The 68,826-nt window shown below is 52.9% G+C and overlaps 2 non-coding genes across 2 annotated transcripts; both read left to right on the top strand.

The window, feature by feature from the left end:
- Window positions 1-7,380: 7,380 nt before the first annotated feature.
- Window positions 7,381-7,454, top strand: TRNAN-GUU (transfer RNA asparagine (anticodon GUU)). Its single transcript has one exon. It is a non-coding gene; the product is annotated as a tRNA-Asn (tRNA).
- Window positions 7,455-26,361: 18,907 nt separating this feature from the next.
- On the top strand, window positions 26,362-26,435 carry TRNAN-GUU (transfer RNA asparagine (anticodon GUU)). The gene has a single exon. It is a non-coding gene; the product is annotated as a tRNA-Asn (tRNA).
- Window positions 26,436-68,826: the final 42,391 nt, after the last annotated feature.

The following is a 68,826-nucleotide window of genomic DNA, read 5'->3' on the forward strand; positions in this document are numbered from 1 at the left end:
AGTGGAGCAGGACTGTCTCCATGGCGCAATTGGCTAGCGCGATTGGCTGTTAACCGAAAGGTTGGAGGTTCTAGCCCACCCGGTGGTGGTGCGGTGCTTTTTTTTCTTTGGGCTGATAGCTTTAAAGATATGTTCTGATGGTGGTGAGAGTGGAGCAGGACTGCCTACGTGGCGCAATTGGCTAGCGCGATCGGCTGTTAACCGAAACGCCGGAGGTTGGAGCCCACCCGGTGGTGGTGTGGCGCTTTTTTTTTTCTTTGGGCTGATAGCTTTGAAGATATGTTCTGATGGTGGTGAGAGTGGAGCAAGACTGTCTCCATGGCGCAATGGGCTAGCGCGATCGGCTTTTAACCGAAAGGTTGGAGTTTCGAGCCCTCACGGGAGTGGTGTGTTGCTTTTTTCTTTGCGGTAATAGCTTTGAAGATATGTTCTGATGGTGGTGAGAGTGGAGCAGGACTGTCTTCGTGGCGCAATTGGCTAGCGCGATCGGCTATTAACCGAAAAGTTGGAGGTTCCAGCCCTCCCGGGTGGGGTGTGTTGCTTTTTTCTTTGCGCTGATAGCTTTGAAGATATGTTCTGATGGTGGTGAGAGTGGAGCACGAACGTCTCCATGGCGTAATTGGCTAGCGCGATCGGCTGCTAACCGAAAGGTTTGACGTTCGAGCCCACCCAGTGGTGGTGCGGTGCTTTTTTTTCTTTGGGCTGATAGCTTTGAAGATATGTTCTGATGGTGGTGAGAGTGGAGCACGACTGTCTGCGTGGCGCAATTGGCTAGCGTGATCGGCTGTTAACCGAAACGTTGGAGGTTCGAGCCCACTCGTTGGTGGTGCGGCGCTTTTTTTTCTTTGGGCTGATAGCTTTGAAGATATGTTCTGATGGTGATGAGAGGGGAGCAAGACTGTCTCCGTGGCGCAATGGGCTAGCGCGATCGGCTGTTAACCGAAAGGTTGGAGTTTCGAGCTCTCCCGGGAAGGGTATGTTGCTTTTTTTCTTTGCGCTGATAGCTTTGAAGGTATGTTCTGACGGTGGTGAGAGTGAAGCACGACTGTCTCCGTGGCGCAATTGGCTAGCGCGATCGGCTGTTAACCGAAAGGTTGGAGGTTCGACCCCACCCGCTGGTGGTGCGGCGCTTTTTTTTCTGTGGGCTGATAGCTTTAAAGATATGTTCTGATGGTGGTGAGAGAGGAGCAGGACTGTCTCCGTGGCGCAATTGGCTAGCGTGATCGGCTGTTAACCGAAAAGTTGGAGTTTCGAGCCCACCCGGTGGTGGTGCGGCGCTTTTTTTTCTTTGGGCTGATAGCTTTGAAGATATGTTCTGATGGTGGTGAGAGTGGAGCAGGACTGTCTCCGTGGCGCAATTGGCTAGCACGATCGGCTGTTAACCGAAAGGTTGGAGGTTCGAGCCCACCCGGTGGTGGGGCGGCGCTTTTTTTTCTTTGGGCTGATAGCCTTTAAGATATGTTCTGATGGTGGTGAGAGTAGAGCAGGACTGTCTCTGTGGCGCAATTGGCTGGCGAGATCGGCTGTTAACCGAAAGGTTGGAGGTTCGAGCCCTCCCGGGTGGGGTGTGTTGCTTTTTTCATTGCGCTGATAGCTTTGACGATATGTTCTGATGGTGGTGAGAGTGGAGCACAATTGTCTCCGTAGCGCAATTGGCTAGCGCGATCGGCTGTTAACCGAAAGGTTGGAGGTTCGAGCCCTCCCGGGAGTGGTGTGTTGCTTTTTTCTTTGCGCTGATAGCTTTGAAGATATATACTGATGGTGGTGACAGCGGAGCATGACTGTCTCCGTGGCGCAATTGGCTAGCGCGATCGGCTGGTAACCGAAATGTTGGAGGTTCGAGCCCACCCGGTGGTGGTGCGGCGCTTTTTTTTCTTTGGGCTGATAGCTTTGAAGATATGTTCTGATGGTGGTGAGAGGGGAGCAAGACTGTCTCCGTGGCGCAATGGGCTAGCGCGATCGGCTGTTAACCGAAAGGTTGGAGTTTCGAGCTCTCCCTGGAGGGGTTTGTTGCTTTTTTCATTGCGCTGATAGCTTTGAAGGTATGATCTGACGGTGGTGAGATTGGAGCGCGACTGTCTCCGTGGCGCAATTGGCTAGCGTGATCGGCTGTTAACCGAAAGATTGGAGGTTCGAGCCCACCCGGTGGTGGTGTGGCGCTTTTTTTTCTGTGGGCTGATAGCTTTGAAGATATGTTCTGATGGTGGTGAGAGTGGAGCAGGACTGTCTCCGTGGCGCAATTGGCTAGCGCGATCGGCTGTTAACCAAAAGGTCGGAGGTTCGAGCCCACCCGGTGGTGGTGTGGCGCTTTTTTTTATTTGGGCTGTTAGCTTTGAAGATATGTTCTGATGGTGGTGAGAGTGGAGCAGGACTGTCTCTGTGGCGCAATTGGCTAGCGTGATCGGCTGTTAACCAAAATGTTGGAGGTTCGAGCCCACCCGGTGGTGGTGCGGCGCTTTTTTTTCTTTAGGCTGATAGCTTTGAAGATATGTTCTGATGGTGGTGAGTGGGGAGCAAGACTATCTCCGTGGCGCAATGGGCTAGCGCGATCGCCTGTTAACTAAATGGTTGGAGTTTCGAGCTCTGCCGGGAGGGGTGTGTTGTTTTTTCATTGCGCTGATAGCTTTGAAGGTATGATCTGGCGGTGGTGAGATTGGAGCACGACTGTCTCCGTGGTGCAATTGGCTAGCGCGATCGGCTGTTAACCGAAAGGTTGGACGTTCGAGCCCACCCGGTGGTGGTGCGGCGCTTTTTTTCTGTGGGCTGATAGCTTTCAAGATATGTTCTGATGGTGGTGAGAGTGGAGCACGACTGTCTCCGTGGCGCAATTGGCTAGCGCGATCGGCTGTTAACCGATAGGTTGGACGTTCCAGCCCACCCGGTGGTGGTGCGGCGCTTTTTTTCTGTGGGCTGATAGCTTTGAAGATATGTTCTGATGGTGGTGGGAGTAGAGCAGGACTGTCTCCGTAGGCGCAATTGGCTAGCGCGATCGGCTGTTAACCGAAAGGTTGGAGTTACGAGCCCTCCCGGGAGTGGTGTGTTGCTTCTTTTCTTTGCGCCGATAGCTTTGAAGATATGTTCTGATGGTGGTGAGAGTGGAGCAGGACTGTCTCCGTGGCGCAGTTCGCTAGCGCGATCGGCTGTTAACCGAAAGGTTGGAGGTTCGAGCCCACCCGGTGGTGGTGCGGCGCTTTTTTTTCTTTGTGCTGATAGCTTTGAAGATATGTTCTGATGGTGGTGAGGATGGAGCAGGACTGTCTCCGTGGCGCAATTGGCTAGCGCGATTGGCTGTTAACCGAAACGTTGGAGGTTCGAGCCTACCCGGTGGTGGTGCGGTGCATTTTTTTCTTTGGGCTGATAGCTTTGAAGATATGTTGTGATGGTGGTGAGAGTGGAGCAGGATAGTTTACGTGGCGCAATTGGCTAGCGCGATCGGCTGTTAACCGAAACGCAAGAGGTTCGAGCCCACCCGGTGGTGGTGTGGCGCTTTTTTTTCTGTGGGCTGATAGCTTTGAAGATATGTTCTGATGGTGTTGAGAGTGGAGCAGGACTGTCTCCGTGGCGCAATTGGCTAGCGCGATCGGCTGTTAACCATAAGGTCGGAGGTTCGAGCCCACCCGGTGGTGGTGCGGCGCATTTTTTTCTTTGGGCTGATAGCTTTGAAGATATGTTCTGATGGTGGTTAGAGTGGAGCAGGACTGTCTCCGTGGCGCAATTGGCTAGCGCGATCGGCTGTTAACCATAAGGTCGGAGGTTCGAGCCCACCCGGTGGTGGTGCGGCGCTTTTTTTTCTTTTGGCTGATGGCTTTGAAGATATGTTCTGATGGTGGTGAGAGTGGAGCAGGACTGTCTCTGTGGCGCATTGGCTAGCGTGATCGGCTGTTAACCAAAATGTTGGAGGTTCGAGCCCACCCGATGGTGGTGCGGCGCTTTCTTTTCTGTGGGCTGATAGCTTTGAAGATATGTTCTGATGGTGGTGAGAGTGGAGCAGGACTGTCTCCGTGGCGCAATTGGCTAGCGCGATCGGCTGTTAACCGAAAGGTTGGAGTTTCGAGCTCTCCCGGGAGGGGTTTGTCGCTTTTTTCATTGCGCTGATGGCTTTGAAGGTATGTTCTGATGGTGGTGAGAGTGGAGCTGGACTGTCTCCGTGGCGCAATTGGCTTGCGCGATCGGCTGTTAACCGAAAGTTTGGAGGTTCGAGCCCACACGGTGGTGGTGCGGCGCTTTTTTTTCTTTGCGCTCATAGCTTTGAAGATATGTTCTGATGGTGGTGAGAGTAGAGCAAGACTGTCTCCATGGCGCATTGGGCTAGCGCGATAGGCTATTAACCGAAATGTTGGAGGTTTGAGCCCACCCGGTGGTGGTGCGGCGCTTTTTTTGTTTCCGCTGATAGCTTTGAAGATATGTTCTGATGGTGGTGAGAGTGGAGCAAGACTGTCTTCTTGGCGCAATGGGCTAGCGCGATCGGCTGTTAACCGAAAGGTTGGAGTTTTGAGCCCTCCCGGGAGTGGTGTGTTGCTTTTTTTCTTTGCGGTAATAGCTTTGAAGATATGTTTTGATGGTGGTGAGAGTGGAGTAGGACTGTCTTCGTGGCGCAATTGGCTAGCGCGATCGGCTGTTATCCGAAAGGATGGAGGTTTGAGCCCACCCGGTGGTGGTGCGGCGCTTTTTTTTTCTTTGGGGTGATAGCTCTGAAGAAATGGTCCGACGGTAGTGAGAGTGGAGCACGACTGTCTCTGTTGCGCAATTGGCTAGCGCGATCGGCTGTTAACCGAAAGGTTGGAGGTTCGAGCCCTCCCGGGTGGGGTGTGTTGCTTTTTTCATTGCACTGATAGCTTTGAAGATATGTTCTGATGGTGGTGAGAGTGGAGCACAATTGTCTCCGTAGCGCAATTGGCTAGCGCGATCGGCTGTTAACCGAAAGGTTGGAGGCTCGAGCCCTCCCGGGAGTGGTGTGTTGCTTTTTTCTTTGCGCTGATAGCTTTGAAGATATATACTGATGGTGGTGACAGTGGAGCATGACTGTCTCCGTGGCGCAATTGGCTAGCGCGATCGGCTGGTAACCGAAAGGTTGGAGGTTCGAGCCCACCCGGTGGTGGTGCGGCGCTTTTTTTTCTTTGGGCTGATAGCTTTGAAGATATGTTCTGACGGTGGTTAGAGGGGAGCAGGACTCTCTCCGTGGCGCAATTGGCTAGCGCGATTGGTTGTTAACCGAAAGGTTGGAGGTTCGAGCCCACCCGGTGGTGGTGCGGCGCTTTTTTTCCTTTGGGCTGATAGCTTTGAAGATAAGTTCTGGTGTGGTGAGAGTGGAGCAGGAATGTGTCCGTGGCGCATTGGGCTAGCGCAATCGGCTGTTAACCGAAAAGTTGGAGGTTCGAGCCCACCCGGTGGTTGTGCGGCGCTTTTTTTTCTGTGGGCTGATAGCTCTAAGATATGTTCTGATGGTGGTGAGAGTGGAGCAGGACTGTCTCCATGGCGCAATTGGCTAGCGTGATCGGCTGTTAACCGAAAAGTTGGAGTTTCGAGCCCTCACGGGAGTGGTGTGTTGCTTTTTTCCTTGCGGTAATAGCTTTGAAGATATGTTCTGATGGTGGTGAGAGTGGAGCAGGACTGTCTTCGTGGCGCAATTGGCTAGCGCGATCGGCTATTAACCGAAAAGTTGGAGGTTCCAGCCCTCCCGGGTGGGGTGTGTTGCTTTTTTCTTTGCGCTGATAGCTTTGAAGATATGTTCTGATGGTGGTGAGAGTGGAGCACTAATGTCTCCATGGCGCAATTGGCTAGCGCGATCGGCTGCTAACCGAAAGGTTGGAGGTTCGAGCCCACCCAGCGGTGGTGCGGCGCTTTTTTTTCTTTGGGCTGATAGCTTTGAAGATATGTTCTGATGGTGGTGAGAGGGGAGCAAGACTGTCTCCGTGGCGCAATGGGCTAGCGCGATCGGCTGTTAACCGAAAGGTTGGAGTTTCGAGCTCTCCCGGGAGGGGTTTGTTGCTTTTTTCATTGCGCTGATAGCTTTGAAGGTATGATCTGACGGTGGTGAGATTGGAGCACGACTGTCTCCGTGGCGCAATTGGCTAGCGTGATCGGGTGTTAACCGAAAGATTGGAGGTTCGAGCCCACCCGGTGGTGGTGTGGCGCTTTTTTTTCTGTGGGCTGATAGCTTTGAAGATATGTTCTGATGGTGGTGAGAGTGGAGCAGGACTGTCTCCGTGGCGCAATTGGCTAGCGCGATCGGCTATTAACCGAAAAGTTGCAGGTTCCAGCCCTCCCGGGTGGGGTGTGTTGCTTTTTTCTTTGCGCTGATAGCTTTGAAGATATGTTCTGATGGTGGTGAGAGTGGAGCACGAATGTCTCCATGGCGTAATTGGCTAGCGCGATCGGCTGCTAACCGAAAGGTTTGACGTTCGAGCCCACCCAGTGGTGGTGCGGTGCTTTTTTTTTCTTTGGGCTGATAGCTTTGAAGATATGTTCTGATGGTGGTGAGAGTGGAGCACGACTGTCTGCGTGGCGCAATTGGCTAGCGTGATCGGCTGTTAACCGAAACGTTGGAGGTTCGAGCCCACTCGTTGGTGGTGCGGCGCTTTTTTTTCTTTGGGCTGATAGCTTTGAAGATATGTTCTGATGGTGATGAGAGGGGAGCAAGACTGTCTCCGTGGCGCAATGGGCTAGCGCGATCGGCTGTTAACCGAAAGGTTGGAGTTTCGAGCTCTCCCGGGAAGGGTATGTTGCTTTTTTTCTTTGCGCTGATAGCTTTGAAGGTATGTTCTGACGGTGGTGAGAGTGAAGCACGACTGTCTCCGTGGCGCAATTGGCTAGCGCGATCGGCTGTTAACCGAAAGGTTGGAGGTTCGACCCCACCCGCTGGTGGTGCGGCGCTTTTTTTTCTGTGGGCTGATAGCTTTAAAGATATGTTCTGATGGTGGTGAGAGAGGAGCAGGACTGTCTCCATGGCGCAATTGGCTAGCGCGATCGGCTGTTAACCATAAGGTCGGAGTTTCGAGCCCACCCGGTGGTGGTGCGGCGCTTTTTTTTCTTTGGGCTGATAGCTTTGAAGATATGTTCTGATGGTGGTGAGAGTGGAGCAGGACTGTCTCCGTGGCGCAATTGGCTAGCACGATCGGCTGTTAACCGAAAGGTTGGAGGTTCGAGCCCACCCGGTGGTGGGGCGGCGCTTTTTTTTCTTTGGGCTGATAGCCTTTAAGATATGTTCTGATGGTGGTGAGAGTAGAGCAGGACTGTCTCCGTGGCGCAATTGGCTGGCGAGATCGGCTGTTAACCGAAAGGTTGGAGGTTCGAGCCCTCCCGGGTGGGGTGTGTTGCTTTTTTCATTGCGCTGATAGCTTTGACGATATGTTCTGATGGTGGTGAGAGTGGAGCACAATTGTCTCCGTAGCGCAATTGGCTAGCGCGATCGGCTGTTAACCGAAAGGTTGGAGGTTCGAGCCCTCCCGGGAGCGGTGTGTTGCTTTTTTCTTTGCGCTGATAGCTTTGAAGATATATACTGATGGTGGTGACAGCGGAGCATGACTGTCTCCGTGGCGCAATTGGCTAGCGCGATCGGCTGGTAACCGAAATGTTGGAGGTTCGAGCCCACCCGGTGGTGGTGCGGCGCTTTTTTTTCTTTGGGCTGATAGCTTTGAAGATATGTTCTGATGGTGGTGAGAGGGGAGCAAGACTGTCTCCGTGGCGCAATGGGCTAGCGCGATCGGCTGTTAACCGAAAGGTTGGAGTTTCGAGCTCTCCCGGGAGGGGTTTGTTGCTTTTTTCATTGCGCTGATAGCTTTGAAGGTATGATCTGACGGTGGTGAGATTGGAGCACGACTGTCTCCGTGGCGCAATTGGCTAGCGTGATCGGCTGTTAACCGAAAGATTGGAGGTTCGAGCCCACCCGGTGGTGGTGTGGCGCTTTTTTTTCTGTGGGCTGATAGCTTTGAAGATATGTTCTGATGGTGGTGAGAGTGGAGCAGGACTGTCTCCGTGGCGCAATTGGCTAGCGCGATCGGCTGTTAACAAAAAGGTCGGAGGTTCGAGCCCACCCGGTGGTGGTGTGGCGCTTTTTTTTATTTGGGCTGTTAGCTTTGAAGATATGTTCTGATGGTGGTGAGAGTGGAGCAGGACTGTCTCTGTGGCGCAATTGGCTAGCGTGATCGGCTGTTAACCAAAATGTTGGAGGTTCGAGCCCACCCGGTGGTGGTGCGGCGCTTTTTTTTCTTTAGGCTGATAGCTTTGAAGATATGTTCTGATGGTGGTGAGTGGGGAGCAAGACTATCTCCGTGGCGCAATGGGCTAGCGCGATCGCCTGTTAACTAAATGGTTGGAGTTTCGAGCTCTGCCGGGAGGGGTGTGTTGTTTTTTCATTGCGCTGATAGCTTTGAAGGTATGATCTGGCGGTGGTGAGATTGGAGCACGACTGTCTCCGTGGTGCAATTGGCTAGCGCGATCGGCTGTTAACCGAAAGGTTGTACGTTCGAGCCCACCCGGTGGTGGTGCGGCGCTTTTTTTCTGTGGGCTGATAGCTTTCAAGATATGTTCTGATGGTGGTGAGAGTGGAGCACGACTGTCTCCGTGGCGCAATTGGCTAGCGCGATCGGCTGTTAACCGAAAGGTTGGACGTTCCAGCCCACCCGGTGGTGGTGCGGCGCTTTTTTTCTGTGGGCTGATAGCTTTGAAGATATGTTCTGATGGTGGTGGGAGTAGAGCAGGACTGTCTCCGTAGGCGCAATTGGCTAGCGCGATCGGCTGTTAACCGAAAGGTTGGAGTTACGAGCCCTCCCGGGAGTGGTGTGTTGCTTCTTTTCTTTGCGCCGATAGCTTTGAAGATATGTTCTGATGGTGGTGAGAGTGGAGCAGGACTGTCTCCGTGGCGCAGTTCGCTAGCGCGATCGGCTGTTAACCGAAAGGTTGGAGGTTCGAGCCCACCCGGTGGTGGTGCGGCGCTTTTTTTTCTTTGGGCTGATAGCTTTGAAGATATGTTGTGATGGTGGTGAGAGTGGAGCAGGATAGTTTACGTGGCGCAATTGGCTAGCGCGATCGGCTGTTAACCGAAACTCAAGAGGTTCGAGCCCACCCGGTGGTGGTGTGGCGCTTTTTTTCTGTGGGCTGATAGCTTTGAAGATATGTTCTGATGGTGGTGAGAGTGGAGCAGGACTGTCTCCGTGGCGCAATTGGCTAGCGCGATCGGCTGTTAACCATAAGGTCGGAGGTTCGAGCCCACCCGGTGGTGGTGCGGCGCATTTTTTTCTTTGGGCTGATAGCTTTGAAGATATGTTCTGATGGTGGTTAGAGTGGAGCAGGACTGTCTCCGTGGCGCAATTGGCTAGCGCGATCGGCTGTTAACCATAAGGTCGGAGGTTCGAGCCCACCCGGTGGTGGTGCGGCGCTTTTTTTTCTTTGGGCTGATAGCTTTGAAGATATGTTCTGATGGTGGTGAGAGTGGAGCAGGACTGTCTCTGTGGCGCATTGGCTAGCGTGATCGGCTGTTAACCAAAATGTTGGAGGTTCGAGCCCACCCGATGGTGGTGCGGCGCTTTCTTTTCTGTGGGCTGATAGCTTTGAAGATATGTTCTGATGGTGGTGAGAGTGGAGCAGGACTGTCTCCGTGGCGCAATTGGCTAGCGCGATCGGCTGTTAACCGAAAGGTTGGAGTTTCGAGCTCTCCCGGGAGGGGTTTGTCGCTTTTTTCATTGCGCTGATGGCTTTGAAGGTATGTTCTGATGGTGGTGAGAGTGGAGCTGGACTGTCTCCGTGGCGCAATTGGCTTGCGCGATCGGCTGTTAACCGAAAGTTTGGAGGTTCGAGCCCACACGGTGGTGGTGCGGCGCTTTTTTTTCTTTGCGCTCATAGCTTTGAAGATATGTTCTGATGGTGGTGAGAGTAGAGCAAGACTGTCTCCATGGCGCATTGGGCTAGCGCGATAGGCTATTAACCGAAATGTTGGAGGTTTGAGCCCACCCGGTGGTGGTGTGTTGCTTTTTTCTGTGGGCTGATAGCTTTGAAGATATGTTCTGATGGTGGTGAGAGTGGAGCAGGACTGTCTCCGTGGCGCAATTGGCTAGCGCGATCGGCTGTTAACCGAAAGGTTGGAGTTTCGAGCTCTCCCGGGAGGGGTTTGTCGCTTTTTTCATTGCGCTGATGGCTTTGAAGGTATGTTCTGATGGTGGTGAGAGTGGAGCTGGACTGTCTCCGTGGCGCAATTGGCTTGCGCGATCGGCTGTTAACCGAAAGTTTGGAGGTTCGAGCCCACCCGGTGGTGGTGCGGAGCTTTTTTTGTTTCCGCTGATAGCTTTGAAGATATGTTCTGATGGTGGTGAGAGTGGAGCACAATTGTCTCCGTAGCGCAATTGGCTAGCGCGATCGGCTGTTAACCGAAAGGTTGGAGGCTCGAGCCCTCCCGGGAGTGGTGTGTTGCTTTTTTCTTTGCGCTGATAGCTTTGAAGATATATACTGATGGTGGTGACAGTGGAGCATGACTGTCTCCGTGGCGCAATTGGCTAGCGCGATCGGCTGGTAACCGAAAGGTTGGAGGTTCGAGCCCACCCGGTGGTGGTGCGGCGCTTTTTTTTTTTGGGCTGATAGCTTTGAAGATATGTTCTGACGGTGGTTAGAGGGGAGCAGGACTCTCTCCGTGGCGCAATTGGCTAGCGCGATTGGTTGTTAACCGAAAGGTTGGAGGTTCGAGCCCACCCGGTGGTGGTGCGGCGCTTTTTTTCCTTTGGGCTGATAGCTTTGAAGATAAGTTCTGGTGTGGTGAGAGTGGAGCAGGAATGTGTCCGTGGCGCATTGGGCTAGCGCAATCGGCTGTTAACCGAAAAGTTGGAGGTTCGAGCCCACCCGGTGGTTGTGCGGCGCTTTTTTTTCTGTGGGCTGATAGCTCTAAGATATGTTCTGATGGTGGTGAGAGTGGAGCAGGACTGTCTCCATGGCGCAATTGGCTAGCGTGATCGGCTGTTAACCGAAAAGTTGGAGTTTCGAGCCCTCACGGGAGTGGTGTGTTGCTTTTTTCCTTGCGGTAATAGCTTTGAAGATATGTTCTGATGGCTGTGAGAGTGGAGCAGGACTGTCTTCGTGGCGCAATTGGCTAGCGCGATCGGCTATTAACCGAAAAGTTGGAGGTTCCAGCCCTCCCGGGTGGGGTGTGTTGCTTTTTTCTTTCCGCTGATAGCTTTGAAGATATGTTCTGATGGTGGTGAGAGTGGAGCACTAATGTCTCCATGGCGCAATTGGCTAGCGCGATCGGCTGCTAACCGAAAGGTTGGAGGTTCGAGCCCACACAGCGGTGGTGCGGCGTTTTTTTTTCTTTGGGCTGATAGCTTTGAACATATGTTCTGATGGTGGTGAGAGGGGAGCAAGACTGTCTCCGTGGCGCAATGGGCTAGCGCGATCGGCTGTTAACCGAAAGGTTGGAGTTTCGAGCTCTCCCGGGAGGGGTTTGTTGCTTGTTTCATTGCGCTGATAGCTTTGAAGGTATGATCTGACGGTGGTGAGATTGGAGCACGACTGTCTCCGTGGCGCAATTGGCTAGCGCGATCGGCTGTTAACCAAAGGGTCGGAGGTTCGAGCCCACCCGGTGGTGGTGTGGCGCTTTTTTTTATTTGGGCTGTTAGCTTTGAAGATATGTTCTGATGGTGGTGAGAGTGGAGCAGAACTGTCTCTGTGGCGCAATTGGCTAGCGTGATCGGCTGTTAACCAAAATGTTGGAGGTTCGAGCCCACCCGGTGGTGGTGCGGCGCTTTTTTTCTTTAGGCTGATAGCTTTGAAGATATGTTCTGATGGTGGTGAGTGGGGAGCAAGACTATCTCCGTGGCGCAATGGGCTAGCGCGATCGCCTGTTAACTAAATGGTTGGAGTTTCGAGCTCTGCCGGGAGGGGTGTGTTGTTTTTTCATTGCGCTGATAGCTTTGAAGGTATGATCTGGCGGTGGTGAGATTGGAGCACGACTGTCTCCGTGGCGCAATTGGCTAGCGCGATCGGCTGTTAACCGAAAGGTTGGAGGTTCGAGCCCACCCGGTGGTGGTGTGGCGCTTTTTTTTATTTGGGCTGTTAGCTTTGAAGATATGTTCTGATGGTGGTGAGAGTGGAGCAGGACTGTCTCTGTGGCGCAATTGGCTAGCGTGATCGGCTGTTAACCAAAATGTTGGAGGTTCGAGCCCACCCGGTGGTGGTGCGGCGCTTTTTTTTCTTTAGGCTGATAGCTTTGAAGATATGTTCTGATGGTGGTGAGTGGGGAGCAAGACTATCTCCGTGGCGCAATGGGCTAGCGCGATCGCCTGTTAACTAAATGGTTGGAGTTTCGAGCTCTGCCGGGAGGGGTGTGTTGTTTTTTCATTGCGCTGATAGCTTTGAAGGTATGATCTGGCGGTGGTGAGATTGGAGCACGACTGTCTCCGTGGTGCAATTGGCTAGCGCGATCGGCTGTTAACCGAAAGGTTGGACGTTCGAGCCCACCCGGTGGTGGTGCGGCGCTTTTTTTCTGTGGGCTGATAGCTTTCAAGATATGTTCTGATGGTGGTGAGAGTGGAGCACGACTGTCTCCGTGGCGCAATTGGCTAGCGCGATCGGCTGGTAACCGAAAGGTTGGACGTTCCAGCCCACCCGGTGGTGGTGCGGCGCTTTTTTTCTGTGGGCTGATAGCTTTGAAGATATGTTCTGATGGTGGTGGGAGTAGAGCTGGACTGTCTCCGTAGGCGCAATTGGCTAGCGCGATCGGCTGTTAACCGAAAGGTTGGAGTTACGAGCCCTCCCGGGAGTGGTGTGTTGCTTCTTTTCTTTGCGCCGATAGCTTTGAAGATATGTTCTGATGGTGGTGAGAGTGGAGCAGGACTGTCTCCGTGGCGCAGTTCGCTAGCGCGATCGGCTGTTAACCGAAAGGTTGGAGGTTCGAGCCCACCCGGTGGTGGTGCGGCGCTTTTTTTTCTTTGTGCTGATAGCTTTGAAGATATGTTCTGATGGTGGTGAGGATGGAGCAGGACTGTCTCCGTGGCGCAATTGGCTAGCGCGATTGGCTGTTAACCGAAACGTTGGAGGTTCGAGCCTACCCGGTGGTGGTGCGGTGCTTTTTTTTCTTTGGGCTGATAGCTTTGAAGATATGTTGTGATGGTGGTGAGAGTGGAGCAGGATAGTTTACGTGGCGCAATTGGCTAGCGCGATCGGCTGTTAACCGAAACGCAAGAGGTTCGAGCCCACCCGGTGGTGGTGTGGCGCTTTTTTTTCTGTGGGCTGATAGCTTTGAAGATATGTTCTGATGGTGGTGAGAGTGGAGCAGGACTGTCTCCGTGGCGCAATTGGCTAGCGCGATCGGCTGTTAACCATAAGGTCGGAGGTTCGAGCCCACCCGGTGGTGGTGCGGCGCATTTTTTTCTTTGGGCTGATAGCTTTGAAGATATGTTCTGATGGTGGTTAGAGTGGAGCAGGACTGTCTCCGTGGCGCAATTGGCTAGCGCGATCGGCTGTTAACCATAAGGTCGGAGGTTCGAGCCCACCCGGTGGTGGTGCGGCGCTTTTTTTTCTTTGGGCTGATAGCTTTGAAGATATGTTCTGATGGTGGTGAGAGTGGAGCAGGACTGTCTCTGTGGCGCATTGGCTAGCGTGATCGGCTGTTAACCAAAATGTTGGAGGTTCGAGCCCACCCGATGGTGGTGCGGCGCTTTCTTTTCTGTGGGCTGATAGCTTTGAAGATATGTTCTGATGGTGGTGAGAGTGGAGCAGGACTGTCTCCGTGGCGCAATTGGCTAGCGCGATCGGCTGTTAACCGAAAGGTTGGAGTTTCGAGCTCTCCCGGGAGGGGTTTGTCGCTTTTTTCATTGCGCTGATGGCTTTGAAGGTATGTTCTGATGGTGTTGAGAGTGGAGCTGGACTGTCTCCGTGGCGCAATTGGCTTGCGCGATCGGCTGTTAACCGAAAGTTTGGAGGTTCGAGCCCACACGGTGGTGGTGCGGCGCTTTTTTTTCTTTGCGCTCATAGCTTTGAAGATATGTTCTGATGGTGGTGAGAGTAGAGCAAGACTGTCTCCATGGCGCATTGGGCTAGCGCGATAGGCTATTAACCGAAATGTTGGAGGTTTGAGCCCACCCGGTGGTGGTGCGGCGCTTTTTTTGTTTCCGCTGATAGCTTTGAAGATATGTTCTGATGGTGGTGAGAGTGGAGCAAGACTGTCTTCTTGGCGCAATGGGCTAGCGCGATCGGCTGTTAACCGAAAGGTTGGAGTTTTGAGCCCTCCCGGGAGTGGTGTGTTGCTTTTTTTCTTTGCGGTAATAGCTTTGAAGATATGTTTTGATGGTGGTGAGAGTGGAGTAGGACTGTCTTCGTGGCGCAATTGGCTAGCGCGATCGGCTGTTATCCGAAAGGATGGAGGTTTGAGCCCACCCGGTGGTGGTGCGGCGCTTTTTTTTTCTTTGGGGTGATAGCTCTGAAGAAATGGTCTGACGGTAGTGAGAGTGGAGCACGACTGTCTCTGTTGCGCAATTGGCTAGCGCGATCGGCTGTTAACCGAAAGGTTGGAGGTTCGAGCCCTCCCGGGTGGGGTGTGTTGCTTTTTTCATTGCACTGATAGCTTTGAAGATATGTTCTGATGGTGGTGAGAGTGGATGGAGCACAATTGTCTCCGTAGCGCAATTGGCTAGCGCGATCGGCTGTTAACCGAAAGGTTGGAGGCTCGAGCCCTCCCGGGAGTGGTGTGTTGCTTTTTTCTTTGCGCTGATAGCTTTGAAGATATATACTGATGGTGGTGACAGTGGAGCATGACTGTCTCCGTGGCGCAATTGGCTAGCGCGATCGGCTGGTAACCGAAAGGTTGGAGGTTCGAGCCCACCCGGTGGTGGTGCGGCGCTTTTTTTTCTTTGGGCTGATAGCTTTGAAGATATGTTCTGACGGTGGTTAGAGGGGAGCAGGACTCTCTCCGTGGCGCAATTGGCTAGCGCGATTGGTTGTTAACCGAAAGGTTGGAGGTTCGAGCCCACCCGGTGGTGGTGCGGCGCTTTTTTTCCTTTGGGCTGATAGCTTTGAAGATAAGTTCTGGTGTGGTGAGAGTGGAGCAGGAATGTGTCCGTGGCGCATTGGGCTAGCGCAATCGGCTGTTAACCGAAAAGTTTGAGGTTCGAGCCCACCCGGTGGTTGTGCGGCGCTTTTTTTTCTGTGGGCTGATAGCTCTAAGATATGTTCTGATGGTGGTGAGAGTGGAGCAGGACTGTCTCCATGGCGCAATTGGCTAGCGTGATCGGCTGTTAACCGAAAAGTTGGAGTTTCGAGCCCTCACGGGAGTGGTGTGTTGCTTTTTTCCTTGCGATAATAGCTTTGAAGATATGTTCTGATGGTGGTGAGAGTGGAGCAGGACTGTCTTCGTGGCGCAATTGGCTAGCGCGATCGGCTATTAACCGAAAAGTTGGAGGTTCCAGCCCTCCCGGGTGGGGTGTGTTGCTTTTTTCTTTGCGCTGATAGCTTTGAAGATATGTTCTGATGGTGGTGAGAGTGGAGCACTAATGTCTCCATGGCGCAATTGGCTAGCGCGATCGGCTGCTAACCGAAAGGTTGGAGGTTCGAGCCCACCCAGCGGTGGTGCGGCGCTTTTTTTTCTTTGGGCTGATAGCTTTGAAGATATGTTCTGATGGTGGTGAGAGGGGAGCAAGACTGTCTCCGTGGCGCAATGGGCTAGCGCGATCGGCTGTTAACCGAAAGGTTGGAGTTTCGAGCTCTCCCGGGAGGGGTTTGTTGCTTTTTTCATTGCGCTGATAGCTTTGAAGGTATGATCTGACGGTGGTGAGATTGGAGCACGACTGTCTCCGTGGCGCAATTGGCTAGCGTGATCGGGTGTTAACCGAAAGATTGGAGGTTCGAGCCCACCCGGTGGTGGTGTGGCGCTTTTTTTTCTGTGGGCTGATAGCTTTGAAGATATGTTCTGATGGTGGTGAGAGTGGAGCAGGACTGTCTCCGTGGCGCAATTGGCTAGCGCGATCGGCTGTTAACCAAAGGGTCGGAGGTTCGAGCCCACCCGGTGGTGGTGTGGCGCTTTTTTTTATTTGGGCTGTTAGCTTTGAAGATATGTTCTGATGGTGGTGAGAGTGGAGCAGAACTGTCTCTGTGGCGCAATTGGCTAGCGTGATCGGCTGTTAACCAAAATGTTGGAGGTTCGAGCCCACCCGGTGGTGGTGCGGCGCTTTTTTTTCTTTAGGCTGATAGCTTTGAAGATATGTTCTGATGGTGGTGAGTGGGGAGCAAGACTATCTCCGTGGCGCAATGGGCTAGCGCGATCGCCTGTTAACTAAATGGTTGGAGTTTCGAGCTCTGCCGGGAGGGGTGTGTTGTTTTTTCATTGCGCTGATAGCTTTGAAGGTATGATCTGGCGGTGGTGAGATTGGAGCACGACTGTCTCCGTGGCGCAATTGGCTAGCGCGATCGGCTGTTAACCGAAAGTTTGGACGTTCGAGCCCACCCGGTGGTGGTGCGTCGCTTTTTTTCTGTGGGCTGATAGCTTTCAAGATATGTTCTGATGGTGGTGAGAGTGGAGCACGACTGTCTCCGTGGCGCAATTGGCTAGCGCGATCGGCTGTTAACCGAAAGGTTGGACGTTCCAGCCCACCCGGTGGTGGTGCGGCGCTTTTTTTCTGTGGGCTGATAGCTTTGAAGATATGTTCTGATGGTGGTGAGAGTGGAGCACGACTGTCTCCGTGGCGCAATTGGCTAGCGCAATCGGCTGTTAACCGAAAGGTTGGAGGTTCGAGCCCACCCGGTGGTGGTGCGGTGCTTTTTTTTCTTTGGGCTGATAGCTTTGAAGATATGTTCTGATGGAGGTGAGAGTAGAGCAGGACTGTCTCCGTAGGCGCAATTGGCTAGCGCGATCGGCTGTTAACCGAAAGGTTGGAGTTACGAGCCCTCCCGGGATTGGTGTGTTGCTTCTTTTCTTTGCGCCGATAGCTTTGAAGATATGTTCTGATGGTGGTGAGAATGGAGCAGGACTGTCTCCGTGGCGCAGTTCGCTAGCGCGATCGGCTGTTAACCGAAAGGTTGGAGGTTCGAGCCCACCCGGTGGTGGTGCGGCGCTTTTTTTTCTTTGTGCTGATAGCTTTGAAGATATGTTCTGATGGTGGTGAGGTTGGAGCAGGACTGTCTCCGTGGCGCAATTGGCTAGCGCGATTGGCTGTTAACCGAAACGTTGGAGGTTCGAGCCTACCCGGTGGTGGTGCGGTGCTTTTTTTTCTTTGGGCTGATAGCTTTGAAGATATGTTGTGATGGTGGTGAGAGTGGAGCAGGACTGTCTACGTGGCGCAATTGGCTAGCGCGATCGGCTGTTAACCGACACGCAAGAGGTTCGAGCCCACCCGGTGGTGGTGTGGCGCTTTTTTTTCTGTGGGCTGATAGCTTTGAAGATATGTTCTGATAATGGTGAGAGTGGAGCAGGACTGTCTCCGTGGCGCAATTGGCTAGCGCGATCGGCTGTTAACCATATGGTCGGAGGTTCGAGCCCACCCGGTGGTGGTGCGGCGCTTTTTTTCTTTGGGCTGATAGCTTTGAAGATATGTTCTGATGGCGGTGAGAGTGGAGCAGGACTGTCTCTGTGGCGCAATTGGCTAGCGTGATCGGCTGTTAACCAAAATGTTGGAGGTTCGAGCCCACCCGGTGGTGGTGCGGCGCTTTTTTTTCTTTGGGCTGATAGCTTTGAAGATATGTTCTGATGGTGGTGAGTGGGGAGCAAGACTGTCTCCGTGGCGCAATGGGCTAGCGCGATCGTCTGTTAACTGAATGGTTGGAGTTTCGAGCTCTGCGGGAGGGGTGTGTTGCTTTTTTCATTGCGCTGATAGCTTTGAAGGTATGATCTGACGGTGGTGAGATTGGAGCACGACTGTCTCCGTGGCGCAATTGGCTAGCGCGATCGGCTGTTAACCGAAAGGTTGGAGGTTCGAGCCCTCCCGGGAGTGGTGTGTTGCTTTTTTCTTTGCGCTGATAGCTTTGAAGATATGTTCTGATGGTGGTGACAGCGAGCATGACTGTCTCCGTGGCGCAATTGGCTAGGGCGATCGGCTGTTAACCGAGAGGTTGGAGGTTCGAGCCCACCCGATGGTGGTGCGGCGCTTTTTTTTCTTTGGGCTGATAGCTTTGAAGATATGTTCTGATGGTGGTGAGAGGGGAGCAAGACTGTCTCCGTGGCGCAATGGGCCAGCGCAATTGGCTGTTAACCGAAAGGTTGGAGTTTCGAGCTCTCCCGGGAGGGGTTTGTCGCTTTTTTCATTGCGCTGATAGCTTTGAAGGTATGTTCTGATGGTGGTGAGAGTGGAGCTGGACTGTCTCCATGGCGCAATTAGCTTGCGCGATCGGCTGTTAACCGAAAGTTTCGAGGCTCGAGCCCACACGGTGGTGGTGCGGCGCTTTTTTTCTTTGCGATCATAGCTTTGAAGATATGTTCTGATGGTGGTGAGAGTAGAGCAAGACTGTCTCCATGGCGCATTGGGCTAGCGCGATAGGCTGTTAACCGAAGGGTTGGAGGTTTGAGCCCACCCGGTGGTGGTGCGGCGCTTTTTTTGTTTCCGCTGATAGCTTTGAAGATATGTTCTGATGGTGGTGAGAGTGGAGCAAGACTGTCTTCTTGGCGCAATGGGCTAGCGCGATCGGCTGTTAACCGAAAGGATGGAGTTTTGAGCCCTCCCGGGAGTGGTGTGATGCTTTTTTCTTTGCGGTAATAGCTTTGAAGATATGTTTTGATGGTGGTGAGAGTGGAGTAGGACTGTCTTCGTGGCGCAATTGGCTAGCGCGATCGGCTGTTATCCGAAAGGTTGGAGGTTTGAGCCCACCCGGTGGTGGTGCGGCGCTTTTTTTTTTCTTTGGGGTGATAGCTCTGAAGAAATGGTCTGACGGTAGTGAGAGTGGAGCACGACTGTCTCTGTTGCGCAATTGGCTAGCGCGATCGGCTGTTAACCGAAAGGTTGGAGGTTCGAGCCCTCCCGGGTGGGGTGTGTTGCTTTTTTCATTGCACTGATAGCTTTGAAGATATGTTCTGATGGTGGTGAGAGTGGAGCACGACTGTCTTCTTGGCGCAATGGGCTAGCGCGATCGGCTGTTAACCGAAAGGATGGAGTTTCGAGCCCTCACGGGAGTGGTGTGTTGCTTTTTTCCTTGCGGTAATAGCTTTGAAGATATGTTCTGATGGTGGTGAGAGTGGAGCAGGACTGTCTTCGTGGCGCAATTGGCTAGCGCGATCGGCTATTAACCGAAAAGTTGGAGGTTCCAGCCCTCCCGGGTGGGGTGTGTTGCTTTTTTCTTTGCGCTGATAGCTTTGAAGATATGTTCTGATGGTGGTGAGAGTGGAGCACGAATGTCTCCATGGCGCAATTGGCTAGCGCGATCGGCTGCTAACCGAAAGGTTGGAGGTTCGAGCCCACCCAGCGGTGGTGCGGCGCTTTTTTTTCTTTGGGCTGATAGCTTTGAAGATATGTTCTGATGGTGGTGAGAGGGGAGCAAGACTGTCTCCGTGGCGCAATGGGCTAGCGCGATCGGCTGTTAACCAAAAGGTTGGAGTTTCGAGCTCTCCCGGGAGGGGTTTGTTGCTTTTTTCATTGCGCTGATAGCTTTGAAGGTATGATCTGACGGTGGTGAGATTGGAGCACGACTGTCTCCGTGGCGCAATTGGCTAGCGTGATCGGGTGTTAACCGAAAGATTGGAGGTTCGAGCCCACCCGGTGGTGGTGTGGCGCTTTTTTTTCTGTGGGCTGATAGCTTTGAAGATATGTTCTGATGGTGGTGAGAGTGGAGCAGGACTGTCTCCGTGGCGCAATTGGCTAGCGCGATCGGCTGTTAACCAAAAGGTCGGAGGTTCGAGCCCACCCGGTGGTGGTGTGGCGCTTTTTTTTATTTGGGCTGTTAGCTTTGAAGATATGTTCTGATGGTGGTGAGAGTGGATCAGAACTGTCTCTGTGGCGCAAATGGCTAGCGTGATCGGCTGTTAACCAAAATGTTGGAGGTTCGAGCCCACCCGGTGGTGGTGCGGCGCTTTTTTTTCTTTAGGCTGATAGCTTTGAAGATATGTTCTGATGGTGGTGAGTGGGGAGCAAGACTATCTCCGTGGCGCAATGGGCTAGCGCGATCGCCTGTTAACTAAATGGTTGGAGTTTCGAGCTCTGCCGGGAGGGGTGTGTTGTTTTTTCATTGCGCTGATAGCTTTGAAGGTATGATCTGGCGGTGGTGAGATTGGAGCACGACTGTCTCCGTGGCGCAATTGGCTAGCGCGATCGGCTGTTAACCGAAAGGTTGGACGTTCGAGCCCACCCGGTGGTGGTGCGGCGCTTTTTTTCTGTGGGCTGATAGCTTTCAAGATATGTTCTGATGGTGGTGAGAGTGGAGCACGACTGTCTCCGTGGCGCAATTGGCTAGCGCGATCGGCTGTTAACCGAAAGGTTGGACGTTCCAGCCCACCCGGTGGTGGTGCAGCGCTTTTTTTCTGTGGGCTGATAGCTTTGAAGATATGTTCTGATGGTGGTGAGAGTGGAACACGACTGTCTCTGTGGCGCAATTGGCTAGCGCAATCGGCTGTTAACCGAAAGGTTGGAGGTTCGAGCCCACCCGGTGGTGGTGCGGTGCTTTTTTTTCTTTGGGCTGATAGCTTTGAAGATATGTTCTGATGGTGGTGAGAGTAGAGCAGGACTGTCTCCGTAGGCGCAATTGGCTAGCGCGATCGGCTGTTAACCGAAAGGTTGAAGTTACGAGCCCTCCCGGGATTGGTGTGTTGCTTCTTTTCTTTGCGCCGATAGCTTTGAAGATATGTTCTGATGGTGGTGAGAATGGAGCAGGACTGTCTCCGTGGCACAGTTCGCTAGCGCGATCGGCTGTTAACCGAAAGGTTGGAGGTTCGAGCCCACCCGGTGGTGGTGCGGCGCTTTTTTTTCTTTGTGCTGATAGCTTTGAAGATATGTTCTGATGGTGGTGAGGTTGGAGCAGGACTGTCTCCGTGGCGCAATTGGCTAGCGCGATTGGCTGTTAACCGAAACGTTGAGGTTCGAGCCTACCCGGTGGTGGTGCGGTGCTTTTTTTTCTTTTGGCTGATAGCTTTGAAGATATGTTGTGATGGTGGTGAGAGTGGAGCAGGACTGTCTACGTGGCGCAATTGGCTAGCGCGATCGGCTGTTAACCGACACGCAAGAGGTTCGAGCCCACCCGGTGGTGGTGTGGCGCTTTTTTTTCTGTGGGCTGATAGCTTTGAAGATATGTTCTGATAATGGTGAGAGTGGAGCAGGACTGTCTCTGTGGCGCAATTGGCTAGCGCGATCGGCTGTTAACCATATGGTTGGAGGTTCGAGCCCACCCGGTGGTGGTGCGGCGCTTTTTTTCTTTCGGCTGATAGCTTTGAAGATATGTTCTGATGGCGGTGAGAGTGGAGCAGGACTGTCTCTGTGGCGCAATTGGCTAGCGTGATCGGCTGTTAACCAAAATGTTGGAGGTTCGAGCCCACCCGGCGGTGGTGGGGCGCTTTTTTTTCTTTGGGCTGATAGCTTTGAAGATATGTTCTGATGGTGGTGAGTGGGGAGCAAGACTGTCTCCGTGGCGCAATGGGCTAGCGCGATCGTCTGTTAACTGAATGGTTGGAGTTTCGAGCTCTGCCGGGAGGGGTGTGTTGCTTTTTTCATTGCGCTGATAGCTTTGAAGGTATGATCTGACGGTGGTGAGATTGGAGCACGACTGTCTCCGTGGCGCAATTGGCTAGCGCGATCGGCTGTTAACCGAAAGGTTGGAGGTTCGAGCCCTCCCGGGAGTGGTGTGTTGCTTTTTTCTTTGCGCTGATAGCTTTGAAGATATGTTCTGATGGTGGTGACAGCGAGCATGACTGTCTCCGTGGCGCAATTGGCTAGCGCGATCGGCTGTTAACCGAGAGGTTGGAGGTTCGAGCCCACCCGATGGTGGTGCGGCGCTTTTTTTTCTTTGGGCTGATAGCTTTGAAGATATGTTCTGATGGTGGTGAGAGGGGAGCAAGACTGTCTCCGTGGCGCAATGGGCCAGCGCAATTGGCTGTTAACCGAAAGGTTGGAGTTTCGAGCTCTCCCGGGAGGGGTTTGTCGCTTTTTTCATTGCGCTGATAGCTTTGAAGGTATGTTCTGATGGTGGTGAGAGTGGAGATGGCTGTCTCCATGGCGCAATTAGCTTGCGCGATCGGCTGTTAACCGAAAGTTTCGAGGCTCGAGCCCACACGGTGGTGGTGCGGCGCTTTTTTTTCTTTGCGCTCATAGCTTTGAAGATATGTTCTGATGGTGGTGAGAGTAGAGCAAGACTGTCTCCATGGCGCATTGGGCTAGCGCGATAGGCTGTTAACCGAAAGGTTGGAGGTTTGAGCCCACCCGGTGGTGGTGCGGCGCTTTTTTTGTTTCCGCTGATAGCTTTGAAGATATGTTCTGATGGTGGTGAGAGTGGAGCAAGACTGTCTTCTTGGCGCAATGGGCTAGCGCGATCGGCTGTTAACCGAAAGGATGGAGTTTTGAGCCCTCCCGGGAGTGGTGTGTTGCTTTTTTCTTTGCGGTAATAGCTTTGAAGATATGTTTTGATGGTGGTGAGAGTGGAGTAGGACTGTCTTCGTGGCGCAATTGGCTAGCGCGATCGGCTGTTATCCGAAAGGTTGGAGGTTTGAGCCCACCCGGTGGTGGTGCGGCGCTTTTTTTTTCTTTGGGGTGATAGCTCTGAAGAAATGGTCTGACGGTAGTGAGAGTGGAGCACGACTGTCTCTGTTGCGCAATTGGCTAGCGCGATCGGCTGTTAACCGAAAGGTTGGAGGTTCGAGCCCTCCCGGGTGGAGTGTGTTGCTTTTTTCATTGCACTGATAGCTTTGAAGATATGTTCTGATGGTGGTGAGAGTGGAGCACGACTGTCTCCGTGGCGCAATTGGCTAGCGCAATCGGCTGTTAACCGAAAGGTTGGAGGTTCGAGCCCACCCGGTGGTGGTGCGGTGCTTTTTTTTCTTTGGGCTGATAGCTTTGAAGATATGTTCTGATGGTGGTGAGAGTAGAGCAGGACTGTCTCCGTAGGCGCAATTGGCTAGCGCGATCGGCTGTTAACCGAAAGGTTGGAGTTACGAGCCCTCCCGGGAGTGGTGTGTTGCTTTTTTCATTGCACTGATAGCTTTGAAGATATTTTCTGATGGTGGTGAGAGTGGAGCACAATTGTCTCCGTAGCGCAATTGGCTAGCGCGATCGGCTGTTAACCGAAAGGTTGGAGGCTCGAGCCCTCCCGGGAGTGGTGTGTTGCTTTTTTCTTTGCGCTGATAGCTTTGAAGATATATACTGATGGTGGTGACAGTGGAGCATGACTGTCTCCGTGGCGCAATTGGCTAGCGCGATCGGCTGGTAACCGAAAGGTTGGAGGTTCGAGCCCACCCGGTGGTGGTGCGGCGCTTTTTTTTCTTTGGGCTGATAGCTTTGAAGATATGTTCTGACGGTGGTTAGAGGGGAGCAGGACTCTCTCCGTGGCGCAATTGGCTAGCGCGATTGGTTGTTAACCGAAAGGTTGGAGGTTCGAGCCCACCCGGTGGTGGTGCGGCGCTTTTTTTCCTTTGGGCTGATAGCTTTGAAGATAAGTTCTGGTGTGGTGAGAGTGGAGCAGGAATGTGTCCGTGGCGCATTGGGCTAGCGCAATCGGCTGTTAACCGAAAAGTTGGAGGTTCGAGCCCACCCGGTGGTTGTGCGGCGCTTTTTTTTCTGTGGGCTGATAGCTCTAAGATATGTTCTGATGGTGGTGAGAGTGGAGCAGGACTGTCTCCATGGCGCAATTGGCTAGCGTGATCGGCTGTTAACCGAAAAGTTGGAGTTTCGAGCCCTCACGGGAGTGGTGTGTTGCTTTTTTCCTTGCGGTAATAGCTTTGAAGATATGTTCTGATGGTGGTGAGAGTGGAGCAGGACTGTCTTCGTGGCGCAATTGGCTAGCGCGATCGGCTATTAACCGAAAAGTTGGAGGTTCCAGCCCTCCCGGGTGGGGTGTGTTGCTTTTTTCTTTGCGCTGATAGCTTTGAAGATATGTTCTGATGGTGGTGAGAGTGGAGCACTAATGTCTCCATGGCGCAATTGGCTAGCGCGATCGGCTGCTAACCGAAAGGTTGGAGGTTCGAGCCCACCCAGCGGTGGTGCGGCGCTTTTTTTTCTTTGGGCTGATAGCTTTGAAGATATGTTCTGATGGTGGTGAGAGGGGAGCAAGACTGTCTCCGTGGCGCAATGGGCTAGCGCGATCGGCTGTTAACCGAAAGGTTGGAGTTTCGAGCTCTCCCGGGAGGGGTTTGTTGCTTTTTTCATTGCGCTGATAGCTTTGAAGGTATGATCTGACGGTGGTGAGATTGGAGCACGACTGTCTCCGTGGCGCAATTGGCTAGCGTGATCGGGTGTTAACCGAAAGATTGGAGGTTCGAGCCCACCCGGTGGTGATGTGGCGCTTTTTTTTCTGTGGGCTGATAGCTTTGAAGATATGTTCTGATGGTGGTGAGAGTGGAGCAGGACTGTCTCCGTGGCGCAATTGGCTAGCGCGATCGGCTGTTAACCAAAGGGTCGGAGGTTCGAGCCCACCCGGTGGTGGTGTGGTGCTTTTTTTTATTTGGGCTGTTAGCTTTGAAGATATGTTCTGATGGTGGTGAGAGTGGAGCAGAACTGTCTCTGTGGCGCAATTGGCTAGCGTGATCGGCTGTTAACCAAAATGTTTGAGGTTCGAGCCCACCCGGTGGTGGTGCGGCGCTTTTTTTTCTTTAGGCTGATAGCTTTGAAGATATGTTCTGATGGTGGTGAGTGGGGAGCAAGACTATCTCCGTGGCGCAATGGGCTAGCGCGATCGCCTGTTAACTAAATGGTTGGAGTTTCGAGCTCTGCCGGGAGGGGTGTGTTGTTTTTTCATTGCGCTGATAGCTTTGAAGGTATGATCTGGCGGTGGTGAGATTGGAGCACGACTGTCTCCGTGGCGCAATTGGCTAGCGCGATCGGCTGTTAACCGAAATGTTGGACGTTCGAGCCCACCCGGTGGTGGTGCGTCGCTTTTTTTCTGTGGGCTGATAGCTTTCAAGATATGTTCTGATGGTGGTGAGAGTGGAGCACGACTGTCTCCGTGGCGCAATTGGCTAGCGCGATCGGCTGTTAACCGAAAGGTTGGACGTTCCAGCCCACCCGGTGGTGGTGCGGCGCTTTTTTTCTGTGGGCTGATAGCTTTGAAGATATGTTCTGATGGTGGTGAGAGTGGAGCACGACTGTCTCCGTGGCGCAATTGGCTAGCGCAATCGGCTGTTAACCGAAAGGTTGGAGGTTCGAGCCCACCCGGTGGTGGTGCGGTGCTTTTTTTTCTTTGGGCTGATAGCTTTGAAGATATGTTCTGATGGTGGTGAGAGTAGAGCAGGACTGTCTCCGTAGGCGCAATTGGCTAGCGCGATCGGCTGTTAACCGAAAGGTTGGAGTTACGAGCCCTCCCGGGATTGGTGTGTTGCTTCTTTTCTTTGCGCCGATAGCTTTGAAGATATGTTCTGATGGTGGTGAGAATGGAGCAGGACTGTCTCCGTGGCGCAGTTCGCTAGCGCGATCGGCTGTTAACCGAAAGGTTGGAGGTTCGAGCCCACCCGGTGGTGGTGCGGCGCTTTTTTTTTCTTTGTGCTGATAGCTTTGAAGATATGTTCTGATGGTGGTGAGGTTGGAGCAGGACTGTCTCCGTGGCGCAATTGGCTAGCGCGATTGGCTGTTAACCGAAACGTTGGAGGTTCGAGCCTACCCGGTGGTGGTGCGGTGCTTTTTTTTCTTTGGGCTGATAGCTTTGAAGATATGTTGTGATGGTGGTGAGAGTGGAGCAGGACTGTCTACGTGGCGCAATTGGCTAGCGCGATCGGCTGTTAACCGACACGCAAGAGGTTCGAGCCCACCCGGTGGTGGTGTGGCGCTTTTTTTTCTGTGGGCTGATAGCTTTGAAGATATGTTCTGATAATGGTGAGAGTGGAGCAGGACTGTCTCCGTGGCGCAATTGGCTAGCGCGATCGGCTGTTAACCATATGGTCGGAGGTTCGAGCCCACCCGGTGGTGGTGCGGCGCTTTTTTTCTTTGGGCTGATAGCTTTGAAGATATGTTCTGATGGCGGTGAGAGTGGAGCAGGACTGTCTCTGTGGCGCAATTGGCTAGCGTGATCGGCTGTTAACCAAAATGTTGGAGGTTCGAGCCCACCCGGTGGTGGTGCGGCGCTTTTTTTTCTTTGGGCTGATAGCTTTGAAAATATGTTCTGATGGTGGTGAGTGGGGAGCAAGACTGTCTCCGTGGCGCAATGGGCTAGCGCGATCGTCTGTTAACTGAATGGTTGGAGTTTCGAGCTCTGCCGGGAGGGGTGTGTTGCTTTTTTCATTGCGCTGATAGCTTTGAAGGTATGATCTGACGGTGGTGAGATTGGAGCACGACTGTCTCCGTGGCGCAATTGGCTAGCGCGATCGGCTGTTAACCGAAAGGTTGGAGGTTCGAGCCCTCCCGGGGGTGGTGTGTTGCTTTTTTCTTTGCGCTGATAGCTTTGAAGATATGTTCTGATGGTGGTGACAGCGAGCATGACTGTCTCCGTGGCGCAATTGGCTAGCGCGATCGGCTGTTAACCGAGAGGTTGGAGGTTCGAGCCCACCCGATGGTGGTGCGGCGCTTTTTTTTCTTTGGGCTGATAGCTTTGAAGATATGTTCTGATGGTGGTGAGAGGGGAGCAAGACTGTCTCCGTGGCGCAATGGGCCAGCGCAATTGGCTGTTAACCGAAAGGTTGGAGTTTCGAGCTCTCCCGGGAGGGGTTTGTCGCTTTTTTCATTGCGCTGATAGCTTTGAAGGTATGTTCTGATGGTGGTGAGAGTGGAGCTGGCTGTCTCCATGGCGCAATTAGCTTGCGCGATCGGCTGTTAACCGAAAGTTTCGAGGCTCGAGCCCACACGGTGGTGGTGCGGCGCTTTTTGTTCTTTGCGCTCATAGCTTAGAAGATATGTTCTGATGGTGGTGAGAGTAGAGCAAGACTGTCTCCATGGCGCATTGGGCTAGCGCGATAGGCTGTTAACCGAAAGGTTGGAGGTTTGAGCCCACCCGGTGGTGGTGCGGCGCTTTTTTTGTTTCCGCTGATAGCTTTGAAGATATGTTCTGATGGTGGTGAGAGTGGAGCAAGACTGTCTTCTTGGCGCAATGGGCTAGCGCGATCGGCTGTTAACCGAAAGGATGGAGTTTTGAGCCCTCCCGGGAGTGGTGTGTTGCTTTTTTCTTTGCGGTAATAGCTTTGAAGATATGTTTTGATGGTGGTGAGAGTGGAGTAGGACTGTCTTCGTGGCGCAATTGGCTAGCGCGATCGGCTGTTATCCGAAAGGTTGGAGGTTTGAGCCCACCCGGTGGTGGTGCGGCGCTTTTTTTTTTCTTTGGGGTGATAGCTCTGAAGAAATGGTCTGACGGTAGTGAGAGTGGAGCACGACTGTCTCCGTGGCGCAATTGGCTAGCGCAATCGGCTGTTAACCGAAAGGTTGGAGGTTCGAGCCCACCCGGTGGTGGTGCGGTGCTTTTTTTTCTTTGGGCTGATAGCTTTGAAGATATGTTCTGATGGTGGTGAGAGTAGAGCAGGACTGTCTCCGTAGGCGCAATTGGCTAGCGCGATCGGCTGTTAACCGAAAGGTTGGAGTTACGAGCCCTCCCGGGAGTGGTGTGTTGCTTTTTTCATTGCACTGATAGCTTTGAAGATATGTTCTGATGGTGGTGAGAGTGGAGCAGGACTGTTTCCGTGGCGCAGTTCGCTAGCGCGATCGGCTGTTAACCGAAAGGTTTGAGGTTCGAGCCCACCCGGTGGTGGTGTGGCGCTTTTTTTTCTTTGTGCTGATAGCTTTGAAGATATGTTCTGATGGTGGTGAGGATGGAGCAGGACTGTCTCCGTGGCGCAATTGGCTAGCGCGATTGGCTGTTAACCGAAACGTTGGAGGTTCGAGCCTACCCGGTGGTGGTGCGGTGCTTTTTTTTCTTTGGGCTGATAGCTTTGAAGATATGTTGTGATGGTGGTGAGAGTGGAGCAGGACTGTTTACGTGGCGCAATTGGCTAGCGCGATCGGCTGTTAACCGAAACGCAAGAGGTTCGAGCCCACCCGGTGGTGGTGTGGCGCTTTTTTTTCTGTGGGCTGATAGCTTTGAAGATATGTTCTGATGGTGGTGAGAGTGGAGCAGGACTGTCTCCGTGGCGCAATTGGCTAGCGCGATCGGCTGTTAACCATAAGGTCGGAGGTTCGAGCCCACCCAGTGGTGGTGCGGTGCTTTTTTTTCTTTGGGCTGATAGCTTTGAAGATATGTTCTGATGGTGGTGAGAGTGGAGCACGACTGTCTGCGTGGCGCAATTGGCTAGCGTGATCGGCTGTTAACCGAAAGGTTGGAGGTTCGAGCCCACCCGGTGGTTGTGCGGCGCTTTTTTTTTCTGTGGGCTGATAGCTTTGAAGATATGTTCTGATGGTGGTGAGAGTGGAGCAGGACTGTCTCCATGGCGCAATTGGCTAGCGTGATCGGCTGTTAACCGAAAAGTTGGATTGTCGAGCCAACCGGGTGGTGGTGCGGCGCTTTTTTTTCTTTGGGCTGATAGCTTTGAAGATATGTTATGATGGTGGTGAGAGTGGAGCAGGACTGTCTCCGTGGCGCAATTGGCTAGCGCGATCGGCTGTTAACCGAAAGGTTGGAGATTCGAGCCCTCCCGGGAGTGGTGTGTTGCTTCTTTTCTTTGCGCTGATAGCTTTAAAGATATGTTCTGATGATGATGAGAGTGGAGCACGACTGTCTCCGTGGCGCAGTTCGCTAGCGCGATCGGCTGTTAACCGAAAGGTTGGAGGTTCGAGCTCACCCGGTGGTGGTGCGGCGCTTTTTTTTCTTTGTGCTGATAGCTTTGAAGATATGTTCTGATGGTGGTGAGAGTGGAGCAGGACTGTCTCCGTGGCGCAATTGGCTAGCGCGATTGGCTGTTAACCGAAAGGTTGGAGGTTCGAGCCCACCCGGTGGTGGTGCGGTGCTTTTTTTTTCTTTGGGCTGATAGCTTTGAAGATATGTTCTGATGGTGGTGAGAGTGGAGCAGGACTGCCTACGTGGCGCAATTGGCTAGCGCTATCGGCTGTTAACCGAAACGCCGGAGGTTGGAGCCCACCCGGTGGTGGTGTGGCGCTTTTTTTTTCTTTGGGCTGATAGCTTTGAAGATATGTTCTGATGGTGGTGAGAGTGGAGCAAGACTGTCTCCATGGCGCAATGGGCTAGCGCGATCGGCTTTTAACCGAAAGGTTGGAGTTTCGAGCCCTCACGGGAGTGGTGTGTTGCTTTTTTCTTTGCGGTAATAGCTTTGAAGATATGTTCTGATGGTGGTGAGAGTGGAGCAGGACTGTCTTCGTGGCGCAATTGGCTAGCGCGATCGGCTATTAACCGAAAAGTTGGAGGTTCCAGCCCTCCCGGGTGGGGTGTGTTGCTTTTTTCTTTGCGCTGATAGCTTTGAAGATATGTTCTGATGGTGGTGAGAGTGGAGCACGAATGTCTCCATGGCGCAATTGGCTAGCGCGATCGGCTGCTAACCGAAAGGTTGGAGGTTCGAGCCCACCCAGTGGTGGTGCGGTGCTTTTTTTTCTTTGGGCTGATAGCTTTGAAGGTATGATCTGACGGTGGTGAGATTGGAGCACGACTGTCTCCGTGGTGCAATTGGCTAGCGCGATCGGCTGTTAACCGAAAGGTTGGAGGTTCGAGCCCACCCTGTGGCGGTGCGGCGCTTTTTTTTCTGTGGGCTGATAGCTTTGAAGATATGTTCTGATGTTGGTGAGAGTGGAGCAGGACTGTCTCCGTGGCGTAATTGGCTAGCGTGATCGGCTGTTAACCGAAAAGTTGGAGTTTCGAGCCCACCCGGTGGTGGTGCGGCGCTTTTTTTTCTTTGGGCTGATAGCTTTGAAGATATGTTCTGATGGTGGTGAGAGTGGAGCAGGACTGTCTCCGTGGCGCAATTGGCTAGCGCGATCGGCTGTTAACCGAAAGGTTGGAGGTTCGAGCCCACCCGTTGGTGGGGCGGCGCTTTGTTTTCTTTGGGCTGATAGCTTTGAAGATATGTTCTGATGGTGGTGAGAGTAGAGCAGGACTGTCTCTGTGGCGCAATTGGCTGGCGAGATCGGCTGTTAACCGAAAGGTTGGAGGTTCGAGCCCTCCCGGGTGGGGTGTGTTGCTTTTTTCATTGCGCTTATAGCTTTGACGATATGTTCTGATGGTGGTGAGAGTGGAGCACAATTGTCTCCGTAGCGCAATTGGCTAGCGCGATCGGCTTTTAACCGAAAGGTTGGAGGCTCGAGCCCTCCCGGGAGTGGTGTGTTGCTTTTTTCTTTGCGCTGATAGCTTTGAAGATATATACTGATGGTGGTGACAGTGGAGCATGACTGTCTCCGTGGCGCAATTGGCTAGCGCGATCGGCTGGTAACCGAAAGGTTGGAGGTTCGAGCCCACCCGGTGGTGGTGCGGCGCTTTTTTTTCTTTGGGCTGATAGCTTTGAAGATATGTTCTGACGGTGGTTAGAGGGGAGCAGGACTCTCTCCGTGGCGCAATTGGCTAGCGCGATTGGTCGTTAACCGAAAGGTTGGAGGTTCGAGCCCACCCGGTGGTGGTGCGGCGCTTTTTTTCCTTTGGGCTGATAGCTTTGAAGATAAGTTCTGGTGTGGTGAGAGTGGAGCAGGAATGTGTCCGTGGCGCATTGGGCTAGCGCAATCAGCTGTTAACCGAAAAGTTGGAGGTTCGAGCCCACCCGGTGGTTGTGCGGCGCTTTTTTTTCTGTGGGCTGATAGCTCTAAGATATGTTCTGATGGTGGTGAGAGTGGAGCAGGACTGTCTCCATGGCGCAATTGGCTAGCGTGATCGGCTGTTAACCGAAAAGTTGGAGTTTCGAGCCCTCACGGGAGTGGTGTGTTGCTTTTTTCCTTGCGGTAATAGCTTTGAAGATATGTTCTGATGGTGGTGAGAGTGGAGCAGGACTGTCTTCGTGGCGCAATTGGCTAGCGCGATCGGCTATTAACCGAAAAGTTGGAGGTTCCAGCCCTCCCGGGTGGGGTGTGTTGCTTTTTTCTTTGCGCTGATAGCTTTGAAGATATGTTCTGATGGTGGTGAGAGTGGAGCACTAATGTCTCCATGGCGCAATTGGCTAGCGCGATCGGCTGCTAACCGAAAGGTTGGAGGTTCGAGCCCACCCAGCGGTGGTGCGGCGCTTTTTTTTCATTGCGCTGATAGCTTTGAAGGTATGATCTGACGGTGGTGAGATTGGAGCACGACTGTCTCCGTGGCGCAATTGGCTAGCGTGATCGGGTGTTAACCGAAAGATTGGAGGTTCGAGCCCACCCGGTGGTGGTGTGGCGCTTTTTTTTCTGTGGGCTGATAGCTTTGAAGATATGTTCTGATGGTGGTGAGAGTGGAGCAGGACTGTCTCCGTGGCGCAATTGGCTAGCGCGATCGGCTGTTAACCAAAGGGTCGGAGGTTCGAGCCCACCCGGTGGTGGTGTGGCGCTTTTTTTTATTTGGGCTGTTAGCTTTGAAGATATGTTCTGATGGTGGTGAGAGTGGAGCAGAACTGTCTCTGTGGCGCAATTGGCTAGCGTGATCGGCTGTTAACCAAAATGTTGGAGGTTCGAGCCCACCCGGTGGTGGTGCGGCGCTTTTTTTTCTTTAGGCTGATAGCTTTGAAGATATGTTCTGATGGTGGTGAGTGGGGAGCAAGACTATCTCCGTGGCGCAATGGGCTAGCGCGATCGCCTGTTAACTAAATGGTTGGAGTTTCGAGCTCTGCCGGGAGGGGTGTGTTGTTTTTTCATTGCGCTGATAGCTTTGAAGGTATGATCTGGCGGTGGTGAGATTGGAGCACGACTGTCTCCGTGGCGCAATTGGCTAGCGCGATCGGCTGTTAACCGAAAGGTTGGACGTTCGAGCCCACCCGGTGGTGGTGCGTCGCTTTTTTTCTGTGGGCTGATAGCTTTCAAGATATGTTCTGATGGTGGTGAGAGTGGAGCACGACTGTCTCCGTGGCGCAATTGGCTAGCGCGATCGGCTGTTAACCGAAAGGTTGGACGTTCCAGCCCGCCCGGTGGTGGTGCGGCGCTTTTTTTCTGTGGGCTGATAGCTTTGAAGATATGTTCTGATGGTGGTGAGAGTGGAGCACGACTGTCTCCGTGGCGCAATTGGCTAGCGCAATCGGCTGTTAACCGAAAGGTTGGAGGTTCGAGCCCACCCGGTGGTGGTGCGGTGCTTTTTTTTCTTTGGGCTGATAGCTTTGAAGATATGTTCTGATGGTGGTGAGAGTAGAGCAGGACTGTCTCCGTAGGCGCAATTGGCTAGCGCGATCGGCTGTTAACCGAAAGGTTGGAGTTACGAGCCCTCCCGGGATTGGTGTGTTGCTTCTTTTCTTTGCGCCGATAGCTTTGAAGATATGTTCTGATGGTGGTGAGAATGGAGCAGGACTGTCTCCGTGGCGCAGTTCGCTAGCGCGATCGGCTGTTAACCGAAAGGTTGGAGGTTCGAGCCCACCCGGTGGTGGTGCGGCGCTTTTTTTTCTTTGTGCTGATAGCTTTGAAGATATGTTCTGATGGTGGTGAGGTTGGAGCAGGACTGTCTCCGTGGCGCAATTGGCTAGCGCGATTGGCTGTTAACCGAAACGTTGGAGGTTCGAGCCTACCCGGTGGTGGTGCGGTGCTTTTTTTTCTTTGGGCTGATAGCTTTGAAGATATGTTGTGATGGTGGTGAGAGTGGAGCAGGACTGTCTACGTGGCGCAATTGGCTAGCGCGATCGGCTGTTAACCGACACGCAAGAGGTTCGAGCCCACCCGGTGGTGGTGTGGCGCTTTTTTTTCTGTGGGCTGATAGCTTTGAAGATATGTTCTGATAATGGTGAGAGTGGAGCAGGACTGTCTCCGTGGCGCAATTGGCTAGCGCGATCGGCTGTTAACCATATGGTCGGAGGTTCGAGCCCACCCGGTGGTGGTGCGGCGCTTTTTTTCTTTGGGCTGATAGCTTTGAAGATATGTTCTGATGGCGGTGAGAGTGGAGCAGGACTGTCTCTGTGGCGCAATTGGCTAGCGTGATCGGCTGTTAACCAAAATGTTGGAGGTTCGAGCCCACCCGGTGGTGGTGCGGCGCTTTTTTTTCTTTGGGCTGATAGCTTTGAAGATATGTTCTGATGGTGGTGAGTGGGGAGCAAGACTGTCTCCGTGGCGCAATGGGCTAGCGCGATCGTCTGTTAACTGAATGGTTGGAGTTTCGAGCTCTGCCGGGAGGGGTGTGTTGCTTTTTTCATTGCGCTGATAGCTTTGAAGGTATGATCTGACGGTGGTGAGATAGGAGCACGACTGTCTCCGTGGCGCAATTGGCTAGCGCGATCGGCTGTTAACCGAAAGGTTGGAGGTTCGAGCCCTCCCGGGAGTGGTGTGTTGCTTTTTTCTTTGCGCTGATAGCTTTGAAGATATGTTCTGATGGTGGTGACAGCGAGCATGACTGTCTCCGTGGCGCAATTGGCTAGCGCGATCGGCTGTTAACCGAGAGGTTGGAGGTTCGAGCCCACCCGATGGTGGTGCGGCGCTTTTTTTTCTTTGGGCTGATAGCTTTGAAGATATGTTCTGATGGTGGTGAGAGGGAAGCAAGACTGTCTCCGTGGCGCAATGGGCCAGCGCAATTGGCTGTTAACCGAAAGGTTGGAGTTTCGAGCTCTCCCGGGAGGGGTTTGTCGCTTTTTTCATTGCGCTGATAGCTTTGAAGGTATGTTCTTATGGTGGTGAGAGTGGAGCTGGCTGTCTCCATGGCGCAATTAGCTTGCGCGATCGGCTGTTAACCGAAAGTTTCGAGGCTCGAGCCCACACGGTGGTGGTGCGGCGCTTTTTTTTCTTTGCGCTCATAGCTTAGAAGATATGTTCTGATGGTGGTGAGAGTAGAGCAAGACTGTCTCCATGGCGCATTGGGCTAGCGCGATAGGCTGTTAACCGAAAGGTTGGAGGTTTGAGCCCACCCGGTGGTGGTGCGGCGCTTTTTTTGTTTCCGCTGATAGCTTTGAAGATATGTTCTGATGGTGGTGAGAGTGGAGCAAGACTGTCTTCTTGGCGCAATGGGCTAGCGCGATCGGCTGTTAACCGAAAGGATGGAGTTTTGAGCCCTCCCGGGAGTGGTGTGTTGCTTTTTTCTTTGCGGTAATAGCTTTGAAGATATGTTTTGATGGTGGTGAGAGTGGAGTAGGACTGTCTTCGTGGCGCAATTGGCTAGCGCGATCGGCTGTTATCCGAAAGGTTGGAGGTTTGAGCCCACCCGGTGGTGGTGCGGCGCTTTTTTTTTTCTTTGGGGTGATAGCTCTGAAGAAATGGTCTGACGGTAGTGAGAGTGGAGCACGACTGTCTCTGTTGCGCAATTGGCTAGCGCGATCGGCTGTTAACCGAAAGGTTGGAGGTTCGAGCCCTCCCGGGTGGAGTGTGTTGCTTTTTTCATTGCACTGATAGCTTTGAAGATATGTTCTGATGGTGGTGAGAGTGGAGCACGACTGTCTCCGTGGCGCAATTGGCTAGCGCAATCGGCTGTTAACCGAAAGGTTGGAGGTTCGAGCCCACCCGGTGGTGGTGCGGTGCTTTTTTTTCTTTGGGCTGATAGCTTTGAAGATATGTTCTGATGGTGGTGAGAGTAGAGCAGGACTGTCTCCGTAGGCGCAATTGGCTAGCGCGATCGGCTGTTAACCGAAAGGTTGGAGTTACGAGCCCTCCCGGGAGTGGTGTGTTGCTTTTTTCATTGCACTGATAGCTTTGAAGATATGTTCTGATGGTGGTGAGAGTGGAGCAGGACTGTTTCCGTGGCGCAGTTCGCTAGCGCGATCGGCTGTTAACCGAAAGGTTGGAGGTTCGAGCCCACCCGGTGGTGGTGTGGCGCTTTTTTTTCTTTGTGCTGATAGCTTTGAAGATATGTTCTGATGGTGGTGAGGATGGAGCAGGACTGTCTCCGTGGCGCAATTGGCTAGCGCGATTGGCTGTTAACCGAAACGTTGGAGGTTCGAGCCTACCCGGTGGTGGTGCGGTGCTTTTTTTTCTTTGGGCTGATAGCTTTGAAGATATGTTGTGATGGTGGTGAGAGTGGAGCAGGACTGTTTACGTGGCGCAATTGGCTAGCGCGATCGGCTGTTAACCGAAACGCAAGAGGTTCGAGCCCACCCGGTGGTGGTGTGGCGCTTTTTTTTCTGTGGGCTGATAGCTTTGAAGATATGTTCTGATGGTGGTGAGAGTGGAGCAGGACTGTCTCCGTGGCGCAATTGGCTAGCGCGATCGGCTGTTAACCATAAGGTCGGAGGTTCGAGCCCACCCAGTGGTGGTGCGGTGCTTTTTTTTCTTTGGGCTGATAGCTTTGAAGATATGTTCTGATGGTGGTGAGAGTGGAGCACGACTGTCTGCGTGGCGCAATTGGCTAGCGTGATCGGCTGTTAACCGAAAGGTTGGAGTTTCGAGCCCTCCCGGGAGTGGTGTGTTGCTTCTTTTCTTTGCGCTGATAGCTTTAAAGATATGTTCTGATGATGATGAGAGTGGAGCACGACTGTCTCCGTGGCGCAGTTCGCTAGCGCGATCGGCTGTTAACCGAAAGGTTGGAGGTTCGAGCTCACCCGGTGGTGGTGCGGCGCTTTTTTTTCTTTGTGCTGATAGCTTTGAAGATATGTTCTGATGGTGGTGAGAGTGGAGCAGGACTGTCTCCGTGGCGCAATTGGCTAGCGCGATTGGCTGTTAACCGAAAGGTTGGAGGTTCGAGCCCACCCGGTGGTGGTGCGGTGCTTTTTTTTTCTTTGGGCTGATAGCTTTGAAGATATGTTCTGATGGTGGTGAGAGTGGAGCAGGACTGCCTACGTGGCGCAATTGGCTAGCGCTATCGGCTGTTAACCGAAACGCCGGAGGTTGGAGCCCACCCGGTGGTGGTGTGGCGCTTTTTTTTTCTTTGGGCTGATAGCTTTGAAGATATGTTCTGATGGTGGTGAGAGTGGAGCAAGACTGTCTCCATGGCGCAATGGGCTAGCGCGATCGGCTTTTAACCGAAAGGTTGGAGTTTCGAGCCCTCACGGGAGTGGTGTGTTGCTTTTTTCTTTGCGGTAATAGCTTTGAAGATATGTTCTGATGGTGGTGAGAGTGGAGCAGGACTGTCTTCGTGGCGCAATTGGCTAGCGCGATCGGCTATTAACCGAAAAGTTGGAGGTTCCAGCCCTCCCGGGTGGGGTGTGTTGCTTTTTTCTTTGCGCTGATAGCTTTGAAGATATGTTCTGATGGTGGTGAGAGTGGAGCACGAATGTCTCCATGGCGCAATTGGCTAGCGCGATCGGCTGCTAACCGAAAGGTTGGAGGTTCGAGCCCACCCAGTGGTGGTGCGGTGCTTTTTTTTCTTTGGGCTGATAGCTTTGAAGATATGTTCTGATGGTGGTGAGAGTGGAGCACGACTGTCTGCGTGGCGCAATTGGCTAGCGTGATCGGCTGTTAACCGAAAGGTTGGAGGTTCGAGCCCACCCGCTGGTGGTGCGGCGCTTTTTTTTTCTGTGGGCTGATAGCTTTAAAGATATGTTCTGATGATGGTGAGAGAGGAGCAGGACTGTCTCCGTGGCGTAATTGGCTAGCGTGATCGGCTGTTAACCGAAAAGTTGGAGTTTCGAGCCCACCCGGTGGTGGTGCGGCGCTTTTTTTTCTTTGGGCTGATAGCTTTGAAGATATGTTCTGATGGTGGTGAGAGTGGAGCAGGACTGTCTCCGTGGCGCAATTGGCTAGCGCGATCGGCTGTTAACCGAAAGGTTGGAGGTTCGAGCCCACCCGTTGGTGGGGCGGCGCTTTGTTTTCTTTGGGCTGATAGCTTTGAAGATATGTTCTGATGGTGGTGAGAGTAGAGCAGGACTGTCTCTGTGGCGCAATTGGCTGGCGAGATCGGCTGTTAACCGAAAGGTTGGAGGTTCGAGCCCTCCCGGGTGGGGTGTGTTGCTTTTTTCATTGCGCTTATAGCTTTGACGATATGTTCTGATGGTGGTGAGAGTGGAGCACAATTGTCTCCGTAGTGCAATTGGCTAGCGCGATCGGCTGTTAACCGAAAGGTTGGAGGTTCGAGCCCTCCCGGGAGTGGTGTGTTGCTTTTTTCTTTGCGCTGATAGCTTTGAGGATATATACTGATGGTGGTGACAGCGGAGCATGACTGTCTCCGTGGCGCAATTGGCTAGCGCGATCGGCTGGTAACCGAAATGTTGGAGGTTCGCGCCCTCCCGGGAGTTGTGTGTTGATTTTTTCTTTGCGCTGATAGCTTTGAAGATATATACTGATGGTGGTGACAGCGGAGCATGACTGTCTCCGTGGCGCAATTGGCTAGCGCGATCGGCTGGTAACCGAAATGTTGGAGGTTCGAGCCCACCCGGTGGTGGTGCGGCGCTTTTTTTTCTTTGGGCTGATAGCTTTGAAGATATGTTCTTATGGTGGTGAGAGGGGAGCAAGACTGTCTCCGTGGCGCAATGGGCTAGCGCGATCGGCTGTTAACTGAAAGGTTGGAGTTTCGAGCCCACCCGGTGGTGGTGCGCCGCTTTTTATCTTTGGGCTGATAGCTTTGAAGATATGTTCTGATGGTGGTGAGAGTAGAGCAGGACTGTCTCCGTGGCGCAATTGGCTAGCGCGATCGGCTGTTAACCGACAGGTAGGAGTTTCGAGCCCTCCCGGGAGTGGTGTGTTGCTTCTTTTCTTTGCGCTGATAGCTTTGAAGATATGTTCTGATGTTGGTGAGAGTGGAGCACGACTGTCTTCGTGGCGCAGTTTGCTAGGGCGATCGGCTGTTAACCGAAAGGTTGGAGGTTCGAGCCCACCCGGTGGTGGTGCGGCGCTTTTTTTTCTTTGTGCTGATAGCTTTGAAGATATGTTCTGATGGTGGTGAGAGTGGAGCAGGACTGTCTCCGTGGCGCAATTGGCTAGCGCGATTGGCTGTTAACCGAAAGGTTGGAGGTTCGAGCCCACCCGGTGGTGGTGCGGTGCTTTTTTTTCTTTGGGCTGATAGCTTTAAAGATATGTTCTGATGGTGGTGAGAGTGGAGCAGGACTGCCTACGTGGCGCAATTGGCTAGCGCGATCGGCTGTTAACCGAAACGCCGGAGCTTGGAGCCCACCCGGTGGTGGTGTGGCGCTTTTTTTTTTCTTTGGGCTGATAGCTTTGAAGATATGTTCTGATGGTGGTGAGAGTGGAGCAAGACTGTCTCCATGGCGCAATGGGCTAGCGCGATCGGCATTTAACCGAAAGGTTGTAGTTTCGAGCCCTCACGGGAGTGGTGTGTTGCTTTTTTCTTTGCGGTAATAGCTTTGAAGATATGTTCTGATGGTGGTGAGAGTGGAGCAGGACTGTCTTCGTGGCGCAATGGGCTAGCGCGATCGGCTATTAACCGAAAAGTTGGAGGTTCCAGCCCTCCCGGGTGGGGTGTGTTGCTTTTTTCTTTGCGCTGATAGCTTTGAAGATATGTTCTGATGGTGGTGAGAGTGGAGCACGAATGTCTCCATGGCGTAATTGGCTAGCGCGATCGGCTGCTAACCGAAAGGTTGGACGTTCGAGCCCACCCAGTGGTGGTGCGGTGCTTTTTTTTCTTTGGGCTGATAGCTTTGAAGATATGTTCTGATGGTGGTGAGAGTGGAGCACGACTGTCTGCGTGGCGCAATTGGCTAGCGTGATCGGCTGTTAACCGAAACGTTGGAGGTTCGAGCCCACTCGTTGGTGGTGCGGCGCTTTTTTTTCTTTGGGCTGATAGCTTTGAAGATATGTTCTGATGGTGATGAGAGGGGAGCAAGACTGTCTCCGTGGCGCAATGGGCTAGCGCGATCGGCTGTTAACCGAAGGGTTGGAGTTTCGAGCTCTCCCGGGAAGGGTATGTTGCTTTTTTTCTTTGCGCTGATAGCTTTGAAGGTATGTTCTGACGGTGGTGAGAGTGAAGCACGACTGTCTCCGTGGCGCAATTGGCTAGCGCGATCGGCTGTTAACCGAAAGGTTGGAGGTTCGACCCCACCCGCCGGTGGTGCGGCGCTTTTTTTTCTGTGGGCTGATAGCTTTAAAGATATGTTCTGACGGTGGTGAGAGAGGAGCAGGACTGTCTCCGTGGCGCAATTGGCTAGCGTGATCGGCTGTTAACCGAAAAGTAGGAGTTTCGAGCCCACCCGGTGGTGGTGCGGCGCTTTTTTTTCTTTGGGCTGATAGCTTTGAAGATATGTTCTGATGGTGGTGAGAGTGGAGCAGGACTGTCTCCGTGGCGCAATTGGCTAGCACGATCGGCTTTTAACCGAAAGGTTGGAGGGTCGAGACCACCCGGTTTTTTCTTTGGGCTGATAGCTTTGAAGATATGTTCTGATGGTGGTGAGAGTAGAGCAGGACTGTCTCTGTGGCGCAATTGGCTGGCGAGATCGGCTGTTAACCGAAAGGTTGGAGGTTCGAGCACTCCCGGGTGGGGTGTGTTGCTTTTTTCATTGCGCTGATAGCTTTGACGATATGTTCTGATGGTGGTGAGAGTGGAGCACAATTGTCTCCGTAGCGCAATTGGCTAGCGCGATCGGCTGTTAACCGAAAGGTTGGAGGTTCGAGCCCTCCCGGGAGTGGTGTGTTGCTTTTTTCTTTGCGCTGATAGCTTTGAAGATATATACTGATGGTGGTGACAGCGGACCATGACTGTCTCCGTGGCGCAATTGGCTAGCGCGATCGGCTGGTAACCGAAATGTTGGAGGTTCGAGCCCACCCGGTGGTGGTGCGGCGCTTTTTTTTCTTTGGGCTGATAGCTTTGAAGATATGTTCTGATGGTGGTGAGAGGGGAGCAAGACTGTCTCCGTGGCGCAATGGGCTAGCGCGATCGGCTGTTAACCGAAAGGTTGGAGTTTCGAGCTCTCCCGGGAGGGGTTTGTTGCTTTTTTCATTGCGCTGATAGCTTTGAAGGTATGATCTGACGGTGGTGAGATTGGAGCACGACTGTCTCCGTGGCGCAATTGGCTAGCGTGATCGGCTGTTAACCGAAAGATTGGAGGTTCGAGCCCACCCGGTGGTGGTGTGGCGCTTTTTTTTCTGCGGGCTGATAGCTTTGAAGATATGTTCTGATGGTGGTGAGAGTGGAGCAGGACTGTCTCCGTGGCGCAATTGGCTAGCGCGATCGGCTGTTAACCAAAAGGTCGGAGGTTCGAGCCCACCCGGTGGTGGTGTGGCGCTTTTTTATTTGGGCTGTTAGCTTTGAAGATATGTTCTGATGGTGGTGAGAGTGGAGCAGGACTGTCTCTGTGGCGCAATTGGCTAGCGTGATCGGCTGTTAACCAAAATGTTGGAGGTTCGAGCCCACCCGGTGGTGGTGCGGCGCTTTTTTTTCTTTAGGCTGATAGCTTTGAAGATATGTTCTGATGGTGGTGAGTGGAGAGCAAGACTATCTCCGTGGCGCAATGGGCTAGCGCGATCGCCTGTTAACTAAATGGTTGGAGTTTCGAGCTCTGCCGGTAGGGGTGTGTTGTTTTTTCATTGCGCTGATAGCTTTGAAGGTATGATCTGGCGGTGGTGAGATTGGAGCACGACTGTCTCCGTGGTGCAATTGGCTAGCGCGATCGGCTGTTAACCGAAAGGTTGGACGTTCGAGCCCACCCGGTGGTGGTGCGGCGCTTTTTTTCTGTGGGCTGATAGCTTTCGAGATATGTTCTGATGGTGGTGAGAGTGGAGCACGACTGTCTCCGTGGCGCAATTGGCTAGCGCGATCGGCTGTTAACCGAAAGGTTGGACGTTCCAGCCCACCCGGTGGTGGTGCGGCGCTTTTTTTCTGTGGGCTGATAGCTTTGAAGATATGTTCTGATGGTGGTGAGAGTGGAGCACGACTGTCTCCGTGGCGCAATTGGCTAGCGCAATCGGCTGTTAACCGAAAGGTTGGAGGTTCGAGCCCACCCGGTGGTGGTGCGGTGCTTTTTTTTCTTTGGGCTGATAGCTTTGAAGATATGTTGTGATGGTGGTGAGAGTAGAGCAGGACTGTCTCCGTAGGCGCAATTGGCTAGCGCGATCGGCTGTTAACCGAAAGGTTGGAGTTACGAGCCCTCCCGGGATTGGTGTGTTGCTTCTTTTCTTTGCGCCGATAGCTTTGAAGATATGTTCTGATGGTGGTGAGGATGGAGCAGGACTGTCTCCGTGGCGCAATTGGCTAGCGCGATTGGCTGTTAACCGAAACGTTGGAGGTTCGAGCCTACCCGGTGGTGGTGCGGTGCTTTTTTTTCTTTGGGCTGATAGCTTTGAAGATATGATTAAAAACACAGCGCAAACAACGGCAGGAAGAAAGGAAGAGACAGGACAGAGCGCTGACTTACAACTGATCTTTATTAGGAAATGCGAACAAATATATATCATGGCAGGCAAATAACACGTGTCCACCACAATATCAAAAAATTCGCACACGCGTCACCATCACCATATCGCTACTGTCTCACCGCACACGTGTTCATCCTACAGATAAGAAGTCCATCTCTTTTTGAGAGAGGGTTACAGATGCCCTACTTACACATTGATCTTTCAGACGTGCAATTTCAGCCGCTTCCATTATCTCCCTAGTTTTTCTTTCTTTGTGCCTGGCTAGGATTTTAGTGTCGCGAAACTGCGGTGTGCACCCACAATCCCTACAATGGATGCCAAGGTGGCCGCTAATAGTATTTTTCACGTTGTACTCGTGCTCCTTCAATCTTGTGTTTACGCACCTTCCTGTTTGGCCCACGTATATCCTTCCACAGGACCTTAGCAAGTTTGAAGATATGTTGTGATGGTGGTGAGAGTGGAGCAGGACTGTCTACGTGGCGCAATTGGCTAGCGCGATCGGCTGTTAACCGACACGCAAGAGGTTCGAGCCCACCCGGTGGTGGTGTGGCGCTTTTTTTTCTGTGGGCTGATAGCTTTGAAGATATGTTCTGATAATGGTGAGAGTGGAGCAGGACTGTCTCCGTGGCGCAATTGGCTAGCGCGATCGGCTGTTAACCATATGGTCGGAGGTTCGAGCCCACCCGGTGGTGGTGCGGCGCTTTTTTTCTTTGGGCTGATAGCTTTGAAGATATGTTCTGATGGTGGTGAGAGTGGAGCAGGACTGTCTCTGTGGCGCAATTGGCTAGCGTGATCGGCTGTTAACCAAAATGTTGGAGGTTCGAGCCCACCCGGTGGTGGTGCGGCGCTTTTTTTTCTTTGGGCTGATAGCTTTGAAGATATGTTCTGATGGTGGTGAGTGGGGAGCAAGACTGTCTCCGTGGCGCAATGGGCTAGCGCGATCGTCTGTTAACTGAATGGTTGGAGTTTCGAGCTCTGCCGGGAGGGGTGTGTTGCTTTTTTCATTGCGCTGATAGCTTTGAAGGTATGATCTGACGGTGGTGAGATTGGAGCACGACTGTCTCCGTGGCGCAATTGGCTAGCGCGATCGGCTGTTAACCGAAAGGTTGGAGGTTCGAGCCCTCCCGGGATTGGTGTGTTGCTTTTTTCTTTGCGGTAATAGCTTTGAAGATATGTTTTGATGGTGGTGAGAGTGGAGTAGGACTGTCTTCGTGGCGCAATCGGCTAGCGCGATCGGCTGTTATCCGAAAGGTTGGAGGTTTGAGCCCACCCGGTGGTGGTGCGGCGCTTTTTTCATTGCGCTGATAGCTTTGAAGGTATGTTCTGACGGTGGTGAGATTGGAGCACGACTGTCTCCGTGGCGCAATTGGCTAGCGCGATCGGCTGTTAACCGAAAGGTTGGAGGTTCGAGCCCTCCCGGGATTGGTGTGTTGCTTTTTTCTTTGGGCTGATAGCTTTAAAGATATGTTCTGATGGTGGTGAGAGTGGAGCAGGACTGCCTACGTGGCGCAATTGGCTAGCGCGATCGGCTGTTAACCGAAAGGTTGGAGTTTCGAGCTCTCCCGGGAGGGGTTTGTCGCTTTTTTCATTGCGCTGATAGCTTTGAAGGTATGTTCTGATGGTGGTGAGAGTGGAGCTGGACTGTCTCCATGGCGCAATTAGCTTGCGCGATCGGCTGTTAACCGAAAGTTTCGAGGTTCGAGCCCACACGGTGGTGGTGCGGCGCTTTTTTTTCTTTGCGCTCATAGCTTTGAAGATATGTTCTGATGGTGGTGAGAGTAGAGCAAGACTGTCTCCATGGCGCATTGGGCTAGCGCGATAGGCTGTTAACCGAAAGGTTGGAGGTTTGAGCCCACCCGGTGGTGGTGCGGCGCTTTTTTTGTTGCCGCTGATAGCTTTGAAGATATGTTCTGATGGCGGTGAGAGTGGAGCAAGACTGTCTTCTTGGCGCAATGGGCTAGCGCGATCGGCTGTTAACCGAAAGGTTGGAGTTTTGAGCCCTCCCGGGAGTGGTGTGTTGCTTTTTTCTTTGCGGTAATAGCTTTGAAGATATGTTTTGATGGTGGTGAGAGTGGAGTAGGACTGTCTTCGTGGCGCAATTGGCTAGCGCGATCGGCTGTTATCCGAAAGGTTGGAGGTTTGAGCCCACCCGGTGGGGGTGCGGCGCTTTTTTTTTCTTTGGGGTGATAGCTCTGAAGAAATGGTCTGACGGTAGTGAGAGTGGAGCACGACTGTCTCTGTTGCGCAATTGGCTAGCGCGATCGGCTGTTAACCGAAAGGTTGGAGGTTCGAGCCCTCCCGGGTGGGGTGTGTTGCTTTTTTCATTGCACTGATAGCTTTGAAGATATGTTCTGATGGTGGTGAGAGTGGAGCACGACTGTCTCCTTGGCGCAATTGGCTAGCGCAATCGGCTGTTAACCGAAAGGTTGGAGGTTCGAGCCCACTCGGTGGTGGTGCGGTGCTTTTTTTTCTTTGGGCTGATAGCTTTGAAGATATGTTCTGATGGTGGTGAGAGTAGAGCAGGACTGTCTCCGTAGGCGCAATTGGCTAGCGCGATCGGCTGTTAACCGAAAGGTTGGAGTTACGAGCCCTCCCGGGAGTGGTGTGTAGCTTCTTTTCTTTGCGCCGATAGCTTTGAAGATATGTTCTGATGGTGGTGAGAGGGGAGCAGGACTGTCTCCGTGGCGCAGTTCGCTAGCGCGATCGGCTGTTAACCGAAAGGTTGGAGGTTCGAGCCCACCCGGTGGTGGTGCGGCGCTTTTTTTTCTTTGTGCTGATAGCTTTGAAGATATGTTCTGATGGTGGTTAGGATGGAGCAGGACTGTCTCCGTGGCGCAATTGGCTAGCGCGATTGGCTGTTAACCGAAACGTTGGAGGTTCGAGCCTACCCGGTGGTGGTGCGGTGCTTTTTTTTCTTTGGGCTGATAGCTTTGAAGATGTGTTGTGATGGTGGTGAGAGCGGAGCAGGACTGTTTACGTGGCGCAATTGGCTAGCGCGATCGGCTGTTAACCGAAACGCAAGAGGTTCGAGCCCACCCGGTGGTGGTGTGGCGCTTTTTTTTTCTGTGGGCTGATAGCTTTGAAGATATGTTCTGATGGTGGTGAGAGTGGAGCAGGACTGTCTCCGTGGCGCAATTGGCTAGCGCGATCGGCTGTTAACCATAAGGTCGGAGGTTCGAGCCCACCCGGTAGTGGTGCGGCGCTTTTTTTTCTTTGGGCTGATAGCTTTGAAGATATGTTCTGATGGTGGTGAGAGTGGAGCAGGACTGTCTCTGTGGCGCAATTGGCTAGCGTGATCGGCTGTTAACCAAAATGTTGGAGGTTCGAGCCCACCCGGTGGTGGTGCGGCGCTTTTTCTTCTTTGGGCTGATAGCTTTGAAGATATGTTCTGATGGTGGTGAGTGGGGAGCAAGACTGTCTCCGTGGCGCAATGGGCTAGCGCGATCGCCTGTTAACTGAATGGTTGGAGTTTCGAGCTCTGCCGGGAGGGGTGTGTTGCTTTTTTTTCTTTGGGCTGATAGCTTTGAAGGTATGATCTGACGGTGGTGAGATTGGAGCACGACTGTCTCCGTGGCACAATTGGCTAGCGCGATCGGCTGTTAACCGAAAGGTTGGAGGTTCGAGCCCGCCCGTTAGTGGTGTGTTGCTTTTTTCTTTGCGCTGATAGCTTTGAAGATATGTTCTGATGGTGGTGACAGCGAGCATGACTGTCTCCGTGGCGCAATTGGCTAGCGCGATCGGCTCTTAACCGAGAGGTTGGAGGTTCGAGCCCACCCGATGGTGGTGCGGCGCTTTTTTTTCTGTGGGCTGATAGCTTTGAAGATATGTTCTGATGGTGGTGAGAGTGGAGCAGGACTGTCTCCGTGGCGCAATTGGCTAGCGCGATCGGCTGTTAACCGAAAGGTTGGAGTTTCGAGCTCTCCCGGGAGGGGTTTGTCGCTTTTTTCATTGCGCTGATGGCTTTGAAGGTATGTTCTGATGGTGGTGAGAGTGGAGCTGGACTGTCTCCATGGCGCAATTGGCTTGCGCGATCGGCTGTTAACCGAAAGTTTGGAGGTTCGAGCCCACACGGTGGTGGTGCGGCGCTTTTTTTTCTTTGCGCTCATAGCTTTGAAGATATGTTCTGATGGTGGTGAGAGTAGAGCAAGACTGTCTCCATGGCGCATTGGGCTAGCGCGATAGGCTATTAACCGAAATGTTGGAGGTTTGAGCCCACCCGGTGGTGGTGCGGCGCTTTTTTTGTTTCCGCTGATAGCTTTGAAGATATGTTCTGATGGTGGTGAGAGTGGAGCAAGACTGTCTTCTTGGCGCAATGGGCTAGCGCGATCGGCTGTTAACCGAAAGGTTGGAGTTTTGAGCCCTCCCGGGAGTGGTGTGTTGCTTTTTTCTTTGCGGTAATAGCTTTGAAGATATGTTTTGATGGTGGTGAGAGTGGAGTAGGACTGTCTTCGTGGCGCAATTGGCTAGCGCGATCGGCTGTTATCCGAAAGGATGGAGGTTTGAGCCCACCCGGTGGTGGTGCGGCGCTTTTTTTTTTCTTTGGGGTGATAGCTCTGAAGAAATGGTCTGACGGTAGTGAGAGTGGAGCACGACTGTCTCTGTTGCGCAATTGGCTAGCGCGATCGGCTGTTAACCGAAAGGTTGGAGGTTCAAGCCCTCCCGGGTGGGATGTGTTGCTTTTTTCATTGCACTGATAGCTTTGAAGATATGTTCTGATGGTGGTGAGAGTGGAGCACAATTGTCTCCGTAGCGCAATTGGCTAGCGCGATCGGCTGTTAACCGAAAGGTTGGAGGCTCGAGCCCTCCCGGGAGTGGTGTGTTGCTTTTTTCTTTGCGCTGATAGCTTTGAAGATATATACTGATGGTGGTGACAGTGGAGCATGACTGTCTCCGTGGCGCAATTGGCTAGCGCGATCGGCTGGTAACCGAAAGGTTGGAGGTTCGAGCCTACCCGGTGGTGGTGCGGCGCTTTTTTTTCTTTGGGCTGATAGCTTTGAAGATATGTTCTGACGGTGGTTAGAGGGGAGCAGGACTCTCTCCGTGGCGCAATTGGCTAGCGCGATTGGTTGTTAACGGAAAGGTCGGAGGTTCGAGCCCACCCGGTGGTGGTGCGGCGCTTTTTTTCCTTTGGGCTGATAGCTTTGAAGATAAGTTCTGGTGTGGTGAGAGTGGAGCAGGAATGTGTCCGTGGCGCATTGGGCTAGCGCAATCGGCTGTTAACCGAAAAGTTGGAGGTTCGAGCCCACCCGGTGGTCGTGCGGCGCTTTTTTTTCTGTGGGCTGATAGCTCTAAGATATGTTCTGATGGTGGTGAGAGTGGAGCAGGACTGTCTCCATGGCGCAATTGGCTAGCGTGATCGGCTGTTAACTGAAAAGTTGGAGTTTCGAGCCCTCACGGGAGTGGTGTGTTGCTTTTTTCCTTGCGGTAATAGCTTTGAAGATATGTTCTGATGGTGGTGAGAGTGGAGCAGGACTGTCTTCGTGGCGCAATTGGCTAGCGCGATCGGCTATTAACCGAAAAGTTGGAGGTTCCAGCCCTCCCGGGTCGGGTGTGTTGCTTTTTTCTTTGCGCTGATAGCTTTGAAGATATGTTCTGATGGTGGTGAGAGTGGAGCACGAATGTCTCCATGGCGCAATTGGCTAGCGCGATCGGCTGCTAACCGAAAGGTTGGAGGTTCGAGCCCACCCAGCGGTGGTGCGGCGCTTTTTTTTCTTTGGGCTGATAGCTTTGAAGATATGTTCTGATGGTGGTGAGAGGGGAGCAAGACTGTCTCCGTGGCGCAATGGGCTAGCGCGATCGGCTGTTAACCGAAAGGTTGGAGTTTCGAGCTCTCCCGGGAGGGGTTTGTTGCTTTTTTCATTGCGCTGATAGCTTTGAAGGTATGATCTGACGGTGGTGAGATTGGAGCACGACTGTCTCCGTGGCGCAATTGGCTAGCGTGATCGGCTGTTAACCGAAAGATTGGAGGTGCGAGCTCACCCGGTGGTGGTGTGGCGCTTTTTTTTCTGTGGGCTGATAGCTTTGAAGATATGTTCTGATGGTGGTGAGAGTGGAGCAGGACTGTCTCCGTGGCGCAATTGGCTAGCGCGATCGGCTGTTAACCAAAAGGTCGGAGGTTCGAGCCCACCCGGTGGTGGTGTGGCGCTTTTTTTTATTTGGGCTGTTAGCTTTGAAGATATGTTCTGATGGTGGTGAGAGTGGAGCAGGACTGTCTCTGTGGCGCAATTGGCTAGCGTGATCGGCTGTTAACCAAAATATTGGAGGTTCGAGCCCACCCGGTGGTGGTGCGGCGCTTTTTTTTCTTTAGGCTGATAGCTTTGAAGATATGTTCTGATGGTGGTGAGTGGGGAGCAAGACTATCTCCGTGGCGCAATGGGCTAGCGCGATCGCCTGTTAACTAAATGGTTGGAGTTTCGAGCTCTGTCGGGAGGGGTGTGTTGTTTTTTCATTGCGCTGATAGCTTTGAAGGTATGATCTGGCGGTGGTGAGATTGGAGCACGACTGTCTCCGTGGCGCAATTGGCTAGCGCGATCGGCTGTTAACCGAAACGTTGGAGGTTCGAGCCTACCCGGTGGTGGTGCGGTGCTTTTTTTTCTTTGGGCTGATAGCTTTGAAGATGTGTTGTGATGGTGGTGAGAGCGGAGCAGGACTGTTTACGTGGCGCAATTGGCTAGCGCGATCGGCTGTTAACCGAAACGCAAGAGGTTCGAGCCCACCCGGTGGTGGTGTGGCGCTTTTTTTTTCTGTGGGCTGATAGCTTTGAAGATATGTTCTGATGGTGGTGAGAGTGGAGCAGGACTGTCTCCGTGGCGCAATTGGCTAGCGCGATCGGCTGTTAACCATAAGGTCGGAGGTTCGAGCCCACCCGGTAGTGGTGCGGCGCTTTTTTTTCTTTGGGCTGATAGCTTTGAAGATATGTTCTGATGGTGGTGAGAGTGGAGCAGGACTGTCTCTGTGGCGCAATTGGCTAGCGTGATCGGCTGTTAACCAAAATGTTGGAGGTTCGAGCCCACCCGGTGGTGGTGCGGCGCTTTTTCTTCTTTGGGCTGATAGCTTTGAAGATATGTTCTGATGGTGGTGAGTGGGGAGCAAGACTGTCTCCGTGGCGCAATGGGCTAGCGCGATCGCCTGTTAACTGAATGGTTGGAGTTTCGAGCTCTGCCGGGAGGGGTGTGTTGCTTTTTTTTCTTTGGGCTGATAGCTTTGAAGGTATGATCTGACGGTGGTGAGATTGGAGCACGACTGTCTCCGTGGCACAATTGGCTAGCGCGATCGGCTGTTAACCGAAAGGTTGGAGGTTCGAGCCCTCCCGTTAGTGGTGTGTTGCTTTTTTCTTTGCGCTGATAGCTTTGAAGATATGTTCTGATGGTGGTGACAGCGAGCATGACTGTCTCCGTGGCGCAATTGGCTAGCGCGATCGGCTCTTAACCGAGAGGTTGGAAGTTCGAGCCCACCCGATGGTGGTGCGGCGCTTTTTTTTCTGTGGGCTGATAGCTTTGAAGATATGTTCTGATGGTGGTGAGAGTGGAGCAGGACTGTCTCCGTGGCGCAATTGGCTAGCGCGATCGGCTGTTAACCGAAAGGTTGGAGTTTCGAGCTCTCCCGGGAGGGGTTTGTCGCTTTTTTCATTGCGCTGATGGCTTTGAAGGTATGTTCTGATGGTGGTGAGAGTGGAGCTGGACTGTCTCCATGGCGCAATTGGCTTGCGCGATCGGCTGTTAACCGAAAGTTTGGAGGTTCGAGCCCACACGGTGGTGGTGCGGCGCTTTTTTTTCTTTGCGCTCATAGCTTTGAAGATATGTTCTGATGGTGGTGAGAGTAGAGCAAGACTGTCTCCATGGCGCATTGGGCTAGCGCGATAGGCTATTAACCGAAATGTTGGAGGTTTGAGCCCACCCGGTGGTGGTGCGGCGCTTTTTTTGTTTCCGCTGATAGCTTTGAAGATATGTTCTGATGGTGGTGAGAGTGGAGCAAGACTGTCTTCTTGGCGCAATGGGCTAGCGCGATCGGCTGCTAACCGAAAGGTTGGAGTTTTGAGCCCTCCCGGGAGTGGTGTGTTGCTTTTTTCTTTGCGGTAATAGCTTTGAAGATATGTTTTGATGGTGGTGAGAGTGGAGTAGGACTGTCTTCGTGGCGCAATTGGCTAGCGCGATCGGCTGTTATCCGAAAGGATGGAGGTTTGAGCCCACCCGGTGGTGGTGCGGCGCTTTTTTTTTTCTTTGGGGTGATAGCTCTGAAGAAATGGTCTGACGGTAGTGAGAGTGGAGCACGACTGTCTCTGTTGCGCAATTGGCTAGCGCGATCGGCTGTTAACCGAAAGGTTGGAGGTTCAAGCCCTCCCGGGTGGGGTGTGTTGCTTTTTTCATTGCACTGATAGCTTTGAAGATATGTTCTGATGGTGGTGAGAGTGGAGCACAATTGTCTCCGTAGCGCAATTGGCTAGCGCGATCGGCTGTTAACCGAAAGGTTGGAGGCTCGAGCCCTCCCGGGAGTGGTGTGTTGCTTTTTTCTTTGCGCTGATAGCTTTGAAGATATATACTGATGGTGGTGACAGTGGAGCATGACTGTCTCCGTGGCGCAATTGGCTAGCGCGATCGGCTGGTAACCGAAAGGTTGGAGGTTCGAGCCTACCCGGTGGTGGTGCGGCGCTTTTTTTTCTTTGGGCTGATAGCTTTGAAGATATGTTCTGACGGTGGTTAGAGGGGAGCAGGACTCTCTCCGTGGCGCAATTGGCTAGCGCGATTGGTTGTTAACCGAAAGGTTGGAGGTTCGAGCCCACCCGGTGGTGGTGCGGCGCTTTTTTTCCTTTGGGCTGATAGCTTTGAAGATAAGTTCTGGTGTGGTGAGAGTGGAGCAGGAATGTGTCCGTGGCGCATTGGGCTAGCGCAATCGGCTGTTAACCGAAAAGTTGGAGGTTCGAGCCCACCCGGTGGTCGTGCGGCGCTTTTTTTTCTGTGGGCTGATAGCTCTAAGATATGTTCTGATGGTGGTGAGAGTGGAGCAGGACTGTCTCCATGGCGCAATTGGCTAGCGTGATCGGCTGTTAACTGAAAAGTTGGAGTTTCGAGCCCTCACGGGAGTGGTGTGTTGCTTTTTTCCTTGCGGTAATAGCTTTGAAGATATGTTCTGATGGTGGTGAGAGTGGAGCAGGACTGTCTTCGTGGCGCAATTGGCTAGCGCGATCGGCTATTAACCGAAAAGTTGGAGGTTCCAGCCCTCCCGGGTCGGGTGTGTTGCTTTTTTCTTTGCGCTGATAGCTTTGAAGATATGTTCTGATGGTGGTGAGAGTGGAGCACGAATGTCTCCATGGCGCAATTGGCTAGCGCGATCGGCTGCTAACCGAAAGGTTGGAGGTTCGAGCCCACCCAGCGGTGGTGCGGCGCTTTTTTTTCTTTGGGCTGATAGCTTTGAAGATATGTTCTGATGGTGGTGAGAGGGGAGCAAGACTGTCTCCGTGGCGCAATGGGCTAGCGCGATCGGCTGTTAACCGAAAGGTTGGAGTTTCGAGCTCTCCCGGGAGGGGTTTGTTGCTTTTTTCATTGCGCTGATAGCTTTGAAGGTATGATCTGACGGTGGTGAGATTGGAGCACGACTGTCTCCGTGGCGCAATTGGCTAGCGTGATCGGCTGTTAACCGAAAGATTGGAGGTGCGAGCTCACCCGGTGGTGGTGTGGCGCTTTTTTTTCTGTGGGCTGATAGCTTTGAAGATATGTTCTGATGGTGGTGAGAGTGGAGCAGGACTGTCTCCGTGGCGCAATTGGCTAGCGCGATCGGCTGTTAACCAAAAGGTCGGAGGTTCGAGCCCACCCGGTGGTGGTGTGGCGCTTTTTTTTATTTGGGCTGTTAGCTTTGAAGATATGTTCTGATGGTGGTGAGAGTGGAGCAGGACTGTCTCTGTGGCGCAATTGGCTAGCGTGATCGGCTGTTAACCAAAATATTGGAGGTTCGAGCCCACCCGGTGGTGGTGCGGCGCTTTTTTTTCTTTAGGCTGATAGCTTTGAAGATATGTTCTGATGGTGGTGAGTGGGGAGCAAGACTATCTCCGTGGCGCAATGGGCTAGCGCGATCGCCTGTTAACTAAATGGTTGGAGTTTCGAGCTCTGTCGGGAGGGGTGTGTTGTTTTTTCATTGCGCTGATAGCTTTGAAGGTATGATCTGGCGGTGGTGAGATTGGAGCACGACTGTCTCCGTGGCGCAATTGGCTAGCGCGATCGGCTGTTAACCGAAAGGTTGGACGTTCGAGCCCACCCGGTGGTGGTGCGGCGCTTTTTTTCTGTGGGCTGATAGCTTTCAAGATATGTTCTGATGGTGGTGAGAGTGAAGCACGACTGTCTCCGTGGCGCAATTGGCTAGCGCGATCGGCTGTTAACCGAAAGGTTGGACGTTCCAGCCCACCCGATGGTGGTGCGGCGCTTTTTTTCTGTGGGCTGATAGGTTTGAAGTTATGTTCTGATGGTGGTGAGAGTGGAGCACGACTGTCTCCGTGGCGCAATTGGCTAGCGCAATCGGCTGTTAACCGAAAGGTTGGAGGTTCGAGCCCACCCGGTGGTGGTGCGGTGCTTTTTTTTCTTTGGGCTGATAGCTTTGAAGATATGTTCTGATGGTGGTGAGAGTAGAGCAGGACTGTCTCCGTAGGCGCAATTGGCTAGCGCGATCGGCTGTTAACCGAAAGGTTGTAGTTACGAGCCCTCCCGGGATTTGTGTGTTGCTTCTTTTCTTTGCGCCGATAGCTTTGAAGATATGTTCTGATGGTGGTGAGAGTGGAGCAGGACTGTCTCCGTGGCGCAGTTCGCTAGCGCGATCGGCTGTTAACCGAAAGGTTGGAGGTTCGAGCCCACCCGGTGGTGGTGCGGCGCTTTTTTTTCTTTGTGCTGATAGCTTTGAAGATATGTTCTGATGGTGGTGAGGATGGAGCAGGACTGTCTCCGTGGCGCAATTGGCTAGAGCGATTGGCTGTTAACCGAAACGTTGGAGGTTCGAGCCTACCCGGTGGTGGTGCGGTGCTTTTTTTTCTTTGGGCTGATAGCTTTGAAGATATGTTGTGATGGTGGTGAGAGTGGAGCAGGACTGTCTACGTGGCGCAATTGGCTAGCGCGATCGGCTGTTAACCGACACGCAAGAGGTTCGAGCCCACCCGGTGGTGGTGTGGCGCTTTTTTTTCTGTGGGGTGATAGCTTGAAGATATGTTCTGATAATGGTGAGAGTAGAGCAGGACTGTCTCCGTGGCGCAATTGGCTAGCGCGATCGGCTGTTAACCATATGGTCGGAGGTTCGAGCCCACCCGGTGGTGGTGCGGCGCTTTTTTTCTTTGGGCTGATAGCTTTGAAGATATGTTCTGATGGTGGTGAGAGTGGAGCAGGACTGTCTCTGTGGCGCAATTGGCTAGCGTGATCGGCTGTTAACCAAAATGTTGGAGGTTCGAGCCCACCCGGTGGTGGTGCGGCGCTTTTTTTTCTTTGGGCTGATAGCTTTGAAGATATGTTCTGATGGTGGTTAGTGGGGAGCAAGACTGTCTCCGTGGCGCAATGGGCTAGCGCGATCGTCTGTTAACTGAATGGTTGGAGTTTCGAGCTCTGCCGGGAGGGGTGTGTTGCTTTTTTCATTGCGCTGATAGCTTTGAAGGTATGATCTGACGGTGGTGAGATTGGAGCACGACTGTCTCCGTGGCGCAATTGGCTAGCGCGATCGGCTGTTAACCGAAAGGTTGGAGGTTCGAGCCCTCCCGGGAGTGGTGTGTTGCTTTTTTCTTTGCGCTGATAGCTTTGAAGATATGTTCTGATGGTGGTGACAGCGAGCATGACTGTCTCCGTGGCGCAATTGGCTAGCGCGATCGGCTGTTAACCGAGAGGTTGGAGGTTCGAGCCCACCCGATGGTGGTGCGGCGCTTTTTTTTCTTTGGGCTGATAGCTTTGAAGATATGTTCTGATGGTGGTGAGAGGGGAGCAAGACTGTCTCCGTGGCGCAATGGGCCAGCGCAATTGGCTGTTAACCGAAAGGTTGGAGTTTCGAGCTCTCCCGGGAGGGGTTTGTCGCTTTTTTCATTGCGCTGATAGCTTTGAAGGTATGTTCTGATGGTGGTGAGAGTGGAGCTGGACTGTCGCCATGGCGCAATTAGCTTGCGCGATCGGCTGTTAACCGAAAGTTTCGAGGCTCGAGCCCACACGGTGGTGGTGCGGCGCTTTTTTTTCTTTGCGCTCATAGCTTTGAAGATATGTTCTGATTGTGGTGAGAGTAGAGCAAGACTGTCTCCATGGCGCATTGGGCTAGCGCGATAGGCTGTTAACCGAAAGGTTGGAGGTTTGAGCCCACCCGGTGGTGGTGCGGCGCTTTTTTTGTTTCCGCTGATAGCTTTGAAGATATGTTCTGATGGTGGTGAGAGTGGAGCAAGACTGTCTTCTTGGCGCAATGGGCTAGCGCGATCGGCTGTTAACCGAAAGGTTGGAGTTTTCAGCGCTCCCGGGAGTGGTGTGTTGCTTTTTTCTTTGCGGTAATAGCTTTGAAGATATGTTTTGATGGTGGTGAGAGTGGAGTAGGACTGTCTTCGTGGCGCAATTGGTTAGCGCGATCGGCTGTTATCCGAAAGGTTGGAGGTTTGAGCCCACCCGGTGGTGGTGCGGCGCTTTTTTTTTCTTTGGGGTGATAGCTCTGAAGAAATGGTCTGACGGTAGTGAGAGTGGAGCACGACTGTCTCTGTTGCGCAATTGGCTAGCGCGATCGGCTGTTAACCGAAAGGTTGGAGGTTCGAGCCCTCCCGGGTGGGGTGTGTTGCTTTTTTCATTGCACTGATAGCTTTGAAGATATGTTCTGATGGTGGTGAGAGTGGAGCACGACTGTCTTCGTGGCGCAATTGGCTAGCGCAATCGGCTGTTAACCGAAAGGTTGGAGGTTCGAGCCCACCCGGTGGTGGTGCGGTGCTTTTTTTTCTTTGCGCCGATAGCTTTGAAGATATGTTCTGATGGTGGTGAGAGTGGAGCAGGACTGTCTCCGTGGCGCAGTTCGCTAGCGCGATCGGCTGTTAACCGAAAGGTTGGAGGTTCGAGCCCACCCGGTGGTGGTGCGGCGCTTTTTTTTCTTTGTGCTGATAGCTTTGAAGATATGTTCTGATGGTGGTGAGAGTGGAGCAGGACTGTCTTCGTGGCGCAATTGGCTAGCGCGATCGGCTATTAACCGAAAAGTTGGAGGTTCCAGCCCTCCCGGGTGGGGTGTGTTGCTTTTTTCTTTGCGCTGATAGCTTTGAAGATATGTTCTGATGGTGGTGAGAGTGGAGCACGACTGTCTCCGTGGCGCAATTGGCTAGCGCAATCGGCTGTTAACCGAAAGGTTGGAGGTTCGAGCCCACCCGGTGGTGGTGCGGTGCTTTTTTTTCTTTGGGCTGATAGCTTTGAAGATATGTTCTGATGGTGGTGAGAGTGGAGCAGGACTGCCTACGTGGCGCAATTGGCTAGCGCTATCGGCTGTTAACCGAAACGCCGGAGGTTGGAGCCCACCCGGTGGTGGTGTGGCGCTTTTTTTTTCTTTGGGCTGATAGCTTTGAAGATATGTTCTGATGGTGGTGAGAGTGGAGCAAGACTGTCTCCATGGCGCAATGGGCTAGCGCGATCGGCTTTTAACCGAAAGGTTGGAGTTTCGAGCCCTCACGGGAGTGGTGTGTTGCTTTTTTCTTTGCGGTAATAGCTTTGAAGATATGTTCTGATGGTGGTGAGAGTGGAGCAGGACTGTCTTCGTGGCGCAATTGGCTAGCGCGATCGGCTATTAACCGAAAAGTTGGAGGTTCCAGCCCTCCCGGGTGGGGTGTGTTGCTTTTTTCTTTGCGCTGATAGCTTTGAAGATATGTTCTGATGGTGGTGAGAGTGGAGCACGAATGTCTCCATGGCGCAATTGGCTAGCGCGATCGGCTGCTAACCGAAAGGTTGGAGGTTCGAGCCCACCCAGTGGTGGTGCGGTGCTTTTTTTTCTTTGGGCTGATAGCTTTGAAGATATGTTCTGATGGTGGTGAGAGTGGAGCACGACTGTCTGCGTGGCGCAATTGGCTAGCGTGATCGGCTGTTAACCGAAAGGTTGGAGGTTCGAGCCCACTCGGTGGTGGTGCGGCGCTTTTTTTTCTTTGGGCTGATAGCTTTGAAGATATGTTCTGATGGTGATGAGAGGGGAGCAAGACTGTCTCCGTGGCGCAATGGGCTAGCGCGATCGGCTGTTAACCGAAAGGTTGGAGCTTCGAGCTCTCCCGGGAAGGGTATGTTGCTTTTTTTCTTTGCGCTGATAGCTTTGAAGGTATGATCTGACGGTGGTGAGAGTGAAGCACGACTGTCTCCGTGGCGCAATTGGCTAGCGCGATCGGCTGTTAACCGAAAGGTTGGAGGTTCGAGCCCACCCGCTGGTGGTGCGGCGCTTTTTTTTTCTGTGGGCTGATAGCTTTAAAGATATGTTCTGATGATGGTGAGAGAGGAGCAGGACTGTCTCCGTGGCGTAATTGGCTAGCGTGATCGGCTGTTAACCGACAAGTTGGAGTTTCGAGCCCACCCGGTGGTGGTGCGGCGCTTTTTTTTCTTTGGGCTGATAGCTTTGAAGATATGTTCTGATGGTGGTGAGAGTGGAGCAGGACTGTCTCCGTGGCGCAATTGGCTAGCGCGATCGGCTGTTAACCGAAAGGTTGGAGGTTCGAGCCCACCCGGTGGTGGGGCGGCGCTTTTTTTTCTTTGGGCTGATAGCTTTGAAGATATGTTCTGATGGTGGTGAGAGTAGAGCAGGACTGTCTCTGTGGCGCAATTGGCTGGCGAGATCGGCTGTTAACCGAAAGGTTGGGGGTTCGAGCCCTCCCGGGTGGGGTGTGTTGCTTTTTTCATTGCGCTTATAGCTTTGACGATATGTTCTGATGGTGGTGAGAGTGGAGCACAATTGTCTCCGTAGTGCAATTGGCTAGCGCGATCGGCTGTTAACCGAAAGGTTGGAGGTTCGAGCCCTCCCGGGAGTGGTGTGTTGCTTTTTTCTTTGCGCTGATAGCTTTGAGGATATATACTGATGGTGGTGACAGCGGAGCATGACTGTCTCCGTGGCGCAATTGGCTAGCGCGATCGGCTGGTAACCGAAATGTTGGAGGTTCGCGCCCTCCCGGGAGTTGTGTGTTGATTTTTTCTTTGCGCTGATAGCTTTGAAGATATATACTGATGGTGGTGACAGCGGAGCATGACTGTCTCCGTGGCGCAATTGGCTAGCGCGATCGGCTGGTAACCGAAATGTTGGAGGTTCGAGCCCACCCGGTGGTGGTGCGGCGCTTTTTTTTCTTTGGGCTGATAGCTTTGAAGATATGTTCTGATGGTGGTGAGAGGGGAGCAAGACTGTCTCCGTGGCGCAATGGGCTAGCGCGATCAGCTGTTAACTGAAAGGTTGGAGTTTCGAGCCCACCCGGTGGTGGTGCGCCGCTTTTTATCTTTGGGCTGATAGCTTTGAAGATATGTTCTGATGGTGGTGAGAGTAGAGCAGGACTGTCTCCGTGGCGCAATTGGCTAGCGCGATTGGCTGTTAACCGAAAGGTTGGAGGTTCGAGCCCACCCGGTGGTGGTGCGGTGCTTTTTTTTCTTTGGGCTGATAGCTTTAAAGATATGTTCTGATGGTGGTGAGAGTGGAGCAGGACTGCCTACGTGGCGCAATTGGCTAGCGCGATCGGCTGTTAACCGAAACGCCGGAGGTTGGAGCCCACCCGGTGGTGGTGTGGCGCTTTTTTTTTCTTTGGGCTGATAGCTTTGAAGATATGTTCTGATGGTGGTGAGAGTGGAGCAAGACTGTCTCCATGGCGCAATGGGCTAGCGCGATCGGCTTTTAACCGAAAGGTTGTAGTTTCGAGCCCTCACGGGAGTGGTGTGTTGCTTTTTTCTTTGCGGCAATAGCTTTGAAGATATGTTCTGATGGTGGTGAGAGTGGAGCAGGACTGTCTTCGTGGCGCAATGGGCTAGCGCGATCGGCTATTAACCGAAAAGTTGGAGGTTCCAGCCCTCCCGGGTGGGGTGTGTTGCTTTTTTCTTTGCGCTGATAGCTTTGAAGATATGTTCTGATGGTGGTGAGAGTGGAGCACGAATGTCTCCATGGCGTAATTGGCAAGCGCGATCGGCTGCTAACCGAAAGGTTGGACGTTCGAGCCCACCCAGTGGTGGTGCGGTGCTTTTTTTTCTTTGGGCTGATAGCTTTGAAGATATGTTCTGATGGTGGTGAGAGTGGAGCACGACTGTCTGCGTGGCGCAATTGGCTAGCGCGATCGGCTGGTAACCGAAAGGTTGGAGGTTCGAGCCTACCCGGTGGTGGTGCGGCGCTTTTTTTTCTTTGGGCTGATAGCTTTGAAGATATGTTCTGACGGTGGTTAGAGGGGAGCAGGACTCTCTCCGTGGCGCAATTGGCTAGCGCGATTGGTTGTTAACCGAAAGGTTGGAGGTTCGAGCCCACCCGGTGGTGGTGCGGCGCTTTTTTTCCTTTGGGCTGATAGCTTTGAAGATAAGTTCTGGTGTGGTGAGAGTGGAGCAGGAATGTGTCCGTGGCGCATTGGGCTAGCGCAATCGGCTGTTAACCGAAAAGTTGGAGGTTCGAGCCCACCCGGTGGTCGTGCGGCGCTTTTTTTTCTGTGGGCTGATAGCTCTAAGATATGTTCTGATGGTGGTGAGAGTGGAGCAGGACTGTCTCCATGGCGCAATTGGCTAGCGTGATCGGCTGTTAACTGAAAAGTTGGAGTTTCGAGCCCTCACGGGAGTGGTGTGTTGCTTTTTTCCTTGCGGTAATAGCTTTGAAGATATGTTCTGATGGTGGTGAGAGTGGAGCAGGACTGTCTTCGTGGCGCAATTGGCTAGCGCGATCGGCTATTAACCGAAAAGTTGGAGGTTCCAGCCCTCCCGGGTCGGGTGTGTTGCTTTTTTCTTTGCGCTGATAGCTTTGAAGATATGTTCTGATGGTGGTGAGAGTGGAGCACGAATGTCTCCATGGCGCAATTGGCTAGCGCGATCGGCTGCTAACCGAAAGGTTGGAGGTTCGAGCCCACCCAGCGGTGGTGCGGCGCTTTTTTTTCTTTGGGCTGATAGCTTTGAAGATATGTTCTGATGGTGGTGAGAGGGGAGCAAGACTGTCTCCGTGGCGCAATGGGCTAGCGCGATCGGCTGTTAACCGAAAGGTTGGAGTTTCGAGCTCTCCCGGGAGGGGTTTGTTGCTTTTTTCATTGCGCTGATAGCTTTGAAGGTATGATCTGACGGTGGTGAGATTGGAGCACGACTGTCTCCGTGGCGCAATTGGCTAGCGTGATCGGCTGTTAACCGAAAGATTGGAGGTGCGAGCTCACCCGGTGGTGGTGTGGCGCTTTTTTTTCTGTGGGCTGATAGCTTTGAAGATATGTTCTGATGGTGGTGAGAGTGGAGCAGGACTGTCTCCGTGGCGCAATTGGCTAGCGCGATCGGCTGTTAACCAAAAGGTCGGAGGTTCGAGCCCACCCGGTGGTGGTGTGGCGCTTTTTTTTATTTGGGCTGTTAGCTTTGAAGATATGTTCTGATGGTGGTGAGAGTGGAGCAGGACTGTCTCTGTGGCGCAATTGGCTAGCGTGATCGGCTGTTAACCAAAATATTGGAGGTTCGAGCCCACCCGGTGGTGGTGCGGCGCTTTTTTTTCTTTAGGCTGATAGCTTTGAAGATATGTTCTGATGGTGGTGAGTGGGGAGCAAGACTATCTCCGTGGCGCAATGGGCTAGCGCGATCGCCTGTTAACTAAATGGTTGGAGTTTCGAGCTCTGTCGGGAGGGGTGTGTTGTTTTTTCATTGCGCTGATAGCTTTGAAGGTATGATCTGGCGGTGGTGAGATTGGAGCACGACTGTCTCCGTGGCGCAATTGGCTAGCGCGATCGGCTGTTAACCGAAAGGTTGGACGTTCGAGCCCACCCGGTGGTGGTGCGGCGCTTTTTTTCTGTGGGCTGATAGCTTTCAAGATATGTTCTGATGGTGGTGAGAGTGAAGCACGACTGTCTCCGTGGCGCAATTGGCTAGCGCGATCGGCTGTTAACCGAAAGGTTGGACGTTCCAGCCCACCCGATGGTGGTGCGGCGCTTTTTTTCTGTGGGCTGATAGCTTTGAAGATATGTTCTGATGGTGGTGAGAGTGGAGCACGACTGTCTCCGTGGCGCAATTGGCTAGCGCAATCGGCTGTTAACCGAAAGGTTGGAGGTTCGAGCCCACCCGGTGGTGGTGCGGTGCTTTTTTTTCTTTGGGCTGATAGCTTTGAAGATATGTTCTGATGGTGGTGAGAGTAGAGCAGGACTGTCTCCGTAGGCGCAATTGGCTAGCGCGATCGGCTGTTAACCGAAAGGTTGTAGTTACGAGCCCTCCCGGGATTGGTGTGTTGCTTCTTTTCTTTGCGCCGATAGCTTTGAAGATATGTTCTGATGGTGGTGAGAGTGGAGCAGGACTGTCTCCGGGGCGCAGTTCGCTAGCGCGATCGGCTGTTAACCGAAAGGTTGGAGGTTCGAGCCCACCCGGTGGTGGTGCGGCGCTTTTTTTTCTTTGTGCTGATAGCTTTGAAGATATGTTCTGATGGTGGTGAGGATGGAGCAGGACTGTCTCCGTGGCGCAATTGGCTAGAGCGATTGGCTGTTAACCGAAACGTTGGAGGTTCGAGCCTACCCGGTGGTGGTGCGGTGCTTTTTTTTCTTTGGGCTGATAGCTTTGAAGATATGTTGTGATGGTGGTGAGAGTGGAGCAGGACTGTCTACGTGGCGCAATTGGCTAGCGCGATCGGCTGTTAACCGACACGCAAGAGGTTCGAGCCCACCCGGTGGTGGTGTGGCGCTTTTTTTTTCTGTGGGGTGATAGCTTGAAGATATGTTCTGATAATGGTGAGAGTAGAGCAGGACTGTCTCCGTGGCGCAATTGGCTAGCGCGATCGGCTGTTAACCATATGGTCGGAGGTTCGAGCCCACCCGGTGGTGGTGCGGCGCTTTTTTTCTTTGGGCTGATAGCTTTGAAGATATGTTCTGATGGTGGTGAGAGTGGAGCAGGACTGTCTCTGTGGCGCAATTGGCTAGCGTGATCGGCTGTTAACCAAAATGTTGGAGGTTCGAGCCCACCCGGTGGTGGTGCGGCGCTTTTTTTTCTTTGGGCTGATAGCTTTGAAGATATGTTCTGATGGTGGTTAGTGGGGAGCAAGACTGTCTCCGTGGCGCAATGGGCTAGCGCGATCGTCTGTTAACTGAATGGTTGGAGTTTCGAGCTCTGCCGGGAGGGGTGTGTTGCTTTTTTCATTGCGCTGATAGCTTTGAAGGTATGATCTGACGGTGGTGAGATTGGAGCACGACTGTCTCCGTGGCGCAATTGGCTAGCGCGATCGGCTGTTAACCGAAAGGTTGGAGGTTCGAGCCCTCCCGGGAGTGGTGTGTTGCTTTTTTCTTTGCGCTGATAGCTTTGAAGATATGTTCTGATGGTGGTGACAGCGAGCATGACTGTCTCCGTGGCGCAATTGGCTAGCGCGATCGGCTGTTAACCGAGAGGTTGGAGGTTCGAGCCCACCCGATGGTGGTGCGGCGCTTTTTTTTCTTTGGGCTGATAGCTTTGAAGATATGTTCTGATGGTGGTGAGAGGGGAGCAAGAATGTCTCCGTGGCGCAATGGGCCAGCGCAATTGGCTGTTAACCGAAAGGTTGGAGTTTCGAGCTCTCCCGGGAGGGGTTTGTCGCTTTTTTCATTGCGCTGATAGCTTTGAAGGTATGTTCTGATGGTGGTGAGAGTGGAGCTGGACTGTCGCCATGGCGCAATTAGCTTGCGCGATCGGCTGTTAACCGAAAGTTTCGAGGCTCGAGCCCACACGGTGGTGGTGCGGCGCTTTTTTTTCTTTGCGCTCATAGCTTTGAAGATATGTTCTGATTGTGGTGAGAGTAGAGCAAGACTGTCTCCATGGCGCATTGGGCTAGCGCGATAGGCTGTTAACCGAAAGGTTGGAGGTTTGAGCCCACCCGGTGGTGGTGCGGCGCTTTTTTTGTTTCCGCTGATAGCTTTGAAGATATGTTCTGATGGTGGTGAGAGTGGAGCAAGACTGTCTTCTTGGCGCAATGGGCTAGCGCGATCGGCTGTTAACCGAAAGGTTGGAGTTTTCAGCGCTCCCGGGAGTGGTGTGTTGCTTTTTTCTTTGCGGTAATAGCTTTGAAGATATGTTTTGATGGTGGTGAGAGTGGAGTAGGACTGTCTTCGTGGCGCAATTGGTTAGCGCGATCGGCTGTTATCCGAAAGGTTGGAGGTTTGAGCCCACCCGGTGGTGGTGCGGCGCTTTTTTTTTCTTTGGGGTGATAGCTCTGAAGAAATGGTCTGACGGTAGTGAGAGTGGAGCACGACTGTCTCTGTTGCGCAATTGGCTAGCGCGATCGGCTGTTAACCGAAAGGTTGGAGGTTCGAGCCCTCCCGGGTGGGGTGTGTTGCTTTTTTCATTGCACTGATAGCTTTGAAGATATGTTCTGATGGTGGTGAGAGTGGAGCACGACTGTCTTCGTGGCGCAATTGGCTAGCGCAATCGGCTGTTAACCGAAAGGTTGGAGGTTCGAGCCCACCCGGTGGTGGTGCGGTGCTTTTTTTTCTTTGCGCCGATAGCTTTGAAGATATGTTCTGATGGTGGTGAGAGTGGAGCAGGACTGTCTCCGTGGCGCAGTTCGCTAGCGCGATCGGCTGTTAACCGAAAGGTTGGAGGTTCGAGCCCACCCGGTGGTGGTGCGGCGCTTTTTTTTCTTTGTGCTGATAGCTTTGAAGATATGTTCTGATGGTGGTGAGAGTGGAGCAGGACTGTCTTCGTGGCGCAATTGGCTAGCGCGATCGGCTATTAACCGAAAAGTTGGAGGTTCCAGCCCTCCCGGGTGGGGTGTGTTGCTTTTTTCTTTGCGCTGATAGCTTTGAAGATATGTTCTGATGGTGGTGAGAGTGGAGCACGACTGTCTCCGTGGCGCAATTGGCTAGCGCAATCGGCTGTTAACCGAAAGGTTGGAGGTTCGAGCCCACCCGGTGGTGGTGCGGTGCTTTTTTTTCTTTGGGCTGATAGCTTTGAAGATATGTTCTGATGGTGGTGAGAGTGGAGCAGGACTGCCTACGTGGCGCAATTGGCTAGCGCTATCGGCTGTTAACCGAAACGCCGGAGGTTGGAGCCCACCCGGTGGTGGTGTGGCGCTTTTTTTTTCTTTGGGCTGATAGCTTTGAAGATATGTTCTGATGGTGGTGAGAGTGGAGCAAGACTGTCTCCATGGCGCAATGGGCTAGCGCGATCGGCTTTTAACCGAAAGGTTGGAGTTTCGAGCCCTCACGGGAGTGGTGTGTTGCTTTTTTCTTTGCGGTAATAGCTTTGAAGATATGTTCTGATGGTGGTGAGAGTGGAGCAGGACTGTCTTCGTGGCGCAATTGGCTAGCGCGATCGGCTATTAACCGAAAAGTTGGAGGTTCCAGCCCTCCCGGGTGGGGTGTGTTGCTTTTTTCTTTGCGCTGATAGCTTTGAAGATATGTTCTGATGGTGGTGAGAGTGGAGCACGAATGTCTCCATGGCGCAATTGGCTAGCGCGATCGGCTGCTAACCGAAAGGTTGGAGGTTCGAGCCCACCCAGTGGTGGTGCGGTGCTTTTTTTTCTTTGGGCTGATAGCTTTGAAGATATGTTCTGATGGTGGTGAGAGTGGAGCACGACTGTCTGCGTGGCGCAATTGGCTAGCGTGATCGGCTGTTAACCGAAAGGTTGGAGGTTCGAGCCCACTCGGTGGTGGTGCGGCGCTTTTTTTTCTTTGGGCTGATAGCTTTGAAGATATGTTCTGATGGTGATGAGAGGGGAGCAAGACTGTCTCCGTGGCGCAATGGGCTAGCGCGATCGGCTGTTAACCGAAAGGTTGGAGTTTCGAGCTCTCCCGGGAAGGGTATGTTGCTTTTTTTCTTTGCGCTGATAGCTTTGAAGGTATGATCTGACGGTGGTGAGAGTGAAGCACGACTGTCTCCGTGGCGCAATTGGCTAGCGCGATCGGCTGTTAACCGAAAGGTTGGAGGTTCGAGCCCACCCGCTGGTGGTGCGGCGCTTTTTTTTTCTGTGGGCTGATAGCTTTAAAGATATGTTCTGATGATGGTGAGAGAGGAGCAGGACTGTCTCCGTGGCGTAATTGGCTAGCGTGATCGGCTGTTAACCGACAAGTTGGAGTTTCGAGCCCACCCGGTGGTGGTGCGGCGCTTTTTTTTCTTTGGGCTGATAGCTTTGAAGATATGTTCTGATGGTGGTGAGAGTGGAGCAGGACTGTCTCCGTGGCGCAATTGGCTAGCGCGATCGGCTGTTAACCGAAAGGTTGGAGGTTCGAGCCCACCCGGTGGTGGGGCGGCGCTTTTTTTTCTTTGGGCTGATAGCTTTGAAGATATGTTCTGATGGTGGTGAGAGTAGAGCAGGACTGTCTCTGTGGCGCAATTGGCTGGCGAGATCGGCTGTTAACCGAAAGGTTGGAGGTTCGAGCCCTCCCGGGTGGGGTGTGTTGCTTTTTTCATTGCGCTTATAGCTTTGACGATATGTTCTGATGGTGGTGAGAGTGGAGCACAATTGTCTCCGTAGTGCAATTGGCTAGCGCGATCGGCTGTTAACCGAAAGGTTGGAGGTTCGAGCCCTCCCGGGAGTGGTGTGTTGCTTTTTTCTTTGCGCTGATAGCTTTGAGGATATATACTGATGGTGGTGACAGCGGAGCATGACTGTCTCCGTGGCGCAATTGGCTAGCGCGATCGGCTGGTAACCGAAATGTTGGAGGTTCGCGCCCTCCCGGGAGTTGTGTGTTGATTTTTTCTTTGCGCTGATAGCTTTGAAGATATATACTGATGGTGGTGACAGCGGAGCATGACTGTCTCCGTGGCGCAATTGGCTAGCGCGATCGGCTATTAACCGAAAAGTTGGAGGTTCCAGCCCTCCCGGGTGGGGTGTGTTGCTTTTTTCTTTGCGCTGATAGCTTTGAAGATATGTTCTGATGGTGGTGAGAGTGGAGCACGAATGTCTCCATGGCGTAATTGGCTAGCGCGATCGGCTGCTAACCGAAAGGTTGGACGTTCGAGCCCACCCAGTGGTGGTGCGGTGCTTTTTTTTCTTTGGGCTGATAGCTTTGAAGATATGTTCTGATGGTGGTGAGAGTGGAGCACGACTGTCTGCGTGGCGCAATTGGCTAGCGTGATCGGCTGTTAACCGAAACGTTGGAGGTTCGAGCCCACTCGTTGGTGGTGCGGCGCTTTTTTTTCTTTGGGCTGATAGCTTTGAAGATATGTTCTGATGGTGATGAGAGGGGAGCAAGACTGTCTCCGTGGCGCAATGGGCTAGCGCGATCGGCTGTTAACCGAAAGGTTGGAGTTTCGAGCTCTCCCGGGAAGGGTATGTTGCTTTTTTTCTTTGCGCTGATAGCTTTGAAGGTATGTTCTGACGGTGGTGAGAGTGAAGCACGACTGTCTCCGTGGCGCAATTGGCTAGCGCGATCGGCTGTTAACCGAAAGGTTGGAGGTTCGACCCCACCCGCTGGTGGTGCGGCGCTTTTTTTTCTGTGGGCTGATAGCTTTAAAGATATGTTCTGACGGTGGTGAGAGAGGAGCAGGACTGTCTCCGTGGCGCAATTGGCTAGCGTGATCGGCTGTTAACCGAAAAGTTGGAGTTTCGAGCCCACCCGGTGGTGGTGCGGCGCTTTTTTTTCTTTGGGCTGATAGCTTTGAAGATATGTTCTGATGGTGGTGAGTGTGGAGCAGGACTGTCTCCGTGGCGCAATTGGCTAGCACGATCGGCTTTTAACCGAAAGGTTGGAGGGTCGAGCCCACCCGGTTTTTTCTTTGGGCTGATAGCTTTGAAGATATGTTCTGATGGTGGTGAGAGTAGAGCAGGACTGTCTCTGTGGCGCAATTGGCTGGCGAGATCGGCTGTTAACCGAAAGGTTGGAGGTTCGAGCACTCCCGGGTGGGGTGTGTTGCTTTTTTCATTGCGCTGATAGCTTTGACGATATGTTCTGATGGTGGTGAGAGTGGAGCACAATTGTCTCCGTAGCGCAATTGGCTAGCGCGATCGGCTGTTAACCGAAAGGTTGGAGGTTCGAGCCCTCCCGGGAGTGGTGTGTTGCTTTTTTCTTTGCGCTGATAGCTTTGAAGATATATACTGATGGTGGTGACAGCGGAGCATGACTGTCTCCGTGGCGCAATTGGCTAGCGCGATCGGCTGGTAACCGAAATGTTGGAGGTTCGAGCCCACCCGGTGGTGGTGCGGCGCTTTTTTTTGTTTGGGCTGATAGCTTTGAAGATATGTTCTGATGGTGGTGAGAGGGGAGCAAGACTGTCTCCGTGGCGCAATGGGCTAGCGCGATCGGCTGTTAACCGAAAGGTTGGAGTTTCGAGCTCTCCCGGGAGGGGTTTGTTGCTTTTTTCATTGCGCTGATAGCTTTGAAGGTATGATCTGACGGTGGTGAGATTGGAGCACGACTGTCTCCGTGGCGCAATTGGCTAGCGTGATCGGCTGTTAACCGAAAGATTGGAGGTTCGAGCCCACCCGGTGGTGGTGTGGCGCTTTTTTTTCTGTGGGCTGATAGCTTTGAAGATATGTTCTGATGGTGGTGAGAGTGGAGCAGGACTGTCTCCGTGGCGCAATTGGCTAGCGCGATCGGCTGTTAACCAAAAGGTCGGAGGTTCGAGCCCACCCGGTGGTGGTGTGGCGCTTTTTTTTATTTGGGCTGTTAGCTTTGAAGATATGTTCTGATGGTGGTGAGAGTGGAGCAGGACTGTCTCTGTGGCGCAATTGGCTAGCGTGATCGGCTGTTAACCAAAATGTTGGAGGTTCGAGCCCACCCGGTGGTGGTTCGGCGCTTTTTTTTCTTTAGGCTGATAGCTTTGAAGATATGTTCTGATGGTGGTGAGTGGAGAGCAAGACTATCTCCATGGCGCAATGGGCTAGCGCGATCGCCTGTTAACTAAATGGTTGGAGTTTCGAGCTCTGCCGGGAGGGGTGTGTTGTTTTTTCATTGCGCTGATAGCTTTGAAGGTTATCTGGCGGTGGTGAGATTGGAGCACGACTGTCTCCGTGGTGCAATTGGCTAGCGCGATCGGCTGTTAACCGAAAGGTTGGACGTTCGAGCCCACCCGGTGGTGGTGCGGCGCTTTTTTTCTGTGGGCTGATAGCTTTCGAGATATGTTCTGATGGTGGTGAGAGTGGAGCACGACTGTCTCCGTGGCGCAATTGGCTAGCGCGATCGGCTGTTAACCGAAAGGTTGGACGTTCCAGCCCACCCGGTGGTGGTGCGGCGCTTTTTTTCTGTGGGCTGATAGCTTTGAAGATATGTTCTGATGGTGGTGAGAGTGGAGCACGACTGTCTCCGTGGCGCAATTGGCTAGCGCAATCGGCTGTTAACCGAAAGGTTGGAGGTTCGAGCCCACCCGGTGGTGGTGCGGTGCTTTTTTTTCTTTGGGCTGATAGCTTTGAAGATATGTTGTGATGGTGGTGAGAGTAGAGCAGGACTGTCTCCGTAGGCGCAATTGGCTAGCGCGATCGGCTGTTAACCGAAAGGTTGGAGTTACGAGCCCTCCCGGGATTGGTGTGTTGCTTCTTTTCTTTGCGCCGATAGCTTTGAAGATATGTTCTGATGGTCGTGAGAGTGGAGCAGGACTGTCTCCGTGGCGCAGTTCGCTAGCGCGATCGGCTGTTAACCGAAAGGTTGGAGGTTCGAGCCCCCGCGATGGTGGTGCGGCGCTTTTTTTTTCTTTGTGCTGATAGCTTTGAAGATATGTTCTGATGGTGGTGAGGATGGAGCAGGACTGTCTCCGTGGCGCAATTGGCTAGCGCGATTGGCTGTTAACCGAAACGTTGGAGGTTCGAGCCTACCCGGTGGTGGTGCGGTGCTTTTTTTTCTTTGGGCTGATAGCTTTGAAGATATGTTGTGATGGTGGTGAGAGTGGAGCAGGACTGTCTACGTGGCGCAATTGGCTAGCGCGATCGGCTGTTAACCGACACGCAAGAGGTTCGAGCCCACCCGGTGGTGGTGTGGCGCTTTTTTTTCTGTGGGCTGATAGCTTTGAAGATATGTTCTGATAATGGTGAGAGTGGAGCAGGACTGTCTCCGTGGCGCAATTGGCTAGCGCGATCGGCTGTTAACCATATGGTCGGAGGTTCGAGCCCACCCGGTGGTGGTGCGGCGCTTTTTTTCTTTGGGCTGATAGCTTTGAAGATATGTTCTGATGGTGGTGAGAGTGGAGCAGGACTGTCTCTGTGGCGCAATTGGCTAGCGTGATCGGCTGTTAACCAAAATGTTGGAGGTTCGAGCCCACCCGGTGGTGGTGCGGCGCTTTTTTTTCTTTGGGCTCATAGCTTTGAAGATATGTTCTGATGGTGGTGAGTGGGGAGCAAGACTGTCTCCGTGGCGCAATGGGCTAGCGCGATCGTCTGTTAACTGAATGGTTGGAGTTTCGAGCTCTGCCGGGAGGGGTGTGTTGCTTTTTTCATTGCGCTGATAGCTTTGAAGGTATGATCTGACGGTGGTGAGATTGGAGCACGACTGTCTCCGTGGCGCAATTGGCTAGCGCGATCGGCTGTTAACCGAAAGGTTGGAGGTTCGAGCCCTCCCGGGAGTGGTGTGTTGCTTTTTTCTTTGCGCTGATAGCTTTGAAGATATGTTCCGATGGTGGTGAGAGGGGAGCAAGACTGTCTCCGTGGCGCAATGGGCCAGCGCAATCGGCTGTTAACCGAAAGGTTGGAGTTTCGAGCTCTCCCGGGAGGGGTTTGTCGCTTTTTTCATTGCGCTGATAGCTTTGAAGGTATGTTCTGATGGTGGTGAGAGTGGAGCTGGACTGTCTCCATGGCGCAATTAGCTTGCGCGATCGGCTGTTAACCGAAAGTTTCGAGGTTCGAGCCCACACGGTGGTGGTGCGGCGCTTTTTTTTCTTTGCGCCCATAGCTTTGAAGATATGTTCTGATGGTGGTGAGAGTAGAGCAAGACTGTCTCCATGGCGCATTGGGCTAGCGCGATAGGCTGTTAACCGAAAGGTTGGAGGTTTGAGCCCACCCGGTGGTGGTGCGGCGCTTTTTTTGTTTCCGCTGATAGCTTTGAAGATATGTTCTGATGGCGGTGAGAGTGGAGCAAGACTGTCTTCTTGGCGCAATGGGCTAGCGCGATCGGCTGTTAACCGAAAGGTTGGAGTTTTGAGCCCTTCCGGGAGTGGTGTGTTGCTTTTTTCTTTGCGGTAATAGCTTTGAAGATATGTTTTGATGGTGGTGAGAGTGGAGTAGGACTGTCTTCGTGGCGCAATTGGCTAGCGCGATCGGCTGTTATCCGAAAGGTTGGAGGTTTGAGCCCACCCGGTGGTGGTGCGGCGCTTTTTTTTTCTTTGGGGTGATAGCTCTGAAGAAATGGTCTGACGGTAGTGAGAGTGGAGCACGACTGTCTCTGTTGCGCAATTGGCTAGCGCGATCGGCTGTTAACCGAAAGGTTGGAGGTTCGAGCCCTCCCGGGTGGGGTGTGTTGCTTTTTTCATTGCACTGATAGCTTTGAAGATATGTTCTGATGGTGGTGAGAGTGGAGCACGACTGTCTCCGTGGCGCAATTGGCTAG

This window comes from Rhipicephalus microplus, unplaced genomic scaffold, assembly GCF_043290135.1.
Source record: "Rhipicephalus microplus isolate Deutch F79 unplaced genomic scaffold, USDA_Rmic scaffold_14, whole genome shotgun sequence".
NCBI lineage: Eukaryota > Metazoa > Arthropoda > Arachnida > Ixodida > Ixodidae > Rhipicephalus > Rhipicephalus microplus.